Below are 72,089 nucleotides of genomic sequence, written 5' to 3'. Positions count from 1 at the left end.
AAAAGATGGTTTTCTAAGTTAATTGAAAAGTCTTGGACTACTTCATCCCTGCTCTGGAGTTAGCAATCATCCCAGTGTAGGGACTGAGACTTGTCTCACTGTCCCCTGGAGATGTGCTCTGGCCTCCCCTGGGGCTCTGAAAGGCCCTCCACAGCATCAGCAGAGCCACCTGCTCAAGGAGGAGGTGAGCTCTCTTCCCAGGATCCTGCTTCTAGAATTCAATCTCCTATAATTTCAGATGTACTCACGACTTTGTGAATACCACCTTTCTAGAATAGAACAAGAGCAGCTTCTCACAAGCACATTGAAAGAGGTGACCCCTGGATTAATCACATGAATGGGGAAGAAAATCAATAAAAGTAATTATCACAAATCAACGCAGGAAAATAAACAACTTATTTCCTGAATAGTTTGCTACTAGGTGTTCGACTTCAAAGAACCATAATTTCAACAAAGGTCCAGCCTGCATAAATGAGAACAGGCCAGAAAGGGGTGGATGGGAGATTTCTAAAGGCCACCATGGCCACGGTGGGAAGAGCTCAGGGGATGCAGGCTCAGGACAGGGGACACAGGCTCAGGACAGGCGCTCCAGGAGTATAAGCACCAGTGGACACACCTCAGCAGGAAGCGCTCTGGCAGTGTGTAGCCAGAGACAGAATGTTCAGATCTTGTCATCCCGAAATTCCACTGCTAGAGAATTTATCTAAGGGGATAATCAGAGAGGTGCTCGAAGATTTTGCTGAAGAATGTTCAGATCTTTATCATATGATGGAAAGAGAACAGAAGGGAACAGCCTAACATCCAACAATGGGGAGGTCACAGATGCTTTTGGATATTATTTTTTCTCCTAATCAAATTCCTTTCCCACCCAAGGGAAGACCCTCACCAGGGAGTCCTCCTGGGAGTCAGGACCCTGCTTCTCACTACAAAATCCAATGGAGCCTTTCTAGCCACTGCTTGTCCCCTGGAAGGCAGGGCAGGACCCATTACCAAGATGTTCCTTCTCAGTGCATTGAAACCTAAACAAATCATGTAAAAATCCTGGAGAGAGATTGATTTTTGTGATATTCCCAGCTGAGGGTCTCACTGCTGAGCCTGTCTTGATTTCTTCCTTCTTTCTCAGCCTATTTTCCTAGTCCTCCCTTAGATTCTCTGGCTGCCTTATATGATTCTAGTCAATTCCTCTTCCACTTTTAACCAGGGTTGATTTTGTGTCCTGCAAAAAAAAAAAAAAAAAAAAAAATTAAAACAGACACAAAGAGTATCAAACACATTATGAACATCTAACCAATACAATACCATCAATCTATCAAAACTCATGAAGTCTGTTTGTTACCTAACCTCAACCTGTCAATCACTCCTGGTAACATATTTTTTTTTTTTTTTGTAAAGAGAGAGTGAGAGAGGAGAGAGAGAGAGAGGGAGAGAGAGAATTTTTAATATTTATTTTTCAGTTCTCGGCGGACACAACATCTTTGTTGGTATGTGGTGCTGAGGATCGAACCCGGGCCGCACACATGTCAGGCAAGCACGCTACCGCTTGAGCCACCTCCCCAGCCCATTCCTGGTAACATATTTAAAGAGGGAAAAAACAACATTGCAACCTATATAAATTGTAGTTCTATAAATCTATGTGCATCTATATGGTTATTATTAGCTTATCTATTGATTCAGTCAATCTGTGGGAGGTTCTCTATATGTATATTAAAGAAAACATTAGAAGACATACATAAATTTTATGTATTGATCACTTGTCTACCTACGTAGAGGTCATTCCAGTGAGTGGAGATATAAGGTATCTCTTGTATCTGAGAAGATGACAGGTGATACAGGGTGCTTCCTCCAGGTCTCCAGCCATTTGGGGGTTCAGATTTAGCTTATCTGTCACCTTCTCCAGAAATCCTTCCCGTGTCTGAGGTAGGCCTCTTACTTCGAGTTTTGAGAGCAACTAATAATCCCCATAGCATAACACTGAATTGTGGTTGCCACTTTAATTTATCTGTCTCCCTGACCATTTCTTATTGCTTTCTCTCTTGTATCCTGCACAGTGCATGCTCATGGGAGAAATTCAGCAAAAATGGGTGAAATGAAAGCATACAAGAATTGCTGTTATAATAAGAAAAATTGATGTTATTCCAAAGAAAAGGCCAGAGACTGAAGATATTCAGGTGAGAAATAAAACAGAAAACTATTCCTTTATAGTGAAATGGGCAGATGTTGTGTTGTCCAGTGTATTAGATCAGTGTGGACAGATAAAACATGGCTTTTTCCTCGGTCTAAATCATTGCAATAACTGTCTCTGCTCTCCAGTTTTACTTTGCTCCCTGAGATATTGCCTGTTCATCGAGCAGCCGGCCTCCGAGTGCGTCTTCCAAGATTACCATCAGCTAAAGATTGCATTGTCTTTGGACAATTTTCCTGCGTTGTGACTCCTCACCACATTTTCAACGCTTTTCTAGTGCCAGACAAGCTACAGGCTGTTAATTTATCCCTGCCTTTGCCTTGCCCAAGGAAATTGAAAATAAACTTTAATTTCCTAGTGGAGGTTATGGGCATTTCATGTGGTTCGGAGAAAAAAGAATAATTATTGTTTGATGGAATTAGAGAATATCAGGAAAGTTTCTGAACTTAGTGAAGTTACATGGTAATTGAACACTTGTTTACCCACGTAGAGGTCATTCCAATGAGCGGAGGCTTAGTCAACATCAGAAGTTTCTTACCTGGCCTCAACCTGCCAATCACTCCTGGTAACCATATTCACAGGCTTCAGGTCTGAATATTGAATTCTATCAGGAGCTTTTATCCAACCATGGAGATGCCGTTGAGACCATTCTTATAGTGAGTTTCTCTCAGACTGCACAAACTGAAAGGTAAAATGTCCTTTAGGGAAAACCAGCAATCTCTGGGAGGAAAATAAACAAGAGTGCTTTCAGAATATCAGGAGCCCAAACCTGGGCATCTGGAGGCAAAAGAAGGGCAGAGAAATCTCTGGCTGAGTACAACTGCCTGTAGGACTTTAGTGGGAGTTTGACTCTTTAGAGCTGCTCAGTGAAGTTTTAAAACGAGCCCACGTGTGATGTGGAACCAGCTGGAGAAAGCAGAACAAATTGTTATTTCTGGGGAAAAAAAAAAACTCAACCTTAATTTTTAACAACTTGGGTTTGTTTCTTTATTTTATTTTTATTTGTATTATTTATTTTTTATTCCTTCTTTGGAAAGTAAATTTTTTGGGAACCTGTTTTCATTATAAAATATATATATATATATATGACTATCAATAGAATAAATAGGCAAGAAGCATTGATTTTATACCTACTACGTAACATGAACATAGAAGTATACATGGAAGAGATGACCTCTACCTACAAATACACAGGTGTATGTGTATCATCTTTTTTTTAATTCATTGAAATCTTTATGTGCATAAAAATGCTTTCCTCTTCATTTTTCCATGTCTCTCCATGATCTTCATGGTCAATAATTTGCTTCTGACAAGTGACAATTTCCCTTCTGTAGTACAAACAGTTGCTATCGTAAACACCACAGAGAACACTCTCCTGGCTTATAGCAATTTTTCCTTCCATCATAATTATCTCTTGGGATAAATCCTCAGGAATGAGATCTTGAATCCCTGAGAAAAGTCAAGATGGCAGAGGCCTCCCACGACACTTTCCTTCTATGACACCATCCAGTGCTATTTCTGGCCGAGTTCAGATACCACTTCAGAACCTTTCTAAAAACACCCAAGCAGTCTCTAACATTTAACCACTATAACCATCCCTGGCAAACAAATTTAGGAGTTTGATAGGTACTGCCAAAGCCAAATTTTTCCTTGGAGATGTGTCAGAGGAAAAAAATCACACTTTCATTTGCTTCCTCTTCCTAGGAAATTAGTAGATTTTTGCTGTAACTGACCCAAATTTTCCTCTGGTTCCCTTGATCACTTTTGAGTTTCTACGTGTCCCATCCCTCCCTCCACGTTTGTGGTGTTCCATCACAGCCCACCACACCAGGACGCAGGCTGTATGTCTGCATTCAGCCAATAGCTCCAGGATTTAAATGTAAGTGGCAGATTTCCTTTGGCTAAAATCAGCAACCTTCTTCCAGCTCAATGACCACCAGTCCTGGGAAAGAGACCCCCTCAGTGCAGGGGACAAGAAGCCCTGGCACCTTCCTTCTTAAGTTGCAGAAAATAATTAAAACCATGAGGATCCCCAGGGTCCCCATCCTTGTCTTTCCCAACAGGAAGCATCCATTGACCTTCACACAGGAAGAGGCGAGGCTGGCTTCTTCCCGCAGCCAAGACCTGGCTAATGCCATTAACAGCTTCCCTCCACACACACCTGAAGCCTCCAGCACCCTAAGCAAGTGTTCTGAAGACCCTGCCTTCTACACCAGAAAGTCTCTACGATCTGCTTCTTAGTCTTCACTTGCAACTGTATGACTTTTTCTAGCCTCCGCAGTTTGGGGGATATCTGCTACTCATATTCTACCCAGTCCCCAACTCCTCTCTCTCTCTCTCTCTCTCTCTCTCTCTCTCTCTCTCTCTCTCTCTCTCTCACTCACACACACACACACACACACACACACACACACACACTCCTCCATTCATAGTCTCACTCCCCCCCTGGTTATTCATTCCAGGTGGATCTGATGGGACTGACAATTCCAGTTCCCCGCCCATCCCTCTGGATGAATTACTAGATAGTATAGAGAGTGGTCAGTTCAAAGGATGGCCACAGTAATCAGTCTTTCCAGAGTTTTCAGTTCTCTGAAATGGACTTCTCCCAAGGTAGACAGGCTAGGTTAGCATCAGCTTAGAGATGACCTTGACTCCTCTGCCATGAGTGGAAGCTCATTTGCAACATTAGAGGAGGCTAAATGCTGAGGTGGGGCAGGGCCCAGGTGAGTCCTTGTTGGCAGATTTGATGGTCTGGATTTACTGTGACCAAGAGAAGGGAATCAAATTTAAGGGCTTTCTTTATTCCAAAGCACCCAGAGTCTTCCTCAACACAAAACGCTGAGGATCAGGTGGTGGCTAATTTTATGTGTCAACATGACTGGGCTAAGGGCTGCCCATATATCTGATAAAACATTATTTTTCTCTCTGTGTGTGTGTGTGTATGTGTGTTTCTGAAAGAGACTGGCATGTGCCTCCCTAGTCCGAGTAAAGAAGGTTGCCCTCACCTCTGTGAGCTAGCACATGCTACCCACTGAGGACCTCAACAGAACAAAATGGCAGAAGTATGAATCGTCTCTCTACATGAGGTTAGACAACCATCTTCTCTCACCCTCAGACACTGGTGCTTCTGATTCTCAGGTCTTCTAATGGCCTCTGTTTCTCTGGAGAACTCTGTATTAGCAACACAGTTGGTCTGATAACTCTGAGAAAGAGCCAGATGGACGGCTAGTGTAGCTTCACTGGAGAGGGCAATGGTCTGGGGTAAGGCCAACGGGTCTGTTCATTGCTGGAAGTGCAGACTTCGTAACACAGGCCTGCATGGAATGTGTCGACATCAGTATTGTTTCTTACAGGTCTCTAGGGGGCCATTTCTTAGAAAGTTCACAAACTTGGTTCTCCACAAATTTTAGTAATATCCCCAAACACTCCTCCTAAATTGCCATCAATAACTTTCTTTCCCTAAGAGGGCCATTTCGCTGAGATACCAGTGTCAGATATCTCCTTTTGACAATAGGCGAAGTGATTAATGAGCCCTTGAACTCATCAGTCAAGGGGGTGCTTGCCACGCACTAAAGGTCCCCTGCCCTGCCCGCGTGCACACAATGCTCCCACGTCAGCATCCTTCTTCCTTCTTGCCATTGACTCTGGGGACATCCAGGTTTTTTCAGTTGTGCCACCTGTCATCCAAACTCCACGAGTGGGTGAGGGATCGCTGCAGGGGTGATTTATTGAAAAGTGGGCTGAGAGCCTCCGCATTTGGTATATGACTTTTGGATGTGGTTCAGTTATTCGTCAAGTGTACACAGAAGTTTTATTGAGATTTATTTTTCCTTTTGTCAGTAATCCCCCAGCAGGCAACAAGTTTTATGAGGTGATTTCAGTGAAGTGAAATTTAAGGACTTCCAGATCGCATCATTTATTTGTATTTTACTTCATGACAGTTACTAATTGATTCCAAATTTCCAGCCAACACCTCACTGGCAATGATCTTTCACGGTCGTACAATAGGCTGTGTTAGCTACTGAGGGCCACGTGTTAGCTACAAGAGCTCAGACGACTGGGCGCAGGAGAGGGAAACGCCCCCGCCTCCAAGAAGCCTTCTCTCACCTCCTTCTCCCTTTGAGCGTCTCTTGGATTCTGGTCATTTGCTGCTTCTCATTAAGAAGTGTTCACAAAGCAACCTCCATGTGCCAGATAATCTGCTGGGTGTTAGGAGAGTCCTTTCCCCTTCTCCTCCTGGAAGGACATACTTCTGTCCCCCTCTCCACCCCTTACTGACTCTTCCATATGGAAGAGGAAGCGCTAATGCAGTTGATCACACCTTGACATTCCACTGCCATCAGCAGTGTCCCTGCTGATGGCTCTCCTGGCCCGTCTGCAGCCTGTGGTGAAGGCAAACTCGCCTTCCCTTCCAGCTTGCTGTTGGAAAACCGGCTCCGGGTCTGCTCCATGTCTTCCACCCTCCCTATACATGCCTGGCATGGGATAGATTCGGGATAGGAGGGAAACAACATGATAGTCTGTCTGTCTTTCTCTCCATGGGACCACAAACTGATCATGAATGAAAACCTCCAACACTGTGATTCAAAAATTAACTTTTTAAAATATGTTAATTATCTCAGGCATTTTGTTACAGTAACAGGATACAAACTAATATAGAATCTAAGTGCTCCTCAATCAGAATTTTAAACCCAGCCTCCTGGGTCCAAGCCATCACACACAACCTGGCTCATAGAGGAGCCTGAGGCCTCTGATTCCTAACCCTGCAGAACTCTGTGGGGTGAGTCAACTAACTCTTTATGGCTCCCCTTCCCTCTGATCTTTTCCTTGCTCTTTGAGAAGATCTTTGTCCTTCCTGCATCCCATCTTCCATTCTATTAATGTCCCTGACTGTCTCCCTTTCTTTGTCTGTATGGGTGTCTTCACTTAATTAATGTCCTGTTAGCTCAACTTAAGGAGGAAGCTAAGACTAATGGATCTGTCCACTCTGTCACCTTTAAATGCAAGCTTTGAAGAGAAGGTTTATTTATTAGGTTAAATCTTCTTTATCTTTTAGGTCATTTATTTATGCTAAAACACATCTGAATTATTTACTTCCTACAACAACTAGGAAAAGGAAACATAAGAACTTTTTTTGAGATCCTATGCGCGTGGGCTACATATTTTCTCAAACTAAAAAGCAGCTGACACCGCGAACACCATCTCTGTCTGGGACTCTTCCACATTAAAATTCATCTCAGGCCTTGGAGAGGGCTGGAGAGTCTCCTGCTCAGAGTTGGAGGATGACGAAGAGCAGGAGCACGGGAAGTAGCAGAGGGACAAGAAAAGAGAAGACGAGCCTGGGGTGGGGGGGACGACGGGGTGGGAAGGAGTCTCCCAAACAGACCCCAGCTCCTTCATGGGCTTTTGCAGGGTCAGGCCCTGCCCAGTAGAACAAATCGCATTGTGATGACACTCTCTCCAGTTAAAAAGTGTTTGGAAGCCTGTCCAGGGTTGAGCCCGCAGAATCAATAGCACAAAATGTCCCTCAAACCGGAAAATTAGTCCCTGGAAATCCATAGTGATGGGCTCTTGCCACTGATCTACCCACTGTGGCTGTTGGAAGGGCAGGACACCTGGGTTGGGGCCAAGGATAGCCCAGCAGCCTCCCTTGCCTTCCTCGGCCTCCTCATTTCTCTAGATTTCATTTTTTTGTTTGTTTGTTTCGGGCTCTTTCCCTGCCAGTCTTCACTATTCCTGGTGAGGCCATGAAAACTTCATCTCAGTTCTCTTTGCTTGGCTTCCCTGATTGTATGTGCTTAGGCAGTAACCAGAACTGAAATCCAGTTACCGTTATTCATTTGACTGTTTCCTGAAAAGACAAACAGATAGGTTCTGAACCCCATTATTGCCCAGCTCGGTCCCCGCCAGCCTCGGGTCTGCTGGAATGCACTGGGGCCCCCTCCAGGAAAGGCTTCCTATTAATATTTATCAGACACTATTTGCTCTCTAATCCTCTTAGGCTCCGACGTGTTTTCGCCATTCGTCGCAGGGTAAGAACACACCACGGTAACTATGTACTCAAGAGCGTGTGTTCTTGGCCCTTGATTCTGAACCGGGAAAGGAAACCAAATAATGATCAGCTCATAAAATGAAATGCCCAAATTAGATTTTGTTCTTCCCAAGGCTCAGCCTCAGGATTATGATGACTGAAGCAATGAGTGGATGTGGTTTGGGGATTGGAGGTCCTGAGGGAATGTCCTAGCTTTGGCCCCATGTCAGGTGGTCAGAAACCTGGAGACGGGGCCTGCAATGCAGGGTTATTTGGAAAACACCAAAGTGCTTTTCTCAATCGATTCTATGAGAAATCTGCTGGAGCAGAGCCAGGGTGTGTGGTTTTCTGGCCCTGCTTGCTCTTAGTAACCATGGACCCGTTACTCAACTGAGCTAAACGTAAGGCCACCCAGGGCAGGAGAGGCCCAGGGGCAGAAGTGGGAAGGTTGAAAAAGGACTTCTGGGGTTCTGCATTTTTATCTGGGTACCAGTTCCCCCAAAGTATTCTGTTTATGCAAATCCAGCAGGCTGTACATTACTGTGTGCAGTTTTATATGTGTACTATTCTTCAATATAATGTATTTAAAAACTTACATCCATGACTCTTACCCTTTTTGGGTCACAGAGTCCTTTGACAATCTGATAAAGCAGATAGCCCTCTCCCTAGGAAATCTCACAAAACCCTAAATTTGGGGGAGTTTCATGGACTCCCTGCAGTCCTGGACAGAGAGGACCAAAGGCCCTGAGCAAAGACACTCTCCCTCTGTGGTTCTCTGCTCCCTCCCTTATCTCCGCCCCATCTTTACTCAGCAGCCACGTTCCAGCTATGCTTCCTGGAGAAGCCAGGGCTGCCGCTGTGGTCTTTCAGAAGCTGCCTGCTGGACATTTCCATATTGCCAACCTGACCCAATTCTGACCTCTTTGTGCCAGGTCCATCCTGGACAATACTGCATGCATTGCGACAGATGTTCTCAAACCTGCAAGAGGATTTGCTCAGGAAAAACATTTGTCGGCCAATTACTATCTGTCCTAATATCTAAGCTTAATTCAGACCTACATTTTCCTCTTCTTCTATAGCAGGGTAGAATTTTACCTACCTGGATTTAGGGTGACATTATAATAACAATTAGATGAAAGAACAGTCTCCATGAAGGTCTAACACCATTTGAGCCCTTAATGTACATCCTAGTATTAGCCTAGGTATTTTATACCTATAATTTAATCCTTGAAGCCACTCTTTGAGATAGTTAGAATCATGATCATTGCCACTGTACGCATAAACAGACCAAGACAAAGACAGGATATTTGCTGAGCACGGTGACACTTCTAGTTGAATGACCCAACAGTCCTAACCTGTTCTCTCCTTGCCAGAAGACAGGTTTTGTTCAAGGGATCACGTGCAGCAGGGACTGGAGCCCTTTGTTAGGCTTAGAAATAAGTCATAATGGGCCAAAACCCAGGGGAAGCTCCTTCCCACTGGTCTGATCATGGGTAGGATCACAGTTCCAGTAAGGCGCAAAGTCAAATCGGCCGGGATCCTTGCTGACCCAAAGGAGATAGACGAGGGACACTCCTGAGTCTGGACATTGTCCTTGGCATGGAGAACCTAGACCTGGGGCAGTCGTCTGAAACAACGAGGGAGCCACTAAAAGAAGAGGCCAACAGACCAAGGCCCACAGTGTGGAGATAAAAAAGAGATGGTGCCCTTAAAGGTCGTGTTCAGCCGCCACCCAGCAACTCTGGCTCTAGCTTCCCTGTGGCCTGTCGTATCTCGACAAGCTGCATTTCTTTCCATTTAAGATGCCATCAGCTGTAAATTCGCCATCACATTGTGTCCAAGAAGGAAAAAAATAAAATGCTGCCAAACCAACTGTGGCACTGCACTCTTTCATCGCTTAGAATCCTTATTTTATACTTAGACTGCGTTCAGACTTATTTATACCTAGATTCTAGTAGTTTATACAACATATCGCTCTGGCACATTCATATAGAAATATTTATTTTACAAAGAAATAAGTATGTATTCATAATAAATACACACGGGAAGTAAAGTGGTCTAGGTGTTCCTGAATATGATGGCATCGAGAGTCTAACTCTCCCAAATCACTTGTCCACTAAGGTCTTCTGCATACAATTGTCCTCTACCATGAAGAGCATCAATGGAGCAATGTTCCTGAAGAGGGTTCCCATCTGCAATCTCTGGGATATGTTCCCAAGAAGCCCTCTCCATTCTGCAGGTTCCATGCTTAGAAATATCCAAGGAATGATATATCCAATATTAGAGATGTCAACAATATAGCCTGTTGTAGTGGTGCACACCTGTAATCCCAGTGGCTCAGCAGGCTGAGGCGGGAGGTATTACGAGTTCAAAGCCAGCTTCAGCAAAAGCAAGGTGCTAAGCAACTCAGTGAGACCCTGTCTCTAAATAAAATACAAAATAGAGCTGGGGATGTGGTTGAGTGCCCCTGAGTTCAATTCCCAGTGCTCCCCAACAAATATGTATACACACACACACACACACACACACACACATATAAACACACATATAATGTGTGTTTGCATATATGCATAGCTTAGCGTTTTTTTTTTTAAGATTTTTCTTATTATTAAAACACTTTTAGTTTGGTTGCTGTTATTTGCAACCAAAAACTTCCTTTCTGATTCACAGTGGTCCCCAGCGTAAGTGACAGAGCTCAGCCTTGAACCAGCCAATCAGCCATCCACCTCCAGGGTAAGTTTTGACCACTAAGCTAAATAGCTTTTGTGTTCTAGAGAAAGCGGTAGGTCCGAATATGGGTAGTACCTCCCTGGAGTGTCGTGTTGAGATGGATTCTGAGGCTCTGGTCTATTGTGCATGGCTGCCCTGGGACCCTGGGTGGTGAGTCATGTTATGCAAGACACGTATTTATTTTTCTTAGATAACCATCTTAGATAATCATCTGAACTCTCAACTTTCATTCAAAGCCATGGATTCCTACAGCTAAAACAGGACCAGGTCCAACATAAACACTTCAGAGAAAAGAGGCAGGACTGCCACAAAGGGCGAGGCACAGTTGTGTGTTGTAGAGCCCTGGAGAGGACCAGCCACACCCACACCACGGTGTAAATGGCAGCCCCTGGTTCTGTGTTGGACTCAGTCTGCACCATTATACACAGCAGTTCTTCACGTGCATGTCTCTATTTAAACACCATGAATTCAACCTCCACAGCTAATTACAATCATTTATTCTGAGATTTTTATACCCAGTATGAAGGTCGGGTTATTTGTATGTCTAATTAAATTTCTCCTGTTTAAATTAAATTCTCTTCCTGGGTGACACAGACTTAAGAATAGTACAAAGCATTTAGTCTGGCTTTGTAAAGGCTCAATAGTCATCAAACGTAAGTGAGTCATTAAAAATTTCTCATATATTTGAAGGCAATAATTAAGTCTCATATTCTCATTAGCTTCTCTAAGTCAAACAAACCCAATTTATTTAGCAAGCTCTTATTGTGGGACAGGAGCTAGCTACGTTAAGCATTTTTACTTGTGACATCACTTCATCTGGATTATAACCTTATGAAATAGGTGTGTAATTATTCCCATCTTACAAATGGAGATCATAGTGCTCAGGTATGTAGCTGAGTTTATTTTTCTATTACCTATGACAGTACCTGAGACTGAGTGATGTATGTGGAAAAAGGGGATTATTTAGTGCATAGTTCTGGAGGCTGAAAGTACAAGATCAGGAGGCTTCATAGGCTGGGCCTCTGACGAAGGCATTCTGGAGACATCCCAACCTGGTAGGTGGCACCATGGAGGGGATATGTGTGAGCGGGAGAAAGCAGTCACATGGTGATACGGGAAACAAGAGAGATCCAGGGGCCAGGTTTGCTCCTCTTAGAACAAACTGCTCTCATGGGAACTAACTAGTCCTGCAAAATCCTCATTAAACCTTTCCAAAGATGGTGCTCCCCACGTCATGACCACCTTCCCCTAGGTCCCACCACCTCCATGCCACCACGTGGGAACCAAGCGTCCAGCATGTGAACCTTGGGCACCGTGGGTGGCCCACGACACAGGACACACAAAATATGTCTGAACAACGCAGAGTGTGAGTTCTGAAATGAGACCACCTGTATCCCAAATACCAAACTCCAAGAGATCTTGGAGAAGTCGCTTTGTCTCCTAGGGTTCCAGTTGCTTCAGTGAGGAAATGGAGAGTGTGGCAGTGCCTGCTTCAGGCCCCAGTGTTTGAATTATCCACCATAATGTCCAGCATTTAATTAAGGGATCGACACTCTTTCACTGGTATCGTGATGACAGTTTTCAAATCATATGGCTAGGAGGGGATCAGAACTCGGGGATGCCTTCCCACAACCCCCATCCCATCTTTCCACCACAGGTTTGAAAAGGACCTTGAAGACTGTGCCATCCAACCTCCTCATTCTGCAAATAAGACCCCTGAGCCCACCGTGAGGCCTTTCTGCACTTTACTAATGGGGAGAATTTGTGAGAATAACCACTCTCTGCTTTCACCTGGTCTTGTAGACTCAGCCTTCACCTTTCCATTGGCAGGAGTGCAGAGGTCTTTGAGGACCAGGCCAATTGCTGTTCCAAGGATTGCCGGGCCTGGTGCCCCCATGAAGACCTGGTACCCAGCCCAGCCCAAGTGCAGGTTCATACTTGAAAAACAACAATTATAGGCCACCGTTTGCTTGCCCCGGGGGGCTTCTTGTGTGAATTAATGTCTCCTCTTACAACTGAAATTCAAGATGATAAATTGTCCTAAAGGGATCAGATGTCTTTAATCGTGGTTTTATCTTCTCCCCCAGGCCCAGAGACTTCTAACGAGTTCCAGCTCACATCCTGGATAAATTATCGTTGGAGGCGTGTGTGCACTCAGTAAAAATAAACTTGCAGCGAGACTCATGTTTACTCTTTAATTCACTCTATCCAAAAATAGTTTCCTTTTTAAAGATGATTTACTCAAATGGAGGAGAGATTGCTGATTAACCCTTGTGCTTCAGACCAAAACGGGGGAAAAAAATGAGAGACACGCAATGACCTGTTGATTTACGAAGTGATGTGAACTTGAAATACTGGTGAGCTTTGACAAGTTTTTCCCTAGCCTGGGCCTCAGTTTACTCAACTATAAATTGAGAATGATATCTACTTTGCATGGCCGTGAGGATTTGTGTAAACAAACCATCTAGTTCAATATCTAGTAGAAAGTGTAAGGTCTTTGTGAAGTCGAGCACTTTACAATGTTACGCAGAATTGGTGTGACTTAAACTTGGCAAATCCATTTTGCTTTACCAAGGACTTATCGGTTTTCCTAAGCACTTCATCTCTGTTCTTTACGTCTCTCAGATCTATACCACACAATGGCTCCAACTCTGGTTTCCTACCTCCTTCTGCCTTTTATCAGATACTCCTGATCTATAAGCAAATTCTTAAATGCCCTAGCGAATGACTGCTTAAAGAAATTTGAGTTGAAGCAATACCATTGACCGTAAAGCAAAGAAAAAAAAATTACCTCTTAATCAATCTGTTTGGCATATTGAATTTCCATAAGTTGAACTCAGGCACTGGGGATTGCCTCATTTCCATCTTCCCAGAAATCCATTCATTGTGATGGAAATTGGGTAGAATTTCTTATACTCCAAGGAAGGGGAGGATACAGCCACTCCTCACCGCTTTCTATGAGGTAGGCAATGAGGGTGATTATTGTCATTGATGTTGTTTTAAGATTTAATTTTCTTAAGCATTTTTAGGTCACAGCAAAATTGAGAGAAAGGTAATGGAGATAAAGATATGGCCTCTGTCCCCACGTGTGCATACCCATCAACCACAACTCCCACCAGAGTTGGAACATTTGTTATAATTGATGAACCTACATTGACACCATTTACCCACAAAGTCCAGAGTTGATATTAGGGTTCACTCTTTTTGCACATTTGTAGGTTTGGACAAATATATAATAACAGGCGTCCAATACTGTGTCACACAGAGTAGTCTCCCTGCTTTAAAAAGACCTCTGTGTGCTGCGTGTCCCCCTCGCTCTCCCTCCTAACCCCTGCCAACCACAGGTCTTTTTACCATCTCCAGGGTCTTGCCACAGTATCTATTTGTTTGCATTCCCACCCCCCACCTCCCCCTCAATTCCTTCTTCCTCCCATATTGGAGGAGGGAAGGACCCCCTGCGGGGACACTCCTGCCCCTAGTGCCAAGCAAGAGCTTTGTCTGTGAGCCTGTGAGTCTGGAAGTGGGTGTGGAGAAGGGAGTTGAACTTCTGACCTGGAGCCTGGGTCTGGGGAACAACAGGCCACTGACAGGAAGAGCCTCTTGTCCAAATAGCCTCCAACCCTCCTCCCAGCGCCTCTTGCCCACCCCCCAGAATGCACTCCTCCCAGGGGTTCTTGCACCCACGTAGAAGGATCCAGAATCCAGAGGCCTCTAGACAGGCCATGGTAACCTCCCTTCAGCTCCCAGCGGTGAGTCATCCCTGATTTCTCCTCTGATTAAAAGGCGGATGTGTATGCCTGCTCCCTTGGGGGAAACGTGGCATCTAAAGATGTCGCCTCGGCCATCGTTGGTGGGTCTAATATCTTCCTTGGTCCTGGCAGGCACTTCAGATGACCAGGAGGCTTCCTGAGAAGGAGGCCAGAGGGGAAGATAAGCATGGAAACATTTGAGGATGTTTTTGACCTAAACTGCTGTGGCTATAAAATCCACAGTCATGATTCTGGAATCAACGTTTCTATGAAAGGAAAAAAAAAAACAACCGTCATTTTTTTAACATTATGATAACACCGTTACTCCTCTGATTAAAGCCATTCCCTCCGAGTCATTGATTCAATTGAATTAGAAGTTCTCTCCTCCCTCTTTCTCCTTTTCGTCTCCCCAGGAGAGAAGCGAGGTTCCCAGAAGCCTTTTTCCACCTTCCTGACCTAGTGGGACGTCCTCTGTTCCAGGTCACCCTGACATCTTGGCTGGCCTCCGCTGAGGAGGGGTGTCTCCCCAGGCCTGGGACACACCCACTTCTAAAGTGTCCACTGTGGGTGTCACAGGCACAGTCGGTTTGGATTGTCCTCCTCCCTCTCTACTTGGGTTTTGACCCTGAGACCTGCTGTGTCCCCCCCCTCTGAGCCTCAATTTTGGCCCAACCGTGCTGCAATGTCCCCTTAAACCACATCACAGTGACCCAGGCCAGCACCTGGCTGCTAACTCTTAGCCACCTTTCTCTCCTCTGTTAGGGGCAGGCATGGGGACATTTTCAGATCACACCCATGTCCCTGGATTGGGGGGGAGACTTGGGGGCAAGGTGTGGGGAAGATGTCTCCAGCCCTCTTCACCTAAAAATGCCACCACCACAGCTCCACGGAGGCCACCCCATATGGCATGAGGCATCCCAAAAGACACGTGGTGTCTCCCCAGAATTCCAGCTCTGGTTTTTAGATTTCCAACCCTCCCTACTCCTTCATGGATTTGGCACAAAGCAGGAGGATCAGGGCAGGTCCAGGAGAATCATTCTATGTTCACCCTGTCTCCCTGTTGACATGAATCCTCAAAGGAACCAAGGAGAAGAGGCACGTAAGGTATTAGACATGGGGCCTGCACATAGAAAGTGCTCTATCAGTCTCAGGTGCAAGTATCCTTATTAAGTAATAAATAAATATAATTTTTTTTTTTAAAAAAGGATTTAATCAGTACTTACCTGATTGGTTCATATAGTCTTTTTGGGCTGGGAGTGTAGCGCAGTGGCAGAACACTTGCCAGGCATATAGTGAGGCCCTGGGTTCAATCCCCAGCACCACACACACGCACACACACAAACACACACACACACACACACACACACACACATACACACACAGCCAATATTGCCCAGACCGTGGCTCTGTTCTTGTACACTACTGTCCATAACAGGAGCTCACATTATTTGCTGGATTCATTCATTTTTCGGGATGAGAGCCAATCTGCCTGAAGACAAATCCTTTCCTTTCCTCTGGCTTGGGGGGAACAAGGGGTGCTGGTAGTTCACTTGGAGACCAGGACACACGCTATCTAGAAAGCAGGCAGGTAAGTACGGGGGTTTCCCATCCACAACGGGCCTGCTTCCTGTCGCTTTGTAATCATGTGACAAGGCTCCCCTAGAAAGCAAGTCAGGTTTAGGAAATGGTTTTGAAATGAAGGGAGCCAGAGAAGTCCCCTGGGCTCAAAATCTGAAGAAAGTGAAACTTGACGAGTGAAAGAGCTCACAGTCCCTAGATGCGATGGCTGAGAGGTGGCAAGCGGCAGGCCAGCCATGCTCAGGATTGTGTCCAGCACGGACAGGTGCTCCTTTGTGCAGGAGTGGATGAGTGAACGAGGAAAGGATTCCGTGCAGGCAGATTTTCTAAACCTCACTTTCTATCCTTCCTATTCAGAGCATTACCATGGTGCACATTTACCAGATGTCACCTAAGGTCTGAAACCAGCAATCGACAGGACAAAAAGTGCCCCAAAGAGCATGAGCCCTTATTGCACGTATGTGCACAAACCCTGGTGTACCACGTCCCTGGCACCACTGCCTTCAGCATGCCCTGTATTCTAGAAACTCAGCGAGGGCACTGACTATGTATAAGAACCAGTGCTCACGATTTTGAGGTAGGGATGGTAGGAATAAAGTATGAATTCCTACCCCAAGAGATTTGCAACCTAGTTTGAGAGGGGAAAAAAAATATATGCACACAGATATAGATTTATTTGCCGTAGGAAATACTTATATTAAATTTTGTTTGAATGACAGAGTCATTTCATATTATAGGTTTTCAGAGTAGCAGGTGACATCTTTGAGAAGCATAGAGGCAAGGGAAATCGTTCTGGGGAGATGAGATTGCCTGGGTCATGAGGCATGAGTCACACCCAGACAGGGGCAGTTGGGGGCAGGGGCTAGTGACTCCACTTGTCACCTCACTGGGAGATCCTCTGAGAAGACCCTGGAGTCTCAAGCAGTAATGACAGTTACCACGTGCCAGGCATCAGGCCAAGAGATGGGTGGGAATTATCTCAGGAATCCTCTCGGCAACTCTTCAAGAGAGTGTGGCAGACACTGCTGGGTGTCCTTCCTTCCTGCATTACGGGACCTCCGTTTTGTCATAGAATACAATATGTGCAGTTAAAATTCCTGATATCCCAGCTTGTTCTGCAAGCAGGGTCAGTCATCTTGGCAGAGCTGTGACCAAGGAGGTACAAGATGCAGTCACTAAAGGGGGGGGGGGGCTTTCCAGAAAGTTCTTCCAAGGGGCACAGATGCCACTGACTCATCTCTTCAACCTCTCACCCTTTCATCCTTTTCCTTGTCCCTTGCCTATGACTTGTAGCCATCTGGTGGCCCTGGATGCTTGGGCAGCAGGAGAGAAGAAGCCTGTGTCCTTAATGAGTCCCTTGAAGGACACCAATCCCAATTGCCCACCTTTGAACTACCCTATTTGATTACAACACCGAACTCTGACTCTGCTGTGTGCTGCAGAATGCGGTCCTATCACATAGTGATGCTGTACCTTGTTTACAGATAAGGAGGCAAAGGCTCAGAGCTCTTAAGTAGCAAATCCAATATTCAAATCCAGTGCAGTGCAGAACAAGGCTGGCTGACTCCAAAACTAGACTTGTGGCCTCTGAAACGACTCCAAAATCCCATTTGAAAATGAATTACAGAAAGAAAGCCACCTTTAGCAACTGCCCCACATCTCACATAGCCCTTTTGACAGTGTATTTTTATTACATTTGTAGGTCCCTCTCCCTGCAGACCTCATTTCTGAATCTCCTAGAAGGTAAGAGAGTCAGCCATAATCATGCTGGGAGCATCCCTTTCTTCCCCTCTCCCCAGATTCTGGCCCAGGCTAAGTAGGCACCCCAAAACGATGGATGAGTTGAGCTTTTAAGAAAACACCCAGTGTAAAAATTGTCCTGGAGAAAGCTGTCTGTGCATGTCCTGTGTGTGTATGGATGTGTGTAGCTGTGCACGTGTGTGCTGGTGGGGAGTGTCACATTGCGTACTTGTGTGTAAAAGTGCGTCCACATGTCTGAAAGGAAGGGCGGAGGAGGAATATTTTGTCACTGTTGTCAAATCCCATCCTTCATCCGGCTCCTACAGACCTTCATTGACAGCAGCAATGATCGTATTCGTGATAACTAAACTTTTGTGCAGGACCTGAACATTTAATTTCCTTGTGGGAAACTGGAGAGCACTAAGCTTATTTGGGGCCAAGAACTCATGAACTTTCCCAGCAAAGGAAAAGAGGATCACCAGATTCAGCCAGTGGCATCTGGATTTTTTTGAAACACAGAAAGGCAGCCGCTGGGTTTTGAATGTCCCTTCAGCAGGAGCTACGGGTGGAGTCCTCCTTCTCCAGCCCTACCCACTTCAGAGAAGGTGGGCGACCCCCGCGAGATCACTGAACTCATGCCAATGCGTTTCACGATTTGCCATTTTTCTTTGAAGAAGTACAATTCCCTTGATTTTATTTTTTCTTCTTCTCCAGTTGCTTGGGTGGCTGAGACCTGATGATGTTTCTTGAATCATCACCACGTGCTGGGTGCTGTGTGTTTTGTTCTTTTATTCATGCATTGTATCTATATGTAGTAGTTGGGTTCATTTTGACAGAATCATGGATTTGACTTCCTCTGTTTCAGCTTCCTGCTTTACCTCTCCTCTTCCCTCCGCCATTCTTTCTCCTCTGCTTTACTGACTATCCATTATATATATATATATAATATATATATATAATATTTTTTTATTTCATATTTTTATTTTTTATTTCATATTTTATTTTTTAATTTTTTATTTCATATTTTATTTTATATATATGTATATATATGCATACATATGTTTTGGAAAGGTTTATTTTGCTTTGTTTTTGGTACCAGGGATTGAATCATTGAACCCAGGGTGCTTAACCACTGAGCCACATCCTCAGCCCATTTTTGAACTTTATTTAGAGACAGGGTCACTGAATTGCTTAGGGCTTTGCTGAGTTGCTGAGGCTGGCTTTGAACTCTTGATTCTCTTGTCTCAGCCTCCCAAGCCACTGGTATTATACGCATACACCACCATGCCCAGCCTGTATTTATTTTTTGATTGGTACTTTATAGATATACATAGAGGTGGGATTCACTGTAGTATATTTATACATGGATGATTTTGTCAAATTCATTCTGCATTTCCTTCTTCCTCTCCCCCTCTCCTTCTCCTTCTTTTATTTATCCACTGATCTTCCCTATTTATCTTTATAATATCTACCCCTGCTTTTTTCCCCTCACTTTGCTCTACCTTCCATGTATGAGAGAAAACACTGGGACTTTACGTTCTGGGCCTGGCTTATTTCACTTAGCACAGTGTTCTTCAGCTTCATCTATTTACCAGCAAATGCCATAATTTCCTTCTTCTCTATGGCTGAGTAAAACTCCATTGTGTATCTATATATACCACATTTTCTTGATCAGTTCACCTATTGATGAGTGAGTATCTGGGCAAGCACTGTCTTGAAAGAACTTGCATTGCTTTAACCCATCGTCTATTCTCCTTATTTTGAAGATCAAGAAACTGAGGCACAGAGAAGATAAGTAACATGTGTAAGGTCACACAGCTAAGAAGTAACAGAGCGGGGATTCAAACCTAAGCTGTGTAGCTACAAAGCCCAAGACCTCCATCACCTCACTGATGATTATCATTAGCCTGTAAGTCTGTCTCTTCTTTGAATGCAAACAACAAAAAGTATCTCTGTTTAACTTAAAGAAAAAAAGATGGACGGAAAGGAAAGAGGCACGTTTTATCTGCAGCTTTGAGGGAAAACTTCCCAGGGAGAGTCTGATTATTTATAGTTCACTCCTTGAGGAGGGGACCTCAACTGACCATCCCTAGTTGCTGGTGAAGAAATGGGGATGATGCTAGTAGACCAAGGTGCTCTGGACACAGGGCAGGACAGAACCATTGGTAGATGCTGACGTGTCCCTGGAGAAGCAACCGATCGTGCTAAATCTAACAAATTTGAGGTTGAATTCTACCATAGACTTGGCTCTACGTCATGAACACCCAGGTGTTTTCAAAGTGTCCTGCCCTTGTGATACATCCATTCACTCAGTTATGAGTTAAGTCCATCCACCAAATGGTCCTTTGTGTGTCCAAGCAGGACACGCTGTCCCCAAAGATCTCCCAAAGAATGGCCAAGTGGGGACACCAGACACACACAGCCATACCATTGCCACCCAGGCACAGTGGCAGGCACCAGGAACAGAGCAAGGGACGAGTCAGGCACATGCCCTACAAGCTTCATCTCCCAGTGGGTGCCACTAATTAAAGTGGGTGTTACGATGGGGGAAATGCAGAGATCTAGGAAGGAAGTAGGGGAGGGCCCTCAGGAAGCTGCACCAATTCAGCACTTTAAATGATATGGTTCGCATGGAGAGTCAGCAGCTTAAACACCCTCAGGCAATGGGGCAACCCCTCTACATAAGCACTGTGAGGTGTCTGCCCAGTCCACGCAGCCAGCTGCTTCCCTAAGATATTTTGGACATGTGTGTCCCGCCACCTGACAAGAGCTGATTGAACCCCAGGTGGGCAGCTACCCGGCCTCGGCTGCCCCAGTGAGCTCCTTTTCCTTTGGTGACTGAGATTCAGGAATATTCTCCTCCCTGCTGTTGGCCTCTGAGAGAAGGTGGGGTGGGCAGCATCTCATGCCCTGCAGCCCAGAATGCAAGTGTGTCTGGATCAACCAACAGCTGTGGCCGCACTTATTTGTGTGTTTTTCATGCGGCCCTCTGACAGATGGTAGTTGAAATATCTCTGTGGAGGGAGAGCCTTTCTAACTGGTACAGAGGCTCCATTTGGGCTGGGTAGCCGTATGTCGTACATCCTCCACAACAGAGAAAGCCGGACCAGAGAGCGGAGAAGGAGAAGGATGCTCAGGTAGGGGAGAGCCCCATCCTCCAGACTGCGTTCAGCTCTGCCTCCCCCTGGCTCCCCCTTCCGTGTCCTCACACCCAGTTCCCCTGATGTGCTTAGGTAGCACCAGAGCGTTGTATTAGGGGGACAGCATCTCTAACACAGTGACCAGTGCTCTCCAGTATCTCCTTCCTTCTCTCCCTGGGCCCCTCCCCAACCCCACCTTTTATTTTGGTTTTGTTTGTTTTTGTTCATCCCTGTGTTCACTCCCTCAAAGAAGAGCTGACACCCAAGGAAGCACAGAGGATTCATTTTTCTGACTTTGAAAGTTTAGGCGGAGGCAAAGAACAAGGATTTGTGGATAAACAATCTATTCGAGTGAAAACAAAAGTTTCACTTGAACGAAGGAGGCTTCCCAGTCTCAGAAAAGACAGGTGTCTTCTTCTTCTCAAGTGGCGGGACCACACTTAGAGAATTTGTAATTGAGCAAGGAATTCGACATGACAGAGCCCTCATTTTAACCTTGCAGGCAAGCTCGGACCGTCTGGATAGGATGGTGGCACATCTGGGGAGATTGGGAGTCCTTGGAACAGCCAGTCTGCTAGAAGCCTGATAAAATAGGCTAGTGTCCTCTTAGAAAATGGTCTCCATCCTCTGTCTCAGCTCTGTCCCATGCAGGTGGCAGCTGATCAAAGTTGAGGGCACATTCAGATTCAGCAGGAAAGAGTCTTGATCGATTGCAATGTCCGCCAGGGGCTTTTCGATGTGGTGAGTGGCAAAGTAATGGCATTAGCTTTCTCTGCAGCCTACTGTGGCATCCTGGCCCCACCACGTTCCCCCAGGCCTGCACCACCCAGAAGTCACCAGAAGTCAGTCTACCCTTTCCTTTTTTTGTTGCAAGTACCAGTTAAGCCACTAAAACTCACTGAAGCAAAGGGGGATGCATACAGAAGGATGGTCCAGGAACCCAGGAGATCCCAGGCAGAGGGAAGCAAGCTCCATGGTCCTGGAGACCGGCCTTGTACATCTCCAGCTGCACTGGGCCTCTCTGGGGAGGCTGCAGCCGCAGGCTAGCACATGTGCCACACACACTCAGAATGTTCACTGCCAGCTCAGGATGAGTCGACAGCGTGCGGCAAGTGCCAAGCAAGCCAACATGATCCTGGGCTGCTCCAACAGGAGGAGCAGCATGCAGCGCAGTGCAGAGAGCTGCCTGTCAAGGTGCAGTGGACACAGAGGGGAAGCTCAGGAGGCCCCAAACTGTATCCCAAGGGGTGCAGTGGAGGACCTGGTCCATTGCTGTCTACCTCCTTCTGGTGGATTGGTGAGGATTTCCTGGACTTGGGATAACCAGTGTGCAGTCAGGGGTCAGCTTACCTGAACTAAAAGCCTCAATTGAGCTATTCAGTAGGTTTTTCCTATGAACCAGGAATGAAATGTCATTGAATCCTCACCACAGAAGGACCACGTGCTATACAGATGAGAAAATTCAAGCACAGAGAGGTTGAACAATTTGCCAAAGTTCACACAGCCAGCAAGTTGAAGAGCTAGGCTCTGAATGCAGGGAGAATGTACTTTTTGGATCTGCCCCCAATCTAACCATAGGACCTTGAATTTGGTCATCTCTTCTCAATTCCCTCAGTTTGATCTAGTGTTATATTTAAAACCACCCCAAGATGTAAAGTCTTAAAACAAAACTTTTTTTTTTTTTTTAACGAATCTGCAATCTGAGCAGGACTTGGTAGAGACAGCTTGTCTCTGATCAGCATCAGCTGTAGTGGCTCAAAAGTGCAGCTGGGCTACAGGTGCAGCTCTGAGGTGGAGCACGTGCCCAGCTTGCACAGGGCCCTGGGGCTGAGCGCCTCACTCACGCTCTTCTCAGGGGCTGGGAAGGGAAGATTCAATAGGCGGGGGCTGGGAGAGCTGAGGTTCCTGGACCCCTCCCTCTGTGTGGCTTCCCCAGGTGCTCTCTCCAGCATCATAGGGTGAGCAGACTTGTCACCTGTCATCTCCTGGCCCCCTGGGGCACATGTCCCCAGACAGAGCAGAGAGCCAGGCTAACATTTTACGTCTAGTGACTTCCACTGTAGGCCACGGGCCAGGGGGTTGCATCCCAGTTCAAAAGGAGAGAGCACAAATCTAAAGCTCAATGAAGGGCTCATGGTAAGCAGGGCCTGTGGGATATGTATGTCCCCATGTGCCCATCTTTGGGGACTACCATTTGGAAGAGGCACTTCCTGAGTTCCAGGCGTGGAGCCGTGGGCCTCCACATGCATGGGGCATCATTAGACTCCCCCCGACCTGGGAGCACTGTTACGTCACTCTATAGAAGATACAGGGAGATACAGGGAGCTCAGCAACTTGCCCGAGTCACCCTGAATAGATGACCCCTGCGTGTGTCTGACCATGAGGCCACCTCCATGAGCCAACACACTCAGTGACAGCCTGAGAGGAAGCCAGCTCCAGGGCATGGAGGCCTCTGGTCACAAGCTGTGCAGTCCTGGGCAACCGCTTCCCTTCCCCACGCACAGGTGTCTCTGTCGGTACAAAGAATGGCCACGCAGCCTGCCCGCGACAGAAGGAAGACGTGTGGGTGAAGCACGTCGTCCAGCAGCTACAAGAATCCTATAAATGTCAGCTGCTGTTATTCTAAAGGAGGCCCAAGAAAGACATCTTCAAAAGATGTGTGTGTCACAGAAGTGTGTATCAAGCACCCTCAAGCCCATGAGGCTGGCCCAGCGGGAAGACAGGCAGTGACTCACTGAATGACCAACGCTGGAGAAACACCCTCAGATCTCAGAAGGGAACCCACACCCAGGAGAACCGAGCCCTTTCCCATTCCTGGCCCGGAGGCTCCTCAGACAGGACACCAGCTGGAAAGTTCCCGGCATCCACATGAGCAGGGATGTCAGTGGGAGGAGGAGTCGGCGGCTCTGTCCTGCACACCCACTATCCCGGCCCTTCAGGTGCATTCCCACGGTTTCACTGACCACCAGGAGCCACTAAGTCCCCAGCCCAAGTCTGCAACCCAGATTGGAGACCTATGTCCCAGCAGATATCTCCCGGACCTCTCCAATTTAGCACACACAGCCTCTTTGGGCCCATCTCTTTCCCTCACGCAGACCACGGCTGGCACTGAAGGTTTCCGAGTTGTAACCCAGGGGTCCAAATTCTAGCCCCCCCCCCACCCGGACACTCCCCTGCCGTTTCTAACTCGTGGTCTTTCCTGTGCCATTGTGCTCTCAGAGAGCATCCCTGTGGGCCTCTCCGGCTCTGCCCTCTCTGCTGCCATAAGAGCCCCGTGAAAGCAAACATGACACGTCACAGTGCAGGGCCCTCGGGTGACTCCCTTGACCTTCCAGACAAGGGTCACGCTCTCACCATGGTTCCAGGGCCCTCACCTAGCCTCTGCCCATTTGTCCTCCCCAAACTCAGATGTTGAAGCCCCACCTCCAGCACCTCGGAATTGACTGTGTTTGGAGACAGGACTTAGAAGAAGTGATGAGTTAAAAATAAAATCACTGGTGTCCCTATAAAAAGAGGTCATGAGGACACATTGACGTGCAGAGGAAAGACCCCATGAAGACAAAGAAGACGGCCATCTATGCACCAAGGAGAGGGGTTCCAGAAGACAGCCACAGTGCCACTGCCTTGATCTTGGACTCCTAGCCTCCAGAATCATGAGAACGTTCGTTTCTGTCATTTAAGCCACCTGGTCTGTGGTAGTTTGTTACAGCAGCAAGTGCACACTAATACACCGTCCCCAATGGCAGCCCTGTGGCGCCCTACCCATGCACTCCCTTCCCTAGAGCCCCAGGCTTGTCCTGCTCTTCCCTGGGGACCTAACACTCTTCCAAGAGTTCTCATCAGCAGGTAACTTCCTCTAGGAAGCCATTCCAGACAGTCATCTCTTATCATCTCCCCAAGCACCCGTTCCCTGCCTCACAGCCCCAAGTCATACTGCACCGTGGACTGGGCTGTATCCAACATGGTGCTGTTTGCTACCCGAAGACAAGGTCCTGGCCATCCCTGTGCCTAGGACAGTGTCCACTGCTAGAAGGTGCTGGACACACCTTCTGCATTACTGGCAAGGAGTGGATGAAAACCACAGATAATTTAAATTGATCCCACTTAGCAGACTTTTAAAGTTCACAGATATCTTAATAGCTATTCCCAGGGGGCCAGAATTTCCTCACTTAAGAAACTCTTCTCTCAAAAAAATCTGTGTTCCACTGGCCACCAGACCGACTGTGAGAGCAAGGGATGTCTCTGGCCACACGTGGAAGGTGGCTGGTGCAGAGTCAGGGCAGGTAGCAGGGCCACACGTGACCTGCCACAAATGACGTGGTGGGCAACTGCCACATGGGTGTCCACATTCTTATGTCAGGTAGAATGAGCCCCAAATTCCCAGCCTTTTCAGTGACCATCAGGACAAGGCCCACCACCTCCACGAGGGACAGCACAGAACACTTTGTCAATCAGGGCAGACACGGCACCAGGACCCACGAGACGGATTCTTGATGACCCAGAATCCTGTGAAGAGCCCTGCCCACTGGCCACCTTAGGAGGACGGGCCAGGTCCTGGTCACCCTGCACCATCCCCCATCTGCTCAATGCACTGGCTGTAAGCGGAGCTGACAGAAGCTCCCCTCCGGCGTCTCTTTGGGGACACTGGAGCTCACCTGCCTAAGGAGTGCATGGGGCTCTCTGAACAAAGATCCATGGACCTAGAAGTCAAGGAACTTGATTCTGCTGGACCTAGAATCGTGGTCAGCGTGCAGACAAATTCCACCCAGTCCCCTCGCCTGGCTCATTTTCGTCCATGTCACTTGGTAAGTCATCGGACTTGGTATCTGATCTGCCCGTTCTTTGGCTCTTTGCTTCAGCACCTCCGGCCATCACAGGAGAACGAGGGGCTCTGTGACCTAGAGATTTTGTCTGTTTTAGTCCCGGGTCTCTCTCTGGTCCCTATCACAGAGCTGGCACATAACAGGTGCTTGTGGGAGTTTCTTGAGTGAATACATAAATAAATACAGCACCCGTCCCCAAGAGAACGAGGACGAGGGCTCCACCCTCACCGCAGACCTTGTACCTCACTTTCACTTCTGGGCATTTCCAGCCTGCGTGGGCTAATATCACAGCTTGGTCCCCCTGTGGATGTCACCCTGGGCCCTGCAAATGTCCCTCCGGGGCCAACACAGATCTGGTCACAGATGTACAACAGCCCATGACTCCATGGCTCTAAACAGCACATAAACAAATCCACCAGTGGCCGGTGGCCCTTCCCCCTAAAGATGGAAGGTCCCAGGTGACAGGAGTCTAGGGCCAGTGGCAGTGCACATCCATCTAGCTGTGCACTGTCCTGCGGACACTCAGGGTCCACCAGCAACTGCTGCCTTGGGACAGGCCAGAGGAAGAGGCTGTGACCAGGGGATGCCGAGGGCAGGAGGGTGCAGAGCGGCAGCGAGATCCGGGTGGCCAGCCCTGGCAAGCCCCTCGACTTCCTGAGCCTCCCTGGTGACTAGCTGCACTGTGGGGCTGATAGGAGAATTGAGATGAGTGCAAGGCGGGGACCGGGACTTCGGTGAGCGGGGCAGGCCGGGGTGGCCTCCAGACATCCTCTGAACGGACCGCATGCCTCGTTGTTGTGTTAGGGCCTGGCGCGTGGCTCAGGGGAGAGAGGAGAGACTGTGAAATAGGAAGACTCAAGAGAGTCATCTCTTATCCTGAGCCCAAGGCAGGAGTGAGAAGGAAAGCCGGCATGGTGCAGACGGTCCGCCGCCGACACGGGAGAGTCTGAAAACCACTCTGCTGCCCCGATGTCCCCCCACCACCATGTTAGTGGGTGGGAAACACATGACTATGCTGAGCCTCAGGCCAGCCGGGCTGCTGGCTGGGATCCTCCCAGGAGCTGCAAGGGCCAGGAATAGTTCCCTGAGTTGGTGACTGAGATGAGATCTGTAGGTGAACACATCCCAGCCCTGCCACTTAGCTGTGCGACCTTGACCAAGTTAGGTACCCTCTCTGTGCATTTTCTCCTCTGCAAAATGCAAATCATGCTTGGTAGCTCTCCCCTCCTGTGGTAGCACATGACTGGATACATCCATGTCCCCAAACAAACCCCACGATTTCCAGCCTCTTTGACATTGCTCCTGATGGTTCCTCTAATACCTTCTTCCCTCCTCAGCCCTCCCTGTTGGAACCTGTACTAGTCCTCAGAGTCCTGCTCAAACGGCCCCTCTCCCAGGTATCTTCAGGTCTCTCTGTCACACATGGCCTCCCCCTCCTCAGCCTCCCCAGCGCACAATCCCTTTTATGGAAGTCACCCCAGCATAAAGTGACAGACGGAGACATATTTTATTCCTAGGCCTCTTCTCGTTGGCGAGCATCAGAGTTCAACCTGGGTTCCGCGTCGGCTTGGCCACTTAAAAGCTGTGTGATCTCAGCTAAGGGGCTTCAGTTCTCTGACCCTCGGTTTCCTCATCCGTGAGGACCTGACAAAGCACCTCGAAGAGTTTGCTGTGAAAATTCAGGAGACGAAACACAGGAAGCCTTGGGCACGGTGCTGACCTGTTATCATACCCATAACCGTCATCGACACCTGGCGGGGGGCTGCCACGTGCATTTCCCTCCTGTGGAGCCCTCTCTGGTCCAGGGAACTTCTAAAATGCAAATCCTGGGGTGGGTGATGGCTCCAAGGAGGGGTGGCCGTGGTCTCGTTGGGGACGGCTGGTGAACTCCCATGAAGGCTCAGCTATTCTTCTGACAACAGGACTTTGGTGTCTACTGGAAAAAACGGAGAAGAGAAGAGGAAGGGAGAAGAACCAGGAAGGGGTGTCCAGAGAGACAGGTGACTACTTCTCAGTGTCAACCCAGCGAAAGGGAACAGATCATGCGCTCACCGAGGGCTCTGCAGAAGGCACTGAGCCAGGACCTGCGTCCATGTTCTCTCTACAAACCTCGGGACAAACCTTCCACATCATCTTTTGTCTTCATCTTTCCCACTGGACACCTCTGAGCCTCAGAGGAGTTAAGTGACGTACCCAAGGTCACACAGCCACTGGAGGCAGAAACCAGATTCAAACCCAAGTGTCGCATTCCAGGGCTCCCAGGGAGAGGAAGGGTAGTTGGAGAAAGGAGAGGCAACATTCCTGCACTCAGCCCACGCCCCTGTGATGGGCAGAGAAAGCCCTCTGTGAAAATGTACGGGTTTTATTTATAGAAAATTAATTCGGCGTACAACTTCGTCATTATACCATTTCTCGAAACATTAACTCCCATCAATGTTGTAAAAGTCGGGGAAGCTACAAAATGCCCGTCTTTAAAAACCTCCTGTTATCTATAAACATCCACTTTCCTGGCTGACCAAGAGTTTCCCTCCTCTCCCTTGATCTGCTGGCTTTCCATCTAGAAAGGTCCTGGACGGCCCCACCGGTAATTGTGGCTTGAGAAAGGTTCCCACCAGCCTGCAAGCCCAGGGGACACAAGGCTCACTTTAATTGCTGTGTGAATCAGACCCTGTCTTTTCCGTTTAACTAGACGACCACGAACCTATTTTCTCCAGCCCTGGAAATGGCAGAGAAGCGCAGCTTTCTCTTGTCCGATATCTCCCTCTAGTGGTCGCGTCTCTGCTTGAAAAAATAGGGAATAGTCCTGCTAAAAGTGCCTTGCTGGGACCCTCCTCCGAGGCCGGCTCACCCAAACCACATGTCCGCTGCTGCACCAACCTCCTGGCAGCTCATCTGTCACCATCGCTTAGGGACCTATCATGTGCCCAGCAGCAAGGATTCAAGGATGCCTTCGGTGCTTAGTGCCTTGCTGGCTACTGCAGAACCTGAGATCTGGGGGACATAGCTCAGGTCTAGAATCCCAGCTCTGCCCCTTAGAGCTCCAGGACCCTGGAGTAGGGGATCAGCTGCCCCTGTTTACTCAATTCCTTACCAAGGAGCTGTAATACCAGCTTGCTCATCTTCAGAATAGTTCATATGACATGCATTCCCTTAATCTTTAGTTTTACAACCAGCCCCTGTCACACACTTGGGTTAAGGTCACAAAGCAAAGAAGAAAAGCTAATGCATAAGCACAGAAAAGCTAATGCATAAGCAGAGGCTGTGGGTTTCAATCCTGGGTCTGCTGTTTCCCTCAGTGGTTGCCTTGAGCAAACTATTCAACTTCTTTGAGTCTCTTTTTTCCTATTTGTAAGATGGGCAGCAGGTAAGCCTCAACAAGATGATTTGGGTTCTCAAGTGTTGGTGTAACCCATTTATTTATTTATTTTATCCTGGGGAGCTTCTAAAAAGGGATGACTCCCCAATTCTCAAATATATTGATCCAGGAAATCTGTAAATGGTCCCAGGAATCTGAGTAGTTAACATGCTCTCTAGATGATCCTAAAGCGCAAAAGTCCCTAAGAGCAATCCTGGGCAGGGGGGCTTCTGGTCTTCAAAACTGGCTGCACGTTTGGCCTCAGCTGGGAAACCACCAAAAGGCTGATAGCCCTCTGCTAGGCCCACTGGATTCTGATGGCTTGGTCCAAGGTGGAGCCTGGCATTGGTCATTTTAAGAATCCCTGGGGTGACTCTCTTGTGCAGCCAGAGTTGAGAACCACTCCCTTAGTCTAATGCTTGAACCACAGTAAGAGCTTAATAAAGGCTGGGAGCAGTCCTACCCTCCTTTCCCTATCAGGCCTCCAACACTATGCTTTATTTAACAACAATGATAACAAATAGTGAGCCCTTATCTGGTGCCAGGCACTAGGGACAGAGCTGTCATCACACCAAAACAAGAAGACAAAGATCTCTGGCTCAGAGGTATCACAATGAAGCCTCAGGCCGTCTGGCCATTTTGCACTGAGCCTCAAAGTTATCTAGCAGGTCCCCAGAAGGGGGGCTGCAAATCATGGGGGGCTTTATCTTTCTCTTAGAGATGGAGAGCTAAAACCCCTCCCACCAGGACCTGTCTTGGAAAAGAACAGATTTCAGGATGCTTCTACAATTTCCAGAGAAGCGACTATCTACTGGTGAGGTTTCAGCCAGGAAGACCCAAGGAAGACAAGATGCACGTGAGGCAGTGAGACCTGCCCTGACTTACGGTGTCCCTTGTGTTGGTCTGCTCTCCTGTCACTAAGGCCATCTGAGCAGGATGTGGACAACTCCAGCCATCAGCTGCCATTCTCCAGTCCCCTCCTCCTGCTGACCAGCAGCTGCAGCCCCTTCCTTTCCACAGCTGTTTCCAGCTGTGTAGGCAAATGGGAAAACTTATCCTTAATCAGGATTTGCGCTCTGCACCTGCTCCCCTTGGCTGGGACTAAGCCAACTTCAGAGGCAAGGGATGCAGAGGGCAGAGGGGGAAACCCTGTTTCTCTAGAGCAGCTACTCAGCCAACCCCCACCCATCTGCTCATCCTCATGAATGAGGCTGGGTGACCCCATGGAAACTGTTCTCAAGCCACTAAGAACTTGAAAAAAGAGGCTGTTCAGCTGGCAATAGCTGCTTCCCCAGGACTCTGCATGATCTTTATTCATAAACTCACTCGTCGCGAGCTGACTGCACCTAGGCGTGCTTGCCTCTGCCCATCTTCTTGAAGACAGAGGACGAGCTAGGAGAGCCTGCAAGACCCTTTCCCATGGACTCAGATGGGCTTCTCTGCTTCACCCTGGAAGGGAAGCCATGCCTGGACTGTCCAAATGGTGCATCCAGAGATACCACAAAGAGCAGCCCAGCACAACCATCACATGCTCTGTTTGTCCCACAGTCATTTTTGTTGTCATTTGGCTGGTTGTTTTGGTTTTCTGCAAATGACTTGATTCCACATTGCGATCCCAGCTCCTCTGAAAAAGCTGGACGGCAAGGACAGGCAGGAGCTATGTCTCTACGTGGACACAGCTGCTGCTGCTGCTGAGGGGCTGCTACTCTCTAACTGGACTGTGCTCTCCAGGAGCCCATCTCCTGTCAGCTGCTCAGTCCTTCCCCACCCAGGCCTGATGCTGCAAGTGGCATGACCCACCCAGCTGCACCTGCAGGCTTTGCTTTCTCTCCGGGGCCTGGGGCTTCTCCAGCCAGGCTGTGCTGGGCAGCAGAACTGCCAGGTGAGCAAAACCAGCAATAGCCTCCCCCACCCCCAGACTGCCAGGCAGGGTGCAGCCTGATGTCCACAGAGCCACAGCCCTGGTGGCCAAGGTCACCTAGGGGACACCCGACCTCTCCCAGGCAGCCCACATAGGGAGGCAAGGAGAGGCTTACTTTTTTTTTTTTTCCTTCTATAATATAGATCCTAAGAATTTCACTACCAGAATGATTTCATTCAGGTCACCTTCCCCAGCTCAGGAACCAACAGCCCCCCATTTGGGGGCAGCCTAGAACATAAACCCTCAGCCTTTATGGTCTCTGCTCCCCTCCTTTCTTTGTCTCCCCGCTCCTGAAATATTTCCATACCAATCTCATTCCTTTTCATTTTTCTCTGTGACCTCAATCCTCCAGCCCTGCAAATCTACTCAACTATCTCTGGCACGTCGCCTGTTCCTTATTATTAATATGACTGAACATAATGGGTAATAAATAAGACCTTGCTTTCAAAGGGCTCTCATGCCACCAACCCGGAGCCTCACAGAACCATATGAGGTAAACAGGAACACGCAGAGTTTAAGGGACTTGTCTAAGATCAGCAGCTAGTGGGTGGCGGAGCCAAGTCGGGAACCTATTTTAAATGCCATTATTTATGGCTTCTCGGGAAATCATTTGAAAAATAAGCAAGTGGGAAAGACAGTCCAGATTTTAAAGTACGGCTTTATTATATTTCAGAGGCAAGATTTATTCCCACTCCTTAGTTCTGTAATTAAAGTAAATGGCATAAGATTTGGGATTATGTGTGCTTCTCCAACAACCTTTCAGAGACACCACGTGGCTCTACAACAGGAAAGCCATCTGCTTATTTATTCACCACACCAAACAACGGCTCAATCGGAAGTTTGGTGCTGTGGTCCTACTGTGTGCCAGCTCTGAGCTCAACACAAGCCAGGCACAGCAGAGGGGTTTGGCCCTGTGCTGGGCACAGCCCTTGGAGTTTGGTGGTCAAATCAGGTGTTGAACTGAGCTTTGCACCAAGAATGTGCCATCAGAAATATGCCAAGTTCTACAAAAAAGAGGCACAGGGGCTCTAGAAGCTTCTAAGAAAGGAATTGACCTGGTCCGGGAATTCACGAAAGGTTTCCCAAGGAAGTAGCCATTGCCCGCAGGAGAGGGGACATAGTAACACCAGGAAGAGGTCAGGGAAGGGAGGGAATAGAATGTGCAGTGACCCCCCAGCCCCTGTCTATGGAGCAACAAAGCCCTCTCAGGTGACGGAGAGGAACCAGGGTCTGTAGCATGAGAGAGGCAGGACGGATGCCTGCACTGAACCACGAGGCCTGGGGGCCCAGGTGGGATCCAGGTCTCGCCCCAGGGAGCCGTAAGTACGGCTCAGAATGGGGAGTGACCTCATCTGATTCGATCCGGCTCTGTGCTGGGCATCTTGAGTGGCACAGGGAGAAGAATGTCTCAGCCCTCAAAGAACTTTCCATCAGATTCCCTGGCATTCATGAGACCCAACTCAGAATTAGAACCTGGATTTTCCCAGAAATATAGGTAACCCTCTTGATGTGACAATAACAAAAATTGATAAATATTTTTGAAATATGGTGCCTGTAGGGCTTTTGTGGCTCTGTGGAGACTGTGTCATTTTTTCCCCTGGTCTCCCTGCAGGTTATGAGATAGCCAGCATTATTCATCCCATTTTACAGGTGGAGAAAGTGAAGTTCAAGGTCCCGGGGCTCCTGGCAGACCCAGGACTGTCTGAATCTGGCCTTGTCATCTCTGGCCCCATAATCTTGGGAACCCTTACCCAGAAATACCAGGACAGGCCACACAACTGGTCTAAAGCTCCTGTCACCGGCACTTGTCAAAGCCAAATGGCTCCTTGTCTTGGTTGACCTTCAGTGGCAGTCACCGGGAGATCATCCTCTCTTGGTGGAACACGTCCTTCTTGAATCATGACCTGGGTGTCTTCCCACCCTCTGCTGTTCCTTCCCAGTCTCCTCTGCCAGCTATCCCATCCTCCACTGGACCTGACATTGCTAGACTTAAGCAGGGCTCTGCCCTTGACCATTTTTCCATTGACGAGATCTCTTATCTGATGATCTCATCCGCCTGGGGCTTTAAATTACACCCATAAACTGAAGACAACTGAATCCAAACCTCGCCTCCTTGTCTCTCCTGATGGTGTCTCCACACACTTGTCCCATTGACCTTCCAAGTTAAGTCTGAAGATCCACCCGCAGCCCTCTCCTGCCCTTGCTGTCCCCATCTGAGTAAGTGACACCTCCTTGCACGGTGCTGCTCAGGTCCACCGTCCCAGACTTTGGTTTGAATCCTCTCTTTCCGAGGTCCTCACATCCACTCACTGACAGTCCTGCGGCTCTGCCTTCAAAACAGATCCTGCATCTGACCCCTCCTTGCCGCCTCCTCAATATCACCTGAGCTCAGGCAACCGCTTCTTGTCACCTGGTCTCACGCCGTGGCCTCCCAACCACCCTGGTGCGCTTACCCCCTGCATCTCTCTGGCACGCAGGAGTTGGAGATGTAGGTGGTCAGCCTATGCATGTAGGACTTTGGAGAAAAACCTCTCAGTGTTCCTCCCTCTCCACCAGGACTGATCAAACCTCTGACCTAGCCTTGCTTAATCCTGGAGAAGGATGTCCATACCATATGTGCCAGGGTGGGGTAGGGTGCTTAGTGAACACTATGGTCTGGTTATGGCATGAGTTTGTTCCCCAAGAGTTCCATGTTGGTCCTCAGTGTGGCAGTGTTGGGCCTGGTGGAAACGTGTAAGAACGAATAGTAAGTAAATAGGTTATTGGGGGTGCTACTTTCAGAAGGAATTAATGTAATTTGGTTAAGACTCTGGTTAGTTTTCCCAAGAGGGTTGTTATAAAAGACCAAACGCGGCCCCTCTCTGAGCTCTGGCTTCCTCTCTCACCATGGGACCACTCCTACTCCTCTCACATTCAACGTGAAACTGGTATTGGCCCTATACCCTGTGTCTTCAGAACTATGAATAAATAAACCCCTTTTCTTTGTAAGGTATCCATCCTCAGGTATTTCATGACATTACAGAAAACAAACTAACATAGCACAGTTCCTGGTTCATAAAGAGTGTTCAAGAGTAAACAAATTATTGCTACATGCTGTTTGGATTCCCTGAGATTGACCTTATAGATGAGTGTCAGTTGATGGTGACATTGGGTAGAAAACGAAGCAATGCCTAGGTCATTAAAGGCCTAGCCTGTGGTGGCTACTGAGCAATCACTTCTGGCTCTATCACTTGAGTTCTGTTAATAATCAGGATGGGAGCTGGATTCCCAAAGTGCTTTGCACAAATTTGTGAACTGACTCCTCAAAATGAGGCTGCCGGAAGCTGCAGGACAGGTCTTCCCTCCATGACACTGGCCTAGCAGCAGAGTTTTGAATATAAAATGAGTTGTCTTCACTCAAGAACCACTTTCCCCCAGACATAGGTGTAGATACTCACAGGCTCCAACTCTGAGGCAGGGTTTGCCATCTCATCTTGGAAGAACCGTCATCTTGGCCAAGGAAGGAGGTGGGAGTGGCCAGGGGAAGAGTCACTCATGGTGTTTGTGTCCTTTACTGTGGAATTTCCAAACCATGAAAACAACAGTTCTTGAAGACACTGGACCGAAACATCACGCTTGACCTCCCGTGAGGGTTCACGGGCCAGGCCTCAGTATTTACCTCCTCTCTTCTTTCCTCACTCCTTCCTGCGGGGCAGGGCTCAGGGTGCAGAGTCAGATCTGCCCCTTTGCTGGCTGTGTGACATGGGACAATGGTGAGTCCTCTTTGAACCTCATTTTTTTTTTCATCTATAAAATGGAAAATAATAATAGCATCAATTTCAAAAGGAGTTGCGATGATTATTAAAATAATAAGCATTATATCTAAACAGGGAAAGACCATGCAGGGTAATAATTAAAAGTATGGGGCTCTGGACTTTGAATTCAGCTCTTGCACTCACTGGCTGTATGAACTTCAAGAAGTTACTCCATATCTCTGTTTATCCGATCTGTAAAATAAGGATGACCTTGGTCCTCCCTTGATGAGACATGGTAGGAACTAAAGTTTCATACCTGTAAACAGCCTTGGGCTGGGGACCTTGAACATGGCTGATGCTTAGAAAGTCATTTCCACTTGCTGTTATTTCCACCTGCTTGCTTTGAATTCCCAGGTGAATTACTGTGCAAAGAGCTTGGGTAGAAGATGTAAGGTCCTTGCTTAGCATCTGGATGGCCATCTTAAGTGACGGCCACCATTTTAAGAAAAATTTCACTTTTATGCCCAAGGGCCATTTCTGAGAAAGGCTTACGGCTCCCTCATACCAACCCCACTATTAACCACAGCATTAGGACCTGCCTGGCTCTCATCCCTGAGCCTGCCCCATAAAAGTCCCGAATCCCACACCTGTCTTGCCTCTCTCCCTCTATGGAGGATGGCCTTTACTCAGCTCTGACAAATTCTTGTGTGGATCTCTGCCTGGTCTCTGTCTTTCATTTCTCATTCACCATCTCCCCATCTCTCACTTTCCTTTCATTGGTGCTGAAACCTGGGATCGGGTTCCCTGGTGTGCCTGATCCCCTCTTTGAGGGTCACTGAGCATCCCAGGCCCCGATCCAAATTCCATTGTGGGACCAGGCCCTCCCTTCTGCCAAATGCCCTCTCTGCACCCACCACCGGACATTCCAGGGAAGACCCCTGTCTCGGGTCGACCTAAATGACCTTCAAGCCCCACCACATATATCAAAGAGTTTCAATATCTGACCCAATCGTATGACAGGATGTGACCGTTGATCATCTAGCACTCTCAGGGTTACCGTGTGGTCTGGGGTGCCCCCAGCCACAGCTTTCATAGCTGCGGCTGGTCCCTACTGTCCACAGGGTCTATAGGTGGGCTTTTATTTGTGTCCTGGGTTTTGAGAAAAACCACCAAGGGTGATTGGGAATTGTTCCTGCTGAGACCTCTTGGCCTTGGGTTAATCTCTACGGCTTCTGCCTCTACATAATCCCAGCCAGGGCCACAAGTGCCTCTTCAGGCCCTGCCTCTGAGGCTTACCCAGCGGTGGTGATAAACCCCTGAGTGTAACTGTCCTCTCAACTGGGTGATACTAGAGACTGGGGGACGCCCCACCTCTAAAATCACCTCCTATGTCTCACCATGGGTGGCTCCTCATCCATTCCCTCCCATAGTCCTCTAGGCTGCCTCCTGGTTAACCTAGGACTCTCTCTCTCTCACCCTGTACCTAAATCCCCCCAAATGTATCCCTTTGTGCAATCAGATCTGGTCTCAATATACTCTGGACTCTCAATGGCCGATTAACGGCACTCTAGATCCCAATATTACCAGGGATCTTTTCAACTATCTTGAGCATTTGGGAAAATGGAAAGAGATATCCTACGTTCAGGCCTTCTCCTCCCTGCGTTCTCAGCCCTCTCTCTGCAACTCTTGCTCTCCTGCACAAGTCCTCTTACCTCTCACCTCCCCTAGGTCTGCTCCCCAAGGGAGAGAAGATCCTACCCAGGACTCCTTCTCCTTTGACCCAGCCGATAAGCCCCACCAGACCACAATCCTCTTTCTGATGGAAGCCACCACAGCAACTGTCCCCTTGGCCCCTCCACCCTTCTCTCTTCCTGCTACACACTCATGGGCTGCCGCTGCTACACTGGCATCTCTCTGTGTCCTCTAGGCTAGGTGGCTGGGGTGTATGGTGTAATCCAGGTTCCTGTGCCTTTCTCTGTGACAGATCTTACACAGATAGAAAAGTGGCTTGGGTTCTACACCTTCAAGCGCTACCACAGATATCAAAGAGTCTCAATATATGACCCAATCGTATGACTTGTCTTCCATGATGTTCATATGATCTTATCTAACCCCCTCCTGCCCGAGGAGCCTAGACAACTTGAGAGCAAGTGAGAAATTATGCTGATGAGGTGCGTCAGACCTCCCCTACCCATCCGATGGGTACGGAAGTGGTCCCTGATCAGAACCCCAACTGGGATTATAATTTGCCTGGAAGAGTAACTAGTAGAAAACGATTCATTACTTGCCTCATAGCAGGACTTAGAAAGGCAGCCTAAGGCTATCCATTACGAAAGGCTCGCAGGAAATCATCCAAAACAAAAATGAAAACCCTTCAGCATTTTTAGATCATCTGACCAAGACTTTATTATAATATACTAATCTGGACCCTGAGACTCCAGATGAGAGACAACAACCAATGACCTACTTTTTCTCCCAGAGTTTTCTTGATATTAAGGCCAAATTAAGATGCCTCAAGAGGGGGCCCCAACTCCCCAAGCTGAGGTTCTGGGAGTGGCCTTTAAGGCGTATAATGGGAGAGACGAGAAGGTGCGGAAGCAGAAATATCAGATGCTCGCTCAAGCCATCCTTCCTGCCTCAGCATCTGTCCCTGGTCCTACTGGCCTGTAGAAGGCTCCCTCGGGACCACCCAGACCCTGTTTTAGATGTGGTCAGATGGGTCACTGGGTTTGTACCTGTCCCAAGCCTCACAAGCCTCTGGGCCCTTGTCTTAAATACCACCAGGTGGGACACTGGGCTGTTGACTGTCCCTGAGCCCATAGTGGACCATGGCCATCAGGCCCTTCTAGTTCCCATTTGCAACTCTTAGGACTGGCTGCGGGGGACTGACAAGGCCCAGGTCAACATCACCCACCACTACCATCCCTCCACGGGAACCCAGGGTAACTCTGCGTATTTCTGGTGGGTCTGTCTCCTTCCTCCTAGACACAGGGGCTACATATTCAGTCTTCAAGGAGTTCTAGGGCCTACTACCAACCCTTCAGACACCTAGCCTTGAATTTGTGCTTTTGGCTTTCTAATTTTTACCCACTCCATTTTGTTCATTCCACAGTGCCCTGTTCCCCTTATGGGAAGGGACATCCTCACAAAGTTGGGGGCTATGCTTTCCTTCTCCCCTCATATAGACTTCCATCCAGACTCCCCTCCTGCTCCTGATCTTCACCCTTACCTTAGGACCATCCCTATTTCGTCTGCAGTGCCTTCCCATCACCCCCTCCCAGGTGGACCCTACTCTCTGGGATTCCCTCACACTACGAACCTGTTCACATCCATCTCAAAACCTCCTCCATTTTCTGCCCAGTCACACTCCCTGCTCTCCCTCCTGGCTGCTGCTGACCCTCTCTATCTGCAGAGCAGTCTCGTCAGGCTCCTGACAAGAGACCCCCCCTTCCTGTCCCAGGGGTGAGTGTGACTAGTCCTGTGCCACTTTTCTTTAATTGATGCCAGTGACTCGATCCTGTTCTTCCATCAGCTTTGCTCTTCGCTCCGGGATTGGAGGTGCTTTGGGATCCTGGCCTGAGGGCCCAGGACAGTTTCCACACACCTTCTTCCACTCACCTAGAGCTCTTCTTCTTCTTCATCCACACTCCGGCCTGGTTTGGGTTAGTGACTTCGTCCTTCCCTTCCCTCCTTCTCACATGTCTCTCTCCCATCCCCTCCCCTTGGCCAGTTCACCCTCGGGTCTTGGATCTCAGCTCCTCAGCAGAGCTCACGAAAGCCCTGGCCAGGCAACCAAGACTCTCTACAGGCAAAGCCCAGGCTAGAAAAGTAGCCCCGGTGACTCCCTCTCTCAGTCCAGACTCCAACTCGCCATGGGGACTCCCAAATCCCACTCACCTCTTGGCTGCCTCCCCGCCCACTTAGCCCCGTCTGGCTCCTGATCTAAAGGCCCATTGACCAATTCAACCTTCCAATCTTCACTCGCAGCTTTTGTGAGCGCTCAGGAAAATGGAAGAAAATCGCTTCTGTGCAGGCTTTCTCCTTTCTAAGCCTTCCCTTTGCTCCTCTTGCTCCCCGCCCACCTTGTACTTGCCACTAAAGCTCTGGATTCCTCCAGAGACCCCACTTCTAGACAAATGAGGGGCCCAGAGCTCTCCTACATTGTGAAGCCCTAGGCAGCATCTCCCTGGCCAAGGCCACATTGAAGGAACATTGAAATACAAAGGACAGACTCTGCAGGCTTGATAAGAGGCCTAAGGGGGGAAAAGAAAGTGTCAATTTAACTTTTCCCTTGGCTATAACACAGAAGAATGACTTTGAAACTTTCTCTATCTCCCTGATCTCAAATGCCCATTTCACCTTTACGCAGCTGAAATGCAGGGATTTGCTCTAGAGGGTCCTCAGACATGCTGGGGCCAATATTTGCCCCTCTAGCTTATCTACCGAAGGGTCTTGACCCTACTATTCGAGGATGGGCCCCTTGCCTACCAACATTGGCCGCAGCCTCTTACTCATTAAATCAAAGAAACTCACCTTTGGGGCCCCACGCACCATCCTGGCTCCCCATGAGCCTACAAGGGCTTACGTTCCTTACCCCCTGTCACCTTTTATCTCTACAGGTTTCCCTGGTGGAAGGTCCCAGTCTTACTTTCCACATGTGCTCACCTTTAACTCTGCTGCTCTCCTCCCCGCTCCTCAGGACTCTTCCACCTCTTCTCCTCTCACCCATTCATGCATTGAGACTCTGGAGGAGTTTCTTCCACTCCCTCCCACACACAGGAAGGGACTTTGCTCCAGGCAACGTTCACATGGTTCACAGATGGCTCCTCCTTCCTTCAGGAGGGAGTTCGTGGGGCAGGGTATGCTATGGTCTCTCTAACCTCGTTTGTGGAAGGGGATCCCCTCCCCAATAATACATCCAATCAGCAGGCTGAACTGGTTGCCCTCATTAGAGCCTTCACTATGGCAAGGGGAGCCTCCCTCAACGTCTACACTGACTCTAAATACGCTTTCCACATACCTCTCTCCCATTCTGCTATTTGGAAGGAGCATGGATTCCTTACCACCGAGGGAACTTCAATTACTAATGTGCCCTTTATCTCTGATCTCCTTCAGGCCTCAAAGCCTCTCACTGCCATTGGAACTGAAGGATGGCAGCTAAGTAAGCCCCTTCTCCAGTGGGCACTTCCTTCCTGACCTCTGTCCTTGTCATAGGCCTTCTGTTAATGCTTGCCCTCTGCATCATTAAATTTATTCACGACCAGATTCAAAGAATCTCTCACCAAACCATGAACCAGCTTCTGTTACAGGACTTCCAACCCCCCACCAAAATTGGGTCGTCCAGAGTCAGCATCACCTGGCATCTCCTGACCATCACCATTCCTCAATGACACCCTGTGCCCCTAACAAGTGTCCAGAAGCCGCTTCTTCCCAGCAGGAAAAAACTACAGAAGATTGATCTACGCCCCAGTCCCTTAAGGGGCCCAATAACAAACAAAAAAAGGGTGGGAATGTAAGGTCCTCACTTAGCATCTGGATAGCCATCTTAATTGACAGCCCCCATTTTAAGAAAACTTTTGCTTTCCCACCCAAAGGCATTTCTGAGAAAGGCTCACCACCCCCTTGCCCATCTCCTGGTTCCACGCTTTCCTTTCAGAAGAGCTGTCCCAAGATCAGGTGGAAGATAACCCGATTCTGTTGCAATTTTGCTTGATTCCCAGAATGCTTTGCACATATCTGTGAACTGACTCCTCAAAATGAGGCTGCCAGAAGCTGCAGGGACAAGTCTTCCTGTAGACCTTCAAGGGCAGGCGTGCAGATGGGCAGCGTCTGCATCACCTACTCCTACTGCTCGCACACCATAAGCATGCAGCATGAACTGGCTCCCAGCAGCTCTCGCCTCCTGCCTCCAAGTCATTCTCTGCCACACAGCCAAAATACTATTGTCACAATGCAGCATTCAGCAATGCCCATCATACTCTGCCGTGGCTCTCCAGGGCCCCAGGAGAGTTGGACGACCTGAACTTGACTGTTATTTTCACATGGTCTGCCTCCAGCTCCAGGCTCCGCTCCTCTCCCTGTGTATGATGGGCCCCTGCTCCTCCCCAGCACACACCATGGCCTGTCTAGACCACTTACCACCTGATGTTACCCACATGTTTGGCTCTTTGTGCTTCTCCTCATTTGGTTGGCTCTGGTTGGGATGTCCTTTCATTTCTGGAAAATGCCTACTGATCTCTGAGAACCCAGGTGCAATTCCATCTCTTCCGGAAGCCCTGAGTTACCTGACCAGATAACCCCAGGTGATACTCCTCTGTATTCCCCTGGTCACTTCCTTTAAACCTCTGTCAAAACCAGGAAGGGGGGTTGGTAAACCTTTAACAACAATCCCCGGGGAGGTTTGGGGCTGTAAGGATAGCCTTAGCCTAAGCAACTCCATTTTAAAACTCCACTTTGAAACCTGCAGCCTCACCAGGCACACCTACAGAGCCCTCCAACATGACCATCAGGCATAGCCCTGACATGAACAAGTCACTTCTCCCCACCCTGACAAGCTCAGAGTGAAGTCTCTGTCATGTTGTCCTCGCCCCCATAAGGGGGAGAGGCAAGAAAATCAGGGTGGGGACCACCAGACCAGATGCTTTAACCCCAGGGCAAATGATGTCACTGAGAAATCTGATGGCAGCTCATAGGAATTGAAAAGGTGGTCCTAAGCCCCAAAATTTAGTATAAATAATAGAGCAAATGGAAAGACATTCAGCCAGCTGACACTGATGCCCTCATGCTTGAGAGCCTGACAAGGACCTGGACTGACTTCCCAAATCTTCTCTTTGCCTGATCCTCTGCATCTTCCTCACCGCTCTCAAACTCTACAGCCACATCTTGTCCCTGGTGAGAACTGCAATTTCTCCCTGTGACTCTCTCTTCAACCGGCCATCAGCTCTACTCTAGAAGAAGCCTGCCTGGGTCCCTGACCTGATCACTGTGGTCTGAGTGAGTGTACATCTGCTGAACTTAGAGCCTAAGGCTTGAGACTTTAGATCTGGCACTTGAGCTTCGCGTGCAGAGGGAATGTCTGTCAGGAGCCTGCCAGGATTAAGGATGTTTACGGTGTTCAGAATTAATCTAGAATTGTTTGCAGTGGATTGATTGTATCTATTCCAGTGCCTAGCATTAAGGATTGTTGATTAAGAACCTAAAGAGTGAAATCATATTGAATGATATGAGTAAATAAAGCATTGAAAAGAGCAGAAGCATGTGGACATTCTTTATTTCTCCCCCTCGACTGCATAAACCACACCTTTGCCCATCACATCAGGGGCACGGCGGGGGCAGGGAGCTGGGCTATTTCATATTTGCCAGTCCCTATGGTGTGAAATGCTCTCACCATGGCCAATTTTATGCTGCAATGGTTTAACAATCGACTTTCAAATTTCCTGAAAATTTAACAGGGAGCCTTCCCAAGCTCATGCGGGAACCGTCCAGCACGTCACATCTGATTTCTTTTCGTGCTCATCACTGGCTTCTTCATCCCTTTAGAGGAAGTTCAAACTCCTTGAATGGAGCTCCCATGGCTCTCCAAAGCCTCTGTGTTCTTCCCAAGTCTTGCCTTCTGTTTCAGTCAGCTTCTGCCTCCCTGCGACCAAAAGACCTGACAAGAACTCCTTCAGAGGAGGAAAAGTTTATTTGGGCCTCCTGGTTTCCGGGGTCTCAGCTCAGAGATGGCTGACTCAGAACATCATGGCAGAGGATGAGAAGGGGAAAAGCAGCTCAGGCCACAGCAATCAGGAAGGAGAGAGAGAGAAGAGAGAGAGAGAGAGAGAGAGAGAGAGAGAGAGAGAGAGAGAGAGAGAGAGAGAGAGCGAGCTATGTTCACTGCAGACAAAATACAAACCCCAAAGTCAGGCACCCCCAGGGACCCACTCCCTCCAGCCATACCCTAACCACCTGTAGTTTCTACCCAGTTAGTTTATATCAGTGGATTAATGCACTGATCAGGTCAAGGCTCTCATACCCAATCATTGCCTCTCTATACCTTGCATATCTCCCACATGAGCTTTTGGAGGACACCTCTTGCCTAAACCATAACACCTTCCCTCGTTGCCCCCCTTATATTTGAGAGTAAAACATTTGCTGTGTCTTGAAAGGGCCACACTCTCCCTTCCAGACCTTCTCTGGGTCTGTTTCCTGAGCTGGAGACACTCTCTCTCCTCTTTGCACAGCTGAGACTCATATCCTTCAAGCCTCAGTTAAACTGCTTGCCCTGGCTGCCCAGAAGTCAGTCCTGTGTGCCCTTCCTGTGGATGCCTGTTATGTCATGTCCCCACAGTCCCTGTGCTGAAGTCCCAGGCCCCAGTGTGACTGTGTTTGGAGATGGAGTCTATGAGGAGACTAAGTGGGAATCAAGGCTAAGTGGGATCACCCTTGTAAGAGAGGAACAGGTGCTAGAGAATGTTCTCCTCTCTCTCTCTCTCTCTCTCTCTCTCTCTCTCTCTCTCTCTCTCTCTCTCCATCTTTCTCCCTCTCTCTCCATACACACACACAGAGGAAAGGCCATGTGAAGACATAACCAGGAAGAGAGGCATCATCAGAAACCAACCCTGCAGCCCCCTTGATCTTGGCCTTCCATCTTCCAGAGATGGAAGAAAATAAATATTTGCGGTTAAAGCCACCAAATCTGCTCTTGCTGTATTTTGTGGGGACTGTCAGTGTGAGAGGCTCAGATAGCCTGCAACTCTTGCTTTCTCCATCTTCACCTTGCCCTCTTGCCTCTATTTCCCTCTGGACTGGGAGTCGGGTTTGCCTTGATCATCCTCACACACAGTCAGCCTGACAGTTTACAGCAAATATCCTAAAAGCAGGTGTTGCATGAAAAAATAAATATGCATTCATTACCAATTAGCTATATATTACCAGCTATTTTATTAATAAGTAGCTGATAATTATGATATTTTCATGTGTCAATGAATTTGTCTGTCTCTCTAGGTAGAATAAGAGCTTCTTAAGAGTAGGTAAATTCCTTTTCATTTCCTTGTCTCTGCCATGTGACATTGCCTGGCACAGCACACAGTAAGTGCTCAATACGTGCCCATTCAACAAATACACTATACCCCTCTGCAGGGTCCTTTGATTTTGTAGGTGTGGCCATGATCAGCAGACAGTGACACTTCCACCCAAGCATACCTCTCATGAAAAAAATCAAGCATAATTTATTTTTAATATTTGTTAAACATTTAAGTAATATTTACTGGCTACTTGCTACTCTGAGTCCTCCTCTAAGTGCCTGTTTTGAGAACATTTAGTTCTCAAAAGAATAATATTAGCCAGGCATGGTGGCACACGCCTATAATCCCAGGCTCAGGAGGCTGAGGCAGGAGGATTGTGAGTTCAAAGTCAGCCTCAGCAATTTAGCGAAGCCTTCAGCAATTCAGTGAGACCCTATCTCTAAGTAAAATATAAAAAAGAGCTGGGGGGTGTGACTCCGTGGTTAAGCACCCCTGGGGTCAACCCCCAGTACCAAAAAAGAAAAAAAAAGTAATGTTGATGAGGAATGCACTCTCCCTCCCTCTGTTTTACAGATGAAGGAGTGAAGAACAGCACGGTCAGGCCTTACTCGGGGAGGCCCACCCCCACGCACTCCTGCTGCATCACAGGGACAGAGGGCGCCCAGACCTCTGGTGAAGATGCATGGCAGGATGTCTGCACGCTCAGACGGCACATTTCTACACACTCACAATCCACGGCCGGACGCTCAGTGGTGCTAGACACGTCTGAGGGGGTCCCCAGAACCCTGGAGAACCGAGGCCACCTGCTGAGGCTGCTCTGGGACCTGGTATAGAATCACTCAGGATTGGGGGCCCCCATTTCCCCTTCCCTATGCCATGGAGGTGGGTTAGAGCACAAATGTCATATCAGACAGACCTGCATGACTCTGGGGGTCTAATTTAACCTGTGTGAGCTTTAATGTTCCCCATCTTTGAAAGGACTTGATAGTGGGACTGATGCCATTGGGTGTTAGAATCAAATAAGTCATTCCATGTAAAGTACCCAGAATGATGCCCAGCACCGAGTTTGCCTCCAGCGAGGGGTCACTGCCATTTTGGTTGCAAATATCTGACCATTTTTATTCTCCAAATTCTACCAGGTGCCCACCCTCTCAATTAGCTGGCACTGAGTGCCATCCATTCTCTCTGGAAGCCTAGAAGCAACTGAGTGGCTGCCCAGAGATAAGGCAAGGTGAAAAGGAGGTCCAATCTTATCACAAGGAACGGAGGAGCAGATGCAGGTGGGATTGGATCAGGTCACTCCTTTATTCACTCACTTACTTATCCAACAATTATGTGCTGAGGGACTGTCATATGCCAGGCCCTGTTCGGGCTCTTGGGATCCACAGAGAACAGGACAAAGATGGTTCCTACCTTCAAAGCACGCACATGGCAGAGCAACGGCATTCAACAGCAGAGACACGTGTGTGCAGAGGGGACTTGAATTTCTTGTGTTCATATTTTTAAAGGACCTTAATGATATATTTCATTCAGCCTAACATACCTAAAATATAATCATTTCAGCATGCAATCAATATCTTAAAAAATGACTAAAGAGGTACTTTGCATTCTTTTTCTGTGTGTGTGAGCTAGGTCTTCTAAACCCAGCATGTATTATACACACCTTGATTCAGACTGGCCACACTTCAGTAGCCACATGTGTCTAGTGGCCACTGTTTTGAACAGTTCAGCCCTTGGGTAAGTGAGAAGGGGCATCAATTAGGTTTGATTAGTAAGACAAAAGTGTGTTCATCTCTGCAACTATGGTATCCACCACAGGGGAGCCATTTTACCAAGCCTGGGTGAAGGAATGCAGAGCCCATGCAAAGACCTCAGGCTCTAGAGCCAGCAGCCTGAGTTCCAATCCCCTTCCTGCAGTCCTGAGGAAGCAAGTTATTTAACCTCTCTGTGCCTTGTGTCCTTATTTGGAGGATGGGTATTATAAATTTCCCCACCATGGAGGTTTGTGGGACTTGAATGAATGAGTACACGTAAAGACTAAACAGCACGTACCGAGTGAACGTTCTCAATGACCCCTCTCTCACCGTCCTCATTATCATCAGCTCAGCATCACTCTTTATCTCACTCTTTTCAATGCTGTCCATCTTTTATGATCTTGCAGGGGCTCAGGCTTGCCCTTTTACTAGGGCATTGTTCTCCCAGGCCCCTCCTGGCTGACCCCCGCCCATCTTTGGTACAACAGAAGGCACAAGCAGAGATTTGAACAGGACAAACCGGGGTCCAGCTCCCAGCTGTGTTTCCCGCTCCATGAAAACCTCAATGAGAACTTTGCTTTGTGTTAGTTTTGTTTCTATGAAATGAATATAATAATACCCAGTTCATTTTCTCTTGCTATAAAAGAATGCCTGTGACTGGGTAATTTATACAGAAGAGTAAGAGGAAGAATAAGAATAAGATAAGAATAAGAATACGAAAGAAGAAAAAGAAGAAGCTTATTTAGCTCGTGCTTCTGGAAGCACCATGCTGGCCTCTGGCAAGAGCTTTAAGCTGCTAGGTCTCTTGGAAAAAACGTAAAGCCTTGGAAGGGCAACAGAATGCGTGTGACTGAGAGAAGCACAAGGGATGGGACTCACTTTACAGCAGCCACTCCCGCAAGAACAGCATTCGTCCATCCATGGGGGTGGAGCCCACTTGACCTAGTCCTGTTTTTCTAGAGGTTCCCCACCACTGCCAGATACCATTGCATTGGTATGGTGAAAGACAGACATTCAAGCTATGCTCCTGTCGAAGGGCTGCTGAAACAAAGAACCATAAACTGGGTGACTTGAAACAATCCAAGTTTATTCTCTCTCCCTAGAACCTTCTGAAGGCTAGAACCCAAAATCAGGGCCCTGCTCTCTCTAGAGACTGGGGAAAATCTGTTCTGTGCCTTCACTGAGCTTCTGTGGTGCCAGCCATCATGGGCATCCCTGGCTGTGGATGGATGCATGCCCCTGTCTCTGCACCATGGTCACACGGTACCCTCCCTGCATACCTGTGTCTTCACATCAATGTCCTCTCTGTATGCGTCTGTCTCTGTATCTCTTCTAATAACCCTCATATTGGATTAAAGGTCTGCCCTAAAAGTATGACCTCATCTCAATTTATATCCTGATTACACCTGCAAAGACTCTATTTCCAATAGGGTAACATTCCAGGTACTGAGGGTGAGGGCTTCAACATATCTTTTTGGGGAACACAATTCAGTTCATGACGAGAGTTATTGTGAAGTGAGACAATCTACTGTGTGTAAATGCTCTGGTGTCTTGAAGATGCTCCTCTTCCTGGCCATCTTCTGTGCTGGCACCTTGGCCACCAGGGTCTAGGTTGAGCCCTAAGCAATCTCTGGTATCTCCCGCACACCCAGACCCAGACTCAGATGAACTGCCAGCTGCAGGGCATGTGACTCAGGCTAGAAATGTGCAGAAGCCAACTCCGCTCCCCATGGGGCAAACTTTGGTCATTAGGGACCTGAAATGGAAGAGAACCAGAGGATGCTTCCTCTTCCCTAGGACACAGCTCAGGAGACAGAGGTCTATCCCTCTCTGGGGATGTCCAGCAAGATGGAGTGATCAACCAGGCCCGTGCAATAAGGCCCTCCCTCCTGTTGGTCTCCCTCCTTTGTCCACTCAATCCCCTGCCCTCACACTGCTTCCCTGAGCTGGCCCTTCTCTGTGGTATTAATGGGAAATTCTTCAGTCCTGTTTTTCTAGAGAAGCCAAACTAAGAAGATGTTCGAAAGTGGCCCCTTCATTACCCTTCCAGATTCAGACCTGATGAAATCACCTCCTCTAGAAAAGTTCTGATATCCACTACTCCAACCTCAGCTTCTGCATGCTCTGGAGCACTTTGAATGCTTACTCCTACAGCAGCACTCTCTAAAGGTATCGTGACTACTGGATGCTTTCCTGTCTCCCCCGCCCAACCAGGGCTCCTGCCACAGCCCATATTCGACTCATTTCTTGCTCTAGTTTGAATATTAAATTTCCCCCAACAGACCTTAAGTTAAAGGCTTGGTGCCCAGTTTGGTGCTTATGGAAGTGATGGAAAATTTAAAAGGTGGGTACTTGTGGGAGCTCTTTTAGATACTTCAGTGACTCTCCAGTCCCTAGTAAGAAAGAACCACCATGTCAGTCATACACGCTCTACATGCCCTTGAAGAGGACAGAGGGATTCTACCTCTTCTTTCTCTTTTCATTTTCCAGCCATGACACTAATGTTTTTACCTTGTGTACCCAGCCATGATGTATTGCCTCACCACATGCCCCAAAGCAATGGGACCCACCAACCATAAACCGGAACCTCCAAAACTCTAAGCCAAAATAAATCTCCTCTTCCTGTAAGTAGATTATCTCAGGCATCAGTCACAATCTGACTGTTGCTGCATCCCCAGCTCATGAATGGACCACGTTCTCCTTCCCACTCTGTGCTCAGCACCAGGCACTCACCTGTCTGACAACTGAGTTCCATGATTGAAGTAGCTAACATCTGCTCACACCTGGATGGGGGCAGCTATAAAATCTCTTCCACTCATTTCCTGGCCCTGAGATAAAGCTTCTTCTATCCTCTCACTGATGCTAGAAACATCTTTTCCAGGAGTCCAAGATCAGGAGGGATAAGATTTAAGGTAAATATCTTTGAGAGAAGAAACTTAGGTCCTTAAATTCCCACTAAGATAGGAATGACTGACATGGTGGTTCTTTCCTGCTAGGGGCTAGAGAGTCACTGGGGGACCACAGGGCAGCAGAGGTGAAGAGCTCAGGGTTTTTACTCCCAACACCACATGTCCCACCACAAGACAGCAGCCAGTCTGGGGAGAGGGTGAAAGTGACCCGCCTCTGATCTGCTGCAGTGCCCCAGTTCCAGCTCCCCTGTGGATCACATCTGTGACTCAGCCAAAGGAGACTCCCCTGGAAGACCTGCTTCTCTCAGGGACATTTCCCCACTGTTAACTGTGAAATTGAGCAAAGCCCTGGCCCTCTCAGTCTCTTTACTTATGGAACCAAGATAATGGTAATGATGATGATGATGATGATGATGATGGTGCCCGGTTTCTTTATAGGACTGTGGGGTGCAGGGGCGGGGTGGGGATAAAGTAACATATAAATCTTCCCAGTCTGCGAAGCGATTTGCACATAGAAGGTATCTGCTATTTTAAATTTTGTGGTGAGGATCTTCTTGCCCAGAAACTTCAGGCAAGAGGGAGGATAAAAAGCCACAATTCAGCTCTCTGAGGACCCTCAGTCACCCACACTCATGGGTGCTGTTGACCTTCAGGCCTTGGGGCCCACCTGCCACTCCCAGGCATGCCCACATTCCTGATCCCACCAGGAGGACATGGCCTAGGGACCTCTCTGCTGGGGCGAGTGGCTCCACAGAGTGACTACACCCCACCAAACTGGGAGCTCTGGAGCGTTCCCTTCTCATCTTAGACTCCACTCAGGCGAAGGGTTACTAAACTTTCTCTCTCTCTCTCTCTCCTCAGAGGAAAATTTTAATGAAGCAACTTGAGAAGTAAAGAGGACCACAGGGTAAAGCCAGAGAAGCCAACACCACTGTCACATCTCCCCAAGGGGGTGTTTCTGTGCTTCACCAGGAAACACCCTGAAATCTAGACTTTCCCTTTCCAACCCTGCACTCGTCCCCGCTTGCTGTCATTTCTGTCACGTGCGATGAGTCAAGGTGGTTACAAAGGTCTGCCCCGGTTTTGGAGAAGACGCAGACACCCCACCCCTTCCATGGAGATAGGTCACATTATAAAAATGGGAAGTTATAAAAATGGGTACATTATAAAAATGGGTACCCGGTGGGTTGGGATTTATGTCATTTCGGCCGTATTTGGAGGATACTGTCTACCACACTAGCTTCTTAATGAAGGAGAAAAAAAAAAAGATTTCATTAAAAACTATTAAGTCAGGCTAAAAAATAAAATGCAAAATAGTGAATTACTGTAAGCATTAAGATTACAAGAAACCAGCATGCTTACCAAAATGTCATCCTAGAATACACTTCAATAATAACAGTAATAATTAGTTAAGTGATCCTCAACCTACAAAGTGTCTCCGCATCCTAATCTCCTTTAACCTAGTGAAGCTGGGACAGCCATGTCTCAGATAGGGAGACTTAGGCTCACAGCAGTAAGTACCTCACCTGGATCACCAGGTGACAGCCATTTCAAATGTCCTAATCCTCATTTCATGGGTACCTGGTCTCATTCTGCTCTTGTCCCCTGTGTCCTTTCCCTCCAGTGACCACAAGTCCCATGCTACACTCAGGACCAAAGCTTCTACTCACTCTCTGTGAGCACCACCATCCTCTCCCTAGCTCCAGAGACCACTCCCCAGGATTCAAACCCTGGTTCTTTTTTCTTGTAGCTGAATGTGCTTCTTGCTTGCATATTGAGATTGGCTAATCATCCAGACCTCAGGGAAATGTCACATAATGTGCATGTAATGTGCTTAGCACAGTGCCTTGCACCACGTCAACACTCAGGAGGAGCTGGCTGTTGCCCTGATCATTTGCTATCTATCCCCTTCCTGTCACTGCTGACTCATGGCTAAAGGAGAGGCAGCTTTAAAAAAATCAGCATGGCCGGGTGTGAGGTGGCACACACCTGTAATCCCAGCAATTGGGGAGGCTGAGGCTGGAAGATCACAGGTCCGAGGCCAGCCTCAGCAATTTAGTGAGGCCCTGAGCAACTTAGTGAGACCTTGTCTCAAAATAGAAAATAAAGGGAGCTGGGGATGAGGCTTAGTGACTGAGTGTCCCTGGGTTCAATCCCTGGTACCAAAATAAATAAGTAAATATCAGTGGGAGTAAAATCACTAACCACAGAGTAGACTCATGGAGCTTACTTAATTTTCTTGACAAAAGTCTCACAACTGATCAAGAAGGGATCCAAAATCCATTTTCATGCTCTCCCAGCTCCAAAGCCCACAGTCTGAGCTTCTCTGTGCTGCCACACTTTAGGAAGCCTCATGTCAGAGCCAATGAGTGAATATCTGCTCTAGCCCCTGGTGGGACTAGAAACAGAGCTGGGTCTGACCCCTGGCCGTGTACTGGTCCTGTTTACACCTCCAAGCCTCAGTCAGCTCATCTGTAGACTGAAACACCAGGGTGAAATTCATTAAGCAAACGTCAAAACTGTCATCAACAGCACAGGAACTCGGACCCTGGGGATTCCCAGCATCATGGGGTGCCGATGGAGAGTGATTTAGGGAAGGGACCAGGTACCATTCATGCTTCCCCGGCTCTTTCCCCAGTTAGGAATAGAACCCCCTACCCAGGGACAGCCCCTCCTGAGACCAGGGACTTTTTAAAGAATCAAATGATGTCCAACTGCAAAATGTTAGCTTTGTGGTTCTGGTCTCTCTTCCTCTGCTGTCAGATTTTTAAGCTCTTGCTAAAATCTAACCTCCCCTCTTAGCACCTTCCTCTTCTTGTTCCCAAGACAGAGCTCATGGTAGAATTCAGGGGAGTTTTGTTTTCAGTGGGCCCAGGCTTCCTAATGCTCTTCCCCTCAGCCTCAGCCTTACTTTCCCGCCCTGCCTGGTTCTGCTCTGTAGGCACAACTGGGCCTGGGAGGGAGTTTCTGGCGATCCCCTCGGTCTTGGGACTTCAGGACTGCCAGGTAACTGGAAGAGCATGTGATGGAGGGATTTCTCGGAGAGAGTCCGAGGGAAGGAAAGAACTCAGCAGTCAACATGGATAAAAAAGGCCCGAGGCTCATGACAACCGTCACTATGCCCTTGAGGAGGGTGGGACAGTCCTATTCTCTCCCACTAACTTCAACACCAGTTGCTGAGGCTTCGAGGTCTCCCGGCCACACACCCTCCTTTTCCCTCCAGTGTTGTCTCTAACGGTCAATGTGTAGTGATGGTAACTCTCCAGGCCTGCGTGATCCCCTGGGATCTTGACCCCAAGTGCCCCAAGGTGGACCCCTGACAACTCCGACAGCATTCAGTTAATCAAGGAGACTCACTTCCAGCATTTCCAACACAAAATCGCCACAAAAAAAAACTCTGTGTTTCAAAATTTCTCTAAGGATGCTTAATGTTACCCTGGTCCAGTTCCATTTATTTCTGGTTATTAGGGGTTGTTCAGTGCATTCCACAATATTAAACTTGTTTTCAAGTAATGACTTCCTTCTCGAAACCTCCACTTCAAATCCTCACCACCACCACCCCGTCCCCCCTCCATACACATACATCTCAACTTGACTTTCTAAGCAGTTTAAAGTGCATGAAGAGAAGGACAGAGGAGAGGCTGTGGTCTGCTCTCACTATCCCATCTCCTGGGCTTGCGCCCTCTGGGGTTAGGGCAAGACAGAGGGTTGGGAGGGAAGAGATGGTGCCTTACTTAGCTGCCTGCAGGGAGGGGCAGATCTCATTTCCTTGGCGGCTGCTTCTCTGGATAACATAGACTGGCCTTTGGCTCCTGTGTGGCTGCCCTGCAGGATCACTCGGGCTGGGTCCTCTGCAGAACATTGTCTGGTCACCTCTATACGTTCACCTTCCCTGGGTGACTTGGCCAGGCTTCTGCTGCTTCTTTACCTTTTTCTCCCTCAGCCTTTTGCTAGGATCAACTCATCGAGTGAGAAATAATCCCAGGACAGCTCCACTGTTCCAAACTGTTCCCAGGGGAAAGTGTATGAGTCCATTCTGCACCTGAAAACCTTGCTCCTGCCTCGCTCTCCACAGCCACCCAGCAGGCACAGGGCTAGTCCATGGCTGAGAAACTGTCAAAGTAAAGGCATCTTAGGCTCCAACTTAGTGGAGTAGGACACTGACAGAATAGGGCTTCACCAAGGCCCGAAACTGTCAAATAGTTACCTTTGGCCCTCTCACCCTTGTCTTGGGTGAAAAAGAAATACCTATATCCCCTCTTATCTCCCATGGAGAACTATGAGAAAAGTCCTATAATAGTAAATAACTAAATTCTGCACACGTGTCCACAGAGTTGGCACGCTGCACTGTCAGCACAAAATGCCAAAGGAAAGGCACTGCACAGCAGATTGCACATTCCAAGTTGGTTGCAATCTCCCATCCCCCATCCCACATGCTCTTATTTCAATGTGAACTTGACAGTTAAATGATGAGATCCATATCACGTCCTCTTGAACATGGGCAGATATTGGTGTCTGCCTCAAGCAGGAAGACTAGAGAAATAATGTTATTGGACTTGTGTGCTGGCTGGCTTGTCATGGGCCACATACTTCCACCTTGCTCCTTGAGTTGCTCACTCTTGGACCCCAGTTGCCACACACTATGGAAACCCAGGGCACCGCATGGAAAGCCATGAGTAGTTTCCGTCAATGGCCCTGCTGAGGTCCCAACTCATGATTTTCCTTAACTGCAGAGCAGCATCCTGCACAGGGCCGAGTGTGTTGAATCGTGTGAAAAATGAGCCTTCTGGTCATTTCAGCTCCCAGCCAGGAAGCCAATCCCAGCCTATGCATTCCCCAGCTGAGGCCCTGGACATTCTAGAGCAGAAATAAGCCATCTTCTCCATGATCTTCTGAAATCCCTAAAATGCAGCATCCATGAGCATCAGAACTTGTTACCTTACCCCTAAGTTTGGGATGAGTTGTTATGTACTATAGTAACTGAAACACAGGCTGGGGAGATAGCCCAGTTGGTAGAGTGCTTGCCTCACATGCACTAAGGCCCTAGGTTCAATCCCCAGCACCACAAAAAAATAAAATAGTAACTGAGACAACAGGGTACCCAATTGTACTATCTACTTCACAAATATCATAGGGTGAAAAATATTGAAAACGAACACAGACTGCAGATGCCTCTGTCTTTTAAGAGGAAAAACACTGTCTATATCAATGAGAAAATAAGTCTGTTTCAAGCTCTATAACACTTACAAAGACTGGCAGAGAGATAGGGGAAAAGAATAAAGACCAAGACTCAGAATTGGTGGCCTTTGTTTGGGACATAGTCATTAGTAGGCCTTTAAAAAGCCAACTCAGGACTAAATGGAGGTTGTGGAGCTAAACTGCTTTCTATAGTAAAATAAGAGAATGTAAAAATTTTAAGGGACAGAGAAGATGGATAAGTAGAAGGCCAGGATCTTCAAAGAAAAATGGGAACATTTCCTACAGCCAAAGGACATCTAAAGATAGGATAGATCTAAAATCTAATTTAAACCCCTTGCTTTTATTATGGTTTTTAAAAATGTTTTCTGAGTCCCCACATTCTGAATAAAGTCTGTGAAGCCCGAGTTCCTCAGGAGAAGACCCCTAGCTCCACGCTGGGGGCCCAGCGCATGGCCCAGGGAGGGCTGTGTGTGGTCCCAGTGAGAAGCAAATCCAGAGCTCCGGGAGGGCAGAGATCTCGACAGATGGTCCATAGGTTGTCTGCCCTAGAGATGGTGGAGATCTTTGGGGGGATGCTGGACTACCTATGGAAAGTAGGACAAAGAGCTGAAGTCACTTTTACTTCAAGTCCCAAGTACGGGTGTCCTCCGCTACCCGAGTGACAAACAATAGAGCAGCAGCCTGCACAGGGCCGAGTGTGTCGAATCAGTCCTCCAGCAAAAATGTGGAAGTCAAAAATGTCCTTAAATCCCTCTGTGAGATGCCACAGGGGAGTCGACTGTAGCTCAGAAAACTCCATCAGCCCGTGTTTCCCGAAAAGTGCCCTTGATCCCGGTGCTTGGTTTACCCATCAACGGAAGCAGCTGGTTCGAACCAAGAGACCATAGTGATCCAAAAACCATCTTTAAACCCAAACCACAGTTTGCGAGGCAAGACACTCCCACGATGAGAAGCCCCCGGAACAAGAGGTGTAAGGGGGGACAGTGGGTTCCTTCTGGCTCCAGCTCCCACTCACCCCCAGCAGGCATTAATTCAGTGGATGGTGAACAGAGTACCCACACTTTAACTCTCTCTTTTTCTCACTCTTCTCTCTCACACTTATATAGTCAAACATATGTGACTTTACTGCATATATGATATGACACCCTAAAAATACATTAAAAAAATACTTATGTTAAGAAAAAAAATATGGAAAGGGAATACACATCATCTTGGCCATGGCCATATTAGGTATTTTATGATTCAAATTTTCTACAATAAGCATCTAAACTTCTGTTATGGCAGGTACCCCATCATGTAGTTGTAAGGATTAATAGGGTTCCTATACATCATCTCATTTTTATTATTTTCAAAAATAAAATAAAATTCTCCTCACTGCTGTGTGAGCAGGAGAGAGGTGGAGAGAGATGGCCTAACCAGCTAAGAAGTCCTCTCCCCGCTCCGTAAACCCAAGAGAAGGTTCGTGGTTTTCTTCACCCCCTTCCACCCTGTACAACTTAGGTGTTTCTTAAGGGAGGTTCTCAGAGGGTTCTACTGACCAGGTATCCACAAGAAATAAACCTCAACAAGGATCTTGAAATCTGGGAGTTGTAAACGGGAAGGTAGGAAGCAGGGGTTAAGAATTGACAAGAATTTCCAGGCAGAGTCTGATCAATGGTGTCATCCAGGGCTGGGAACAGTTCTGGGTGTGAGCCTCCTTTTCCCAGCAAGGGAAGGGAGAGAGAGCAGGCACTCCCGTGGATCTAGCATGTGAATCCCAGCTCTGGCACTTGGACAAGTTACTTCATTTCCCTTTGCCTCCATTGTCTTGTCTAGAAAGTAAGGCCTGATCTGAACTTCTACCTCATGAGGTTCTATGGGGATGAAAGAGGGGTACCACATCTGCAGAGTGCTCCAACCTGGCACACACATCTCAATCAACCATCTGCCATTGTTACTATCTGCACCCTGAAATTCCTGAGGAATCGCACATGGTTGTGATTGCTTGAACTGATTCTGTGCATTGCAATTACAGAGACAGAGTATTTTGCTCTTTCAAAGCATATTTTTGTAGTACAAATCAAAAGCAAATAATACTGCTGGTACTGGTGGAAATGTAGGGAAAGGGAGGCACCTGTGTTGCTCAAGCAACTACAAGTAGCACTATCTCTGGGAAGACTGAGCTCACACTGGGCACCAACTCAGTGGGAGAAGCAAGTTAGATCTTGGTGAGCGGTTGAGCTGAGATGGACCAAGATGACGGGTAGAGATGAAATGTGGATTCAGAGATGAAATTCTATGGATCCATGGAATTGGTGAACATTTTTAAAGAGTCTCCAAAACTCCAAACAGAAGATCTTACAAAATGTGTGGCTGAGGAAATCAAAACCCCCGGTGATTGTTGCATGGATATCAAAATGCTGATCCTTTAAGACTGGAGACCAAAAAAAGTACCTCCAACTGCCCACCTCAGTCATCAGAAGCAGACCACCATGACTCCTGCCTATCTACGAAATAAGCTTGTCAACCATCTTACTTCCACTCCTGCCCCTCCCAAGCCATGCTCCAGGGTCAGCATGGATGCTCTTTTAAAGCAGAAAAAGAGTCACTCTATCGACCAGATTCAAACTCATCCAATCCTCTGTCTTCCTCTTTATCTCTGCCTATGTCCCTCTTCTGCTTTCCCACCACTCCATGGTCCTGTGGGACTCCCATCTATTCCGCCGAGGCAGCCTTCCCACAGCCTCTCCCCCTGCTCGACTTTCTGCCTGGAGCACTCTTTCTTTGGCTCTTCCCAGAATCACCCCTTGGTGCCTGAGCCAGCGGTGAGTGCTTCAGGCACTCTAGAATATCCTGCCCTCTTTCCTTGGCAGCCCTCGTCTGCACCTGACATTCTTTCATTCATTTGCTTCCTTCTCCATCATTTATGCTCCCCACCCATCCACCTACTAATGCCCAGCACACCAGGGCTTTGTGAGCCTGTGCTTAATACCTATCCCCTGGTAAGTGCTCAATAACTAGCTTGGAACCAATCAATGGATGACCATCTGGGCCACTTGAGGTTCTGGTCCCGCAGGCACCAGCTTTTTCTTGTCATTCATGACTTAAGTACTGGGAATGGAGAAAGGAAGCAGAGAAGTGGGGTAGACACCTGCACTGATTCTGCAGGGAGAGATAGGGACAAATGCCTCTTTTTAACAAAGGCGTGAACAGAGGGAGGCTTGGGATTTGGCCTGGGCCCACCTACCAGGACAGCAGGATGAGAAACAGGGTGCGTGGTGTGTGTCTAGGTGTTTGTTTCACATACATCCTGACCTCCTTGCTGGGTGCTGTTTCACAATGGCATGTGAAATCTGAGAATCAGCTCCATCCCAAAGAACTCTTGCGACATCTGGTCGCGTGGCATGCAGGAAGTGCGTTAATTAATAAAGTATTCAAATGATGGAGTGTTGAAACGTTTGGGGGCTGCCCAGCCAAGCTGAGCTAACATAAATTAGCGTTCAAGGTGTGATACTCTTCGGCTTCTTCCAGATCTGAACTCTTAACATCTGAGCCCTTAACATGCATTTCCCCAGTGGCACAATGAAAAGCAAATGTCAGCAAAGTCCCTCCTAGTCCTGAAAACTAAGAATGTTTCTCTTGGACATGAGTCCCTTCCTTACTGCCTTCCCTGACCCCACCCTCCCCTCCACATGCCCCCAGATATTCACCTTTGTTTATACTGGTCCTCTGCCAATAACTCTGTCATTTCCTCTCTGCTCCCTGAAACATTATGTAACCTTCCAATGATCATTAGAATTTCTATTCCCAGTCTTTTCTTTATTGCTTTCAGATGAAATTATGTCCTTCTCATAAACTCATGGGATATTATCTAATTGAAGGGGTTGGTAAACTACAGCCTGCAGGCCAAATCCAGGCTGTCAACTCTGTTTTTTTAATCAATAAAGTTTTATTGCAACATACAACATGCCAACTCATTTACATATTGTCTATGGCTGCTTTTTCTACTGTAGTTAGGTTGAATAGTCGTAACAGAAACAATAGGGTACACAAGCCTAAATATTTATTATCCAACTCTTCATAGAAAAAGTTTGCCAACCCCTAGCTAACAATGTTTCTGAAACTCAAGGACATGAAGATCCAAACGGATGTTAGGCAGAAGATGCCCAGAGTCACCCTGTGTATCTTCTTGGAGCATCATTTTCACTAGAAGACAGGGGAGAGAAAAAATAGCTCATAGACAATAAATGTAGACAATAAAGCAAATCCATTTATATTATGGAGCAGGATCCATCATTTGCACAAATTTTTGAGTTTTAAAAATCCTCAACACAGCCCAAATTCTAAGTTCTCTTCACGTTCTCACTTCTCCTCCACCATCACAAATGTTCTATATAAAACTTTAGAAATAGGGCTGGGGTTGTTCAGAGGTAGAACACTTGCCTTGCACTCGTGAGGCCCTTTGTTCAATCCTCAGCACCACATAAAAATAAATAATTAAAAATAAAGATATTGTCTCCATCTACAACTAAAAAAAAATAAATAAATAACCTTTAGGAACCACCCATGTTCAGAAGTGCTGGGTCACTATAGTAAATCCAGATGGTTTGGAGAGGTCTAGGATGAAAGCAGAGGGACACAGCCAGATCTGAAGCCAAACCCCAGTTCTGCCATCGGCCTGCTGGGCCACCCTCAGGGGATCACCTTCCATTTCTGCATCTTTTTTTTTTTTTTCCTTTCCTGTGTTTGAAGGCAGGGGACTGGTGATCTCCAAGCTCTCCCAGCTGTAAAGAAGCATCTTTAATGGAAAAGTCAAGGACACACCCACATGATAAGACCCTGGAAATAATAACCTAATAGGGAAAGAATAATACCGTACAATATTGCTTTAACTTTTTAATGTTTGGAATTAACGTTTAGATAGTCCATCCATGTGGTTCAAAAAATTTTAAGGAATATGCTTAAAAGTCTTCCTTTTATTCTCTTTCCACCCACACACAAAACTGTTAATAGTTTTCGAATGAAATTTTCATTTTCTTTATATATACACAATAAACACAAATTAACACATAGGCTTAGCTTCCCCTTTGTTATATATACAAAAGAAAACATATCATATATATTTTTCTGTACCTTACTTTTTTCTTCATCTAATCTGTATGTGGAAATTTTCCATATTAGGACAGCCTCTCATTCTTTTTTTTTTTTTTTAATAACTGTATAGGAGTCCATTATAGGGAGGTGACGTGATTTATTCACCATCTACCATCAATGAATATGTGGATTGTTTCTGCTCTTTCTATTACAAGGAATGCCACAGGGAAACCCTGGGCTCATGTGCTTTTTGAACTGTGCAAATGGATCTATAAGCAAATTCTAAGAAACGAGATTTCTCCTGCAATTCCATGCAGTTGTATTTTGATTGACTGTCCAGTTGTCTTCTGCAGATACTGTACCAATCGACACCCCCACCATCAAGGCTTCAGTGTTCCTTTCCCCTCAGCTTCTCCCATACACTATTGTCAAATCTTGGTTATTGCTGTTTAACAAATGAAATAGTGATTTTTTTCTTACAGTTAACAGATTTTTTTATAATTTCTCTATAAAGTAACACTTGTAATCCTTCTAATATATGTGAATTTTTAAAATATACAAGCCATACATAGCCCATGTCTTAAAGGCTTGGTCACCAGATTGTGGCACTATTGGGAGGTGAGGCCTAGTGGGTGGAAGTTAGGTGTGTCCTGGACGGGACATGGAAATGCCAGCCCCTTCCTCCCTCTCTTTGCTTTCTGGCCACTATAAGGTCCGCAGCTTCTTCAACCGCAAGCTCCTACCATGGTGTACTGCCTCACCACGGTATAAAAGCAATGGGCCAAGTGATCATGGGGCTGAAACTTCTGCTCCTTTTTAAGCTGATTATCTCAGGTATTTTGTTATTGTAAAAGAAGGCTAACTAAAACAACTTAAATAATGGACTTAGCTAACAAAGGATGGGAGGGACACTCTCTGATCCCGGTTGAGAGGCTGCCTCTGCAGAGGACGGCAGGGAAAGGGGACAGGGGAGGGGCACAAGGGGACATTCACTGAGAGTATGACATTTTATTTCCTTTTAAAAAATTGAAACAAACAAGGCAAGAGAAAATAGGAAAAGAAGGAAAGTAAAAAGAGAGAAGGGAGTAAAAATTATAGAGGAAAGGAGGGGAGAAAAGAGGCTTTGAAAATCAGTGAACCTGACACGTGCTGTGCCCTTCAGCAACTCTCCCAGCTCCCTCCCTCACTCTCGATTTCCACACGTCTAGGATACGGACAATGCCTACCTTGTAGAGCTGGTGTGATGACTAAAGATGGAATCCATGTCACCACGATTGGCACATCACATCACGGTTGCTCAACAGTCAGGTCGTTATCATTAACATCCAGTTGATTATCATCACCCCAACTTATACAACGCCTCCAGCCAAAGGAAAAGCTCTGCAGCTTCTTCTTTTTTTTTTTTTTTTGTATTAGTTGCTCAAGACAAAACAGTGATCTTGACATAGCATACATTTGATTCAAACAGGGTATGAATTCTCATTTTTTCCACGTGTACAGATTGCAGGATCACATTGGTTATACAGCCACGGGTATACGTACAGCAATCCTAGTGTCAGTTGTATTCTGCTGCCCTCCCTATCCCCCTTCCCACCCCTCCCCTCCCATCACTGTTGTCTCCCATTCTACTGTGGTTTCATTCTTTCTGTTTTCCAGTGTCCTCCCCAGAGCTGCCCCTGCTGGCAGGACTGGCCTGACAGGGTGTGGCCGGGTAGGGAGGGGGAGATTCCTCCGTGTGGCAACTGCAGCCAGCTCCCAGCAGCAGAGACCCCTGCCAGCAGGAAGACTGACTTCCCTCTGGGGCTACCCAGGGTTACCTGCAGCCTGCCACACCCCTGGCCTCCACTAAATTGCATTAAATTAAGGGCACCAGGGTGCTCCTCCCAGCCCTGGGGGCAAGGCGGCTTCAGCCACTCAGCACCTTCTTTGCCAGGAGCCTGTGAGAACCAAAAGAAAAAAAAAATCCTTTGCTGTAAACGCCTTTCATCAGAACCCGGAAGAATAGGAAAGTGAACTTTATACACACTTTCCTGCACCTCTGGGTTATTTTCTGAGTTTGAATGATTTATACTCGCTTTCATTATTTTGATCCTAGAAAACTAGAGAGGACGGAAGAGAGGATAAAAAGAGAGAAAATGGGAGGCAGAAATAGAAAAAAAGGGGGGGGAGCTGGAAACTGCCACATGTGACAATGTGATACAGGAGACTCTGGAGAAAGCTCCACGAGTGAGTGACATTAGGATGCCATTGGACACCTCTGGGTCCCTGATTAGCCAGACTTCCATTTCTGTAACAATATGCCTGTGGTTGTGAACTGAAAAAGAGGAAAGGTTTACTTTGGCTCACAGTTTTGGAGATTTCACTCATGGTCAGAGGGTCCTATTGCTTTGGGTCTGTGGCCAGGCAGCACACCATGGTGGGAGCATGCGGCCAAGCAGATTTACTCACCTCACAGCTGCAGCCCAAAAAAGGAGATAGGAAGAGAAGCTGTGGTCCCTTATCCCCTTCAAGGGCATGCCCTCTGTGACCTAAATGTCTCTCATTAAGCTCCACCTCTTAAAGGGGTCCACCACTTCACAATAGAGATGCTCTAGGGAACAAGTCTTTAACACATGGATTCAAACTAGAGCAGAGGCTAGCATTCCACCATGGGCACCATCAACAGCATGCACAGCTCATGCCAGATGATGGGTATGAGAATGCTACAGTGACACCTCCCGATACCATCTGGAAGCTTCGCCCCAGCTAGCAATGACAACCTCCTCCAATTATAGGCAGCAATGAATTGATAAAAACCCACCAATCACATAACCCACTTGAATCAAATGTATGAAATATGATATGTCAAGAGCTATGTAATGTTTTGAACAACTAATAATTAAAAAAAAACACCAATCAACTAATGAAAATCATGGAGAAAGGAATGACTATTGTTCATTGCTTTATCCTGGCAGAACTGATGGGAAGGAAAACAGTGAGCCACACAGTTGGACTTCCTTGGTGTGTGTGAGTGTTGACGCCTTCTTTTAGCAACCTGGGTTCCTCCACGCGTCACTCACATGCCTGCCAGCATATTTACTGCAGGTGCCTCACCTCTGTGTCCTTTGTCTGGATTTCCCATCTGCTGACCTCACTTCCTGGAGCTCTTTGCTAGAAAACAGGGAGTTGTTCAGAGAAACCTTTTCATTCTAAAGTGGTAATGGAGGCCACAGCAATTAGAATAATAACCCCTCTAAAGATATTTGTGTCCTAATCCCAAGAACCTTTGAATGCATTACTTTAAACAGCAAAGGAGACTTTCTGAATAGGTTGAGGACCTTGAGAAGGTCTTGGACTCTCCTCGTTAGCCTGATCTAAACACATGCAACTTTATTTATTCCAGAGACCCTCCCCCTGCTGGGCCAGAGAGATCAAAGGAGAAAAGAGCTGCTGACTTTCAAGATGGTGGAAGTTGGCTTGAGTTAAGAAATGGGTGTGGCCGCTAGAAACAGGATGGCCTCTGGATGTTAAGAAGGGTCCTCTGGAACAGTCAGCAAAGAAATAGGATCTCAGTCCTACAACCAATAGAAAACTGAATTTTGCCAACAACTTGAATATTCAAGGAAACAGATCCTCCCCCAGAGCCTTCAGTAAGGTAAGCATTCCTGCTGACACCTTGATTTTAAGGACTCTCAGAACCTACAGAACTGTAGGGTGATAAATGCATTTGAACTGCTACACGAGTGGAAATGTGTTATTTTTAGCAATAGAAAACTAATACAGGTGCTAACATGAGACTCAGTCAGTGGGGATTTCAGTTTATTTTCTGAAGCAACTATTGTGGTACTCTGTGAAAAAAAACCGTGTATTTTGGAACAGGCGAGTTGTTTTGCTACAATTCATGGACAGTTGTATTTTTTTCTTTGTTTATTCAGGTGTTTCATGAGTATTTAATATCTGCTACATACCAGGAAGGCAGTTCCATATACCTATGACTCCTTCTAGATGGTTCCTACACAAGTGGATTCAGACAGCCAGTAGGCAAACAAATGTCCACTGAGCATCTACCACATATTAAGTATGAGGGAAACTCAATTGGGATGCATTGAAAGGTTCTTTTAGCTGTCCAGGAAGGCTGGATCGCCTGAGATCCCAAATTTTGCAAAGGTAGACTGGGACCAGAGAACACTGGGATCTGTCTCCTCACCTATGAAACATCACTGCTCCCCTTTCCAGATTAGAAAACTGAGGCTCAGAGAGACTAATTGGGCAAGTCTCTCTACCAGTAAGTAAAGGAGCTGGATTTTTTAAAATCAGGATTAAAAAGCATACATATGTATAAACATATAATTGACTATCTTTACCAATTTTAATCACACCATTTAGCACATTAAGTACGACATGGTTATATAGTTGATCTCCAGGCTTCTTTTCGTCTTGCAAAACTGAAACTCTGTACCCATTAAACTCCTCATCCCTCTCTTCCCCAAGCCCATTCTTCTTTCTGACTCTGAATTTGACTTTTCAACGTACCTCATATAAGAGGGATCATGCCGTATTTATCTTCTAGTGATTGGCTTACTCAGCTCAGAATCATGTGCTCAAGTTTCCTCCATGTTGTCACATGAATCCGAATGCCCTTCATTTTTCAAGGTGAATATCATTCCATTATATGCATATCCACATATGTCATGTTTGTTCACCATTCATCTCTCAATGGACGCTTGGGCTGCTTCCGCCTTTGGGCTGTAGTGAATAGTCCTGCTATGGATATGGTGTCTTCCACACAAGATGTGCCTTTGAGACCCTGCTTTCACTTCTTTGGGGAATAAACCAATGGGGCTGGAATTTGAACAGAGATCTCTGTGGATCCAATGCCCATTCTCTTCCCACGATGGTACACAGCCTGGAATGAAACTTTGCTGCAGCTAACTGGATTCCTGGAACTTTTGCTCCCATTCTGCTCCACACATATCAGACGGAGTTCATTTGTTCTGTGACTATCCAGTGCTTAAAATATAATCTAGCTTACCACACCAAGAATAAAACTCCCCAGACCCTTCATGACCCAGCCCGTCTACTTTTCCAAATTCATTTCAAGCAGTTGCCATATTTCAGTGATGTTAGTTGTTAGATGTTACCCCAGGAGAAGCACACACAGTTGGGCATAGTGGCACACTTCTGTAATCCTAGCTAGTCGGGAAGCCAAGGCAGGAGGATGGCATGTTGCAGGCCAACCTGGGCATCTTAGCAAGACCTTGTCTCAAAACAAAAAAATAAAAATAAAAAAGAGCTGAGATTGGGGTTGGTGATATAGCTCAGGGGTAGAGAGTTTGTCTAGTATGCACAAGGCCCTGGGCTTGATCCCCAGCACCACTAAAAAAAAAAAAAAAAAAAAAAAAAGAGGAGGAGACTGGATTCATGGAATTTCTGCAGTGCATCCTGGGTTCAGTACCCTCCATATATATATATATATATATAAACACACATATATACATATACATACATATATATATAATCTGAATTTTAAAAATATTAAAAATGTGTGAATTTGTGAAATTTTGGAACCACACTCATCACATAAAGAAGACTGATGTCTCTTTCTGTTCATCCACTCCTTGTTGCCAAAAATGGTTTATAATTAACTTCAATTGTGATTAAAGAAAAAAGTCTACTATCTTTGCTGAAGAGTTATGAGAAAAATATAGTGATGTTCATAATTTACTTGAAACATTTATAAAGAAAGAGGAAGGCCTGGCAGGTGGACGGCTGGTGACCGAGCACGTGCAGCCGGGCTCTCAGTGGCGTCTGGCTGGGCTGCACCAGTGCCCACCACACGGGTCTTTCCACTGTCTTGTCGCTTTTAAAGGTTCATAATGAAACCCGGGGGTAGGAATCCTACCACTGATTCAGTGTCGTTTCCTGAACACCTGCTACGTGTCAGACACGCACGGTTAGCTTCCTAGGTTGAATTTCATTGTGCTGCGATGGCACTTACAGAGCACGAGGAGCAGAGGCCGCAGTCACACGTCCTCCCCTTCACGCAGGCTGCCAGCTGTAGCACAGGCCAGACCTCAGCCTTCCTGGCTAGAGAACCAAGGTCCAGCCACAAGCTGCCTGCATTTGGAATCTCTGTGTCCCTAGAAGCAAGAGAGGAAAGGTAGCCAAGGGAGGGACACTGTCATTGGAGGGCAGTGTCCCAGCACTCAAATCTGGAGGTTGCTCAGATTAGGGGCAAAGAAAGACAAAATATATTCTCCTGGAACAGAATTGCCTTAAACTGGTCTTACAATTTATCATCTAACACGGGTCACTAAGAGAATGAAGAGATTATTATTAATAATTCCACCAGGTCAATCCACAGGCAAATCCAGAACTGTGGCCCTCTACTTTCATCATCTATTCCAATTCCTTCATTTTGCAGATGATGTCACTGAAGAGATTCAGAGAGGTAAAGTGACTTAATGAAGGTTGCACAACACAACAAGGGCAGAGGTAGGAAGTTCTTCACTGCTGGAGCCAATCTAGATGCTCTTCAGTGGATGAATGGATAAAGAAAATGTGGCCTATATACACAATGCAATTTTACTCAGCATTACAAAAGAATAAAATTATGGCATTTACAGGTAAATGGATGGCACCAGAGAAGATAATGCTAAGTTAAGTCAGCCAATCCCAAAACAACAAATGCCAAATGTCTTCTCTGATATAAGGAGGCTGATTCATAGTGGGGTAGGGAGGGGGAGCATGGGAGGAATAGAAGAACTCTAGATAGGGCAGAGGGGTAGGAGGGAAAGGGAGGGGGCAGGGGGTTAGCAATGATGGTGGAATGTGATGGACATCATTATCCAAAGTCCATGTATGAAGACACGAATCCATGTCAACATACTTTATATACAACCAGAGATATGAAAAATTGTGGTATATTTGTGTAATAAGAATCGTAATGCAAAAAAAACCAAAGTACATTATAAAAACAAGAGTTGGCGTGAACATACATTATATACAGAGATAAGAAAACTTGTGCTCTATATTGTGATAAGAATTGTAATGTATTCCACTGCTGTCGTGTATTTAAAAAGAATTAAATCAATAAATGATAGAAAGAAAGAAAGAAAGAAAGAAAGAAAGAAAGAAAGAAAGAAAGAAAGAAAGAAAAGAAAGAAAGAAGAAAGAAAGAAAGAGAAAGAAAGAAAGAAAGAAAGAGAGAGAAAGAAAGAAAGAAAGAAAGAAAGAAAGAAAGAAAGAAAGAAGAAAGCAAGAAAGAAAGCAAGCAAGAAAGAAAGAAAGAAAGAAAGAAAGAAAGAAAGAAAGAAAGAAAGAAAGAAAGAAAGAAAGAAAGAAAGGGAAAGTTCTCTGCTGCTGGACCCCAGATTCCTCCTGATCACCTCTGAGACCGCAAGGTCTTCCTTGATCTTTGTCATGAACAGGTTCAGCAAAACACCCTCAGGGCTGCTGCAGTGTCCTCCCTCGGGTTCTGGAGAAATGACAAGTCATCTTTCTGTGTGGTTTGGGGCTCCTCTTCTTCTCCTATTTTTTCTTCCTCCTTTGTGTGGTCAAATATTGGGCTGGTGGGAGGGGAGGCACTCAGGTGTGGCTGGGGTTCCACCCTGTTTCATTACACAAGTGAAAGCCCTGTGCAGGGAGAAGGGAATGCAAAGCAGGGCCATCTGAGAGTTCCTTGGCTGGCCCCAGGGAGTTGCGGGCTGCCCCAGGCACCCTCTCTGTGTGGCCTCCTTGTCACTGGGGACGGGCTATTGAGCCTCCTGGGAAATGCCCATTCCTCGTCTGACGACCATTTCTTGAGCATCTTTAGTGCCACATGCTAGCCATGCCCTTTGGATGAGAAAGACCTGGTCACTCCCCTTCATGGACACCAAGTTACCAAAGAAGGTGGATACTGGACTGCACACAGATCCCTAAATGAATCAATTTCAGGCCACAGTTAGTATGAGAAAGGAAATGAGATGCTCTGCCGAATAGTACTGGTAGACAATGTGTTATTGCCATTGTGACCACTTTGATTTCATTGCTCTGTGATCACTTTGTGCAATAGAGAACATCGTCACCCCATCTCATGGATGTGGAAACTGCGGTGGGTTAGGTCTACACCCAAGGCCAACCAGCCACTGTGTCAGCAATGAACTTGCACCCCAAAATCGTGCTTCGGAGCCCGGGTGTCAACCAGTAACTCTGTGGGGACAGTGTGCCTTATAGAGGCCTCAGAGAAGGCCTCTGCAAGGATGTGCCTGAACACTGAGATGAGGCTGGACCAGTCATGGAAGAGCTGGCAGAAGAATGTTCTAGGCAGAAGGAGGAACTCATGTCAATGCACAAAGTGGGGAAGAGCCGGCGCGTTCTCCAGGCCTGGATTTGGGACAGGTGGGACTTTGTTCCAGGTGCATTTTACACAGTGTCCTTGCAGACCTGCCTATTCTCAGTTGATGGGCACACAGCCGGGGAAACCCCATCCAACAAGAGTCAGAATCCATGTTTGACAGAACACTCTACTTTGGTTCGGGGAGTTTAGGGATAAAGGAGAGGCTGGCCCCGCCACTTGGGATCACATCCAGTGCTCTTCCTACTCAATCTCTCAACTTCCTTTGCTGTCCCCATGGTCCCTTCACCGTGATGCACCTCTGATTTAATTCTCTGCCTTCTCCCTCCTTCGAAGGTACCTCTCGATCGGCTCCACCACTAACCTTCGAGAGGAATCTAATAAACAATCCGTGCTTGGGGCTAACGGGTAACAAGTCCTGTTGGAACTCTGTAGCCAACTTGTCTTTACATCCCTGTGATGTGGCAGCCATCCCTTCTTCCAGTGCTGAGATCAGCTTCTTCTCTGAGTGAAGTCATTAGTTGGTGAATGGCCTGTACCCAGAGGACCCCAACCAGCACTGGAGGCTGGAGCCTTTGGTTAACAGGCCATGATTTGCACACGCCAATAAACCGGTGTTGTAGAACCTGCTCGTTCCTTGTCTGTGAACCTGATCTCACTTTGTCTTCAGAAACCAGGCCCCTGAGACAGGAGCAGCCGGCCATGCTCTCCAAGGGCTCTTGGCTCTTCAGAGTGGCAGACAAGCCCTCCAAGCCCCAAACGCTCCTTCCTCTCCACCTCAACCTGTTCCACTCCTGCCTTGACCCTGGATTCTGGAGACACCAGAACCTTCACAAGATCCTAGAGATGACTGCCGGGTTCCACACCTCCATGCTGCCTGCTCTGTTTGTGACCCCCCTCCAGTCATAAAACAGAACATTCTCTGGGTGCCTACGATACCCCACACACTCCGTTAATCGCTGGGCAGGGATTATCCCAATCTGATAGCAGTCAAAGAGGCAGCATCTGATGGCCGATTGCTGGATTATTTTAGAAACTGAGTCCTAGTGATGTGGCCGTGGCTGGACAGGAACTGCTGGAGCTGGGAATCAACCCGGGGCCATCTGACTTCAGGGTCTGGACCACCAGGACCATGGCCATCTGCTATACTCACCATCAAAACTGACATGGATTAGGCACTTAACGGTTTGCCTCCCACACCTCTCAGTCTTGAACTTACATTTTCCCATTGAACTTTCACAACAATCCTCTAACATTTAGTACTTCCCGCTGGGTGGTACTATTGCCTTGAAAGCAAAGAGAAATTGAATTATTTCGCAGATGAGACCACATGGCACTGAAATTGCCTAAATGAGCTGAGACTGCTAAAAATCTACCCAGCATAATCTACCCATCTTGTCCTTGTGCATAATAACAAAAATTATATTATTGGAGATAATGTGCCTGAAAAAAAAAAAGAGAACCAAAAGATAAAAATAAACAACCCAAAACATCTCCCAGCCTCCTTTGCAGGTTAGGGTAGCTGATGAAATGTAAGTTGATATCATGGGGTGGGGCTTCCAAGAAAATGATCCGAAGCAGGTATCCTCGATGAACACCACTTTGTATTTTCCCCTCTCTCCTTCTTCCCAACTAAGATGCAAAGTCTGAATCTCCAACAGTAGTCATCTTATGACCATGAAGTAATCCTACTCAAAATGGCTATTCAGAAGAAGCTGGAGTTTCAGGCAACATCACAGAGCTACCAGGCCAGCCCAGTTTCAAATTCACAGGAATTTGAAAAAAAAAAAAAAAGATTTTTGTTTAGCTCTCTGTTTCTTTTACTCTCTACTACTTGGGAGGAAATGCGATTTCCTCGTCCATTGACACTGCTGTGTCTGACCCCTGTCTCACTGAGCCCTGATGTCCTCGGGAGAGAACTCCCTGCCTTGCCTGTCCCTAACACAGCACCTGCTGGTCGCATTCACACAAACCATCCCTGACTTTCTTGGCCTTTTGAGTCCCCCTTTCCCCCTCCTACCACACAGGCCAAAGAGGCAGAGTTTGGAAAGCCGACATCTTCCCTAGATCAGCGGCAATGACACAGAAGCAAGAAGGGACATAGGAGAGCATGAAGGGACAGAAGGTGGCCCCGGGTGTAGCAGGCACCCTGGAAGGAAGCCACGCTGGCTGAGCGCCAAGAGCTCTACTTGCTCCTCTGCTCCAGGTGATGGCGATGCCATCCCCACACCTGGGAAACAGGGTCCCGAAACAAATTCAACCAGAAAAGTGAAATTAGCAGAGTACCTGAGCCAGAGGTGGCTCTAAGCTTGTGCAAAAACAGCCAGTGTCCCAGTATCACAATTTGAGGCACTCGGGAGATTACTCCACATCCCTACTCTTTCTTCTGCACATCTGGAACCCCTCCAAAGGCTGCTGATAGCCCCTAGGTGAGGGCACTTGGACTGTGGGGGGCAGCCCTACAGAACCTCAGCTTCCATATCTGCACAGTGGGAATTATACTGCCTACCCTGCTGTCTTGTGGGAACTGGTAGGAAGGTCGAGTATGAAGATGAGAGGAGAGCCCTCTTGTAAATGCCAAAACATCACGAAAGCCCAAGGTCATGGGTGGATTCGTTTTCCAGGGCCCCTTCTACAAATTATGGAAAGTTCCCTCCAAATCCCAACTTTTATGTCCTTTATCATCTTTTCTATACTCAAGTATAAGGCACTGTTAAAAGGTGTTCTTCTGCCGGGCGTGATGGCACACACCTGTAAATCCCAGTGGCTTGGGAAGCTGAGGCAGGAGGATCATGAGTTCAGAGCCAGCCTCAGAAAAAGTAAGGCTCTAAACAACTCAGATCCTGTCTCTAAATAAAATACAACATAGGGCAGGGGTGTGGCTCAATCCAATGGTAGAGTGCCCCTGAGTTCAATCCCTGGTACCAACAAAAAAAAGAGAGGGAAGGTGTTCTTCTAAGACCATGTGTTCCAAAATGGCCAAATGGAAGAGGTAGGTGTGGGGCAGTGGAAACAGAAGCTAAACTGAGATTAGGAGGCTGCACTGTTGGCATAATTGGCAGCCCTGGGGACAGAAGGAGGGAAAGAAGATGGGTTTGTTTGTTTGTTTGTTTATGTTTGATTCCTCTGAAGACAAAATATTCCAGCTACAGGCAGTCTTCCTTGGCATAGATATTTGCAAGAAATTTACTTAGTTTCTTTAGGAGAATGGACAGAGAGTTTGGTGGGAGTCTCGGGTACATAACGACTTTTATTCTTTGTATACTTTTCTGGGTAGTTTTCCTCTTTACCACAAATGTGTTTATATGTTTATTGGGAGTTTAAATTGTGATTAACCAAAGTATTATTAAATGACTTTAAAATTGCCCCAGTTTTCACCACTATGTTAGTCTGTTTTTTTTTTCATTAGGATAACGAAATGCCTGAGGCTTGCATAAATTTTAAAGAAAAGAGGTTTATTTAGCTCACAGTTTTGAAGGTTAAAAATCCAAACAGCATGCCATTGGCTCTGGCAAGGGCCCTGTGACAGATGGTACCATCAAGGGAGTGTGTGTGGGGGGGGGGGAGAGAGAGAACACAGGAGGAGGAAGGAACCCAAGGTGAGGGAGGAGCTGGTCTTGTTTTTAACAACTCACTGTCCCAGGAACTTCCTACCTTAATTTCTTCTCAGGGAATATCCTAGTGACCTCACACCATTCCCCTAGACCCACTCCTTAGAGCTTCTGTGACCTTCTGTATCACCATCCTGGGTGGCCAAGCTCCAACACAGGAGTTCTTGAGGGACATTCTCAAATCACATCCAGACATAGCAACCACTACCCCCTAAAGGAACCATCAGAGTTCTTGGTCCAATGATTAGGCTCTGGCCACCACGCGACTGGTGTCCCTGCTCCGGGGAAACAGGCTGAGTCACTTGACAACCTCTGTTCAGTCCTGCCCCAGGGGCATTGAGAAGATCAGGAAACCTGCCTAGGGTGTAGCTGCAGGAATCCTGGGCACCATGTGAATTCCCAACATTTGTCAATCCCCCCCACCCCCCCACCCCCCACCCCCCCACCCCCTCCACCCCCCACCCCCGGTCCAGAATCCAGAATCAGAGGGAATGAACTTCAATCCAATGGTGACAATAAGTCACAGGAGGATTTGGCCCTTAGCTAAGTCACCCACTAGTAGAAGTCAGCTCATCAGATTAGCTCACGGTCACCATCCACTCCTACCGACAGAAAGCAGAACCTGGAAATATCAGACAAATGGAAAGGAAAAGAAGAAAAATTAAACTGTGGAGCTTGGAGACCTCAGGGATGGTTTCGTCATGAGGCTGTGAACTGAGATGCTCTGGCTCTGTGAGTTGGCTAGCCAGTGAGGATTCCTTGGGGTGTAAGTGTCTTTCTGTGTGATTAACACTCAGTTTTCTCTCATTCACAATTTCACTCTCCAAAGTTTCAGTTACCCATGGCCAACTGTGATCCAAAAATATTCAACGGAAAATTGCAGAAATAGGCAATTCATACGTTTTAAGTGACTTTTATTGTAGTATATTGATAGAACTGTGCTATTTTCTTATTGTTGTAGTTTCCCTTAACTATGCATACTTTATAATTCAAACTTTTTACATAAGTGTGTATGTAGGGGGAATACATCATATTTGTCTAGGGTCTGGGAATGTAGTCCCATGGACAAGAGGGGATGATTGTGGCTGACTGCCCGTTATAGTTATCTACCTGGCCCCTGAACTGGCACTACTAGGACTGGTGTCCAGCCTTTGGCACCTGTATATATGGTACCCTCTGGCAGGTGCTAAGCATCTAAAAGGATTGACAACAGTTTCCTCAAGAGGTACAGGGCACCT

The 72,089-nt window shown here is 47.2% G+C and overlaps 2 long non-coding RNA genes across 7 annotated transcripts; one reads left to right on the top strand and one right to left on the bottom strand.

Annotated features, from left to right (window-relative positions):
• Nucleotides 1-13,935: 13,935 nt before the first annotated feature.
• Nucleotides 13,936-39,795, bottom strand: LOC144378143 (uncharacterized). 6 transcript variants are annotated; one of them, XR_013439732.1, is made up of 6 exons: nucleotides 39,649-39,795; nucleotides 34,908-35,035; nucleotides 34,687-34,802; nucleotides 30,655-33,969; nucleotides 30,214-30,358; nucleotides 27,457-27,909 (listed from the first exon to the last, which is right to left on the bottom strand). It is a non-coding gene; the product is annotated as an uncharacterized LOC144378143 (long non-coding RNA). The 6 variants fall into 6 exon arrangements; XR_013439735.1 differs by having other exon boundaries at nucleotides 27,457-27,906; XR_013439731.1 differs by lacking the exons at nucleotides 30,214-30,358; nucleotides 30,655-33,969 and adding an exon at nucleotides 13,936-14,849 and having other exon boundaries at nucleotides 27,694-27,909.
• A 4,771-nt stretch (nucleotides 39,796-44,566) lies between these two features.
• On the top strand, nucleotides 44,567-49,911 carry LOC144378142 (uncharacterized). Its single transcript, XR_013439729.1, has 3 exons — nucleotides 44,567-44,815; nucleotides 45,128-47,911; nucleotides 49,513-49,911. It is a non-coding gene; the product is annotated as an uncharacterized LOC144378142 (long non-coding RNA).
• Nucleotides 49,912-72,089: the final 22,178 nt, after the last annotated feature.

The sequence above is a fragment of the Ictidomys tridecemlineatus genome, chromosome 1, assembly GCF_052094955.1.
Source record: "Ictidomys tridecemlineatus isolate mIctTri1 chromosome 1, mIctTri1.hap1, whole genome shotgun sequence".
NCBI lineage: Eukaryota > Metazoa > Chordata > Mammalia > Rodentia > Sciuridae > Ictidomys > Ictidomys tridecemlineatus.
This window is presented reverse-complemented; position numbering and strand designations above follow the sequence as displayed.